General features: G+C 39.6%; 2 protein-coding genes and 1 pseudogene across 3 annotated transcripts; 2 read left to right on the top strand and 1 right to left on the bottom strand.

The window, feature by feature from the left end:
- Positions 1-1,700: 1,700 nt before the first annotated feature.
- LOC119474125 lies at positions 1,701-1,776 on the top strand (annotated as a pseudogene).
- A 10,939-nt stretch (positions 1,777-12,715) lies between these two features.
- Positions 12,716-70,170, top strand: CDC20B (cell division cycle 20B). Its single transcript, XM_017548663.2, has 12 exons — positions 12,716-12,951; positions 13,232-13,294; positions 39,076-39,304; positions 42,185-42,315; positions 45,519-45,612; positions 49,373-49,489; positions 54,348-54,544; positions 55,596-55,690; positions 57,846-58,071; positions 62,699-62,824; positions 63,340-63,457; positions 68,903-70,170. Exons 1-12 carry the CDS (start codon positions 12,889-12,891, stop codon positions 69,001-69,003), a joined length of 1,560 nt encoding a protein of 519 aa, XP_017404152.1. The 5' UTR covers positions 12,716-12,888; the 3' UTR covers positions 69,004-70,170.
- On the bottom strand, positions 22,153-26,199 carry GPX8 (glutathione peroxidase 8 (putative)). 2 transcript variants are annotated; one of them, XM_017548661.2, is made up of 3 exons: positions 25,953-26,197; positions 25,094-25,355; positions 22,153-22,571 (listed from the first exon to the last, which is right to left on the bottom strand). In XM_017548661.2, exons 1-3 carry the CDS (start codon positions 26,154-26,156, stop codon positions 22,408-22,410), a joined length of 630 nt encoding a protein of 209 aa, XP_017404150.1. In that variant the 5' UTR covers positions 26,157-26,197; the 3' UTR covers positions 22,153-22,407. The 2 variants fall into 2 exon arrangements, with proteins under 2 accessions (XP_017404150.1, XP_017404151.1); XM_017548662.2 differs by lacking the exon at positions 25,094-25,355 and having other exon boundaries at positions 25,953-26,199.
- Positions 70,171-72,089: the final 1,919 nt, after the last annotated feature.

Genomic DNA, 72,089 nt, shown 5'->3' with positions numbered 1-72,089 from the left:
TTCAAAGGTGAAACTTGGTATATTGATTATCCCAAACAATAATTGCTATTTGTTCAAATAAACTCTTTAAAATTTCATTGTGTTTCAGTTTTCCTTTTAACAAACTGGAGTGTAGGAAGAGAATAGTTCACATAAGTAAAAAATTCTTAACTGTACTATATTTCTAGTAGCATTGAAATGAAAGTTACGTTAGTGCTATGTTCTGAATGTTTAAATTCTCCCAAAATTCACATGTTGAAATCCTAACCCTCAAGGTGATGGTATTGGGAGGTGGGACCGCTGAGAGATGATTAGGTCATGAGAGTGTGGCCTTCATGAATGGGATTAGTGCCCTTATAAAAGGGCCCCCTTGTCACTTCCACCATGGGAGGATGCAGCAAGAAGGCATCATCTAAGACCAGGAAATGCCCTCACCAGACACTAAATCTGTGAGAAAGAAATTTGTGGTGTTCATAAACTACCCTGTTTATGGGATTTTGTTACAGAATCGTAAACAGACTAATTTAGGAAAATATTCTTTGAAGGCAAAATAAATGTTAGTATTAAACTGCAATAAGCCATTTTGACCCTTATGAATCTCTTCACTCTTATTTTGGTATTTTACTTGTGGATGAAGAAATGATTAAGAAGCACCAAAAGAAGCAGATTTTTAGTTTATATTTATATTTAAGTTTAAATTTATTTTTATAGGCATTGCCCAATTTATTTAAACAATAAATTAGCTGTCATCTCTTAAAATCAGAGCTAATTCCTAAGCTATTTTGAAAGTCACCCTTTTCATTGTAATATTAACACCAGCAACAGATGTATATACATATGTGTGTGTGTGTGTGTGTGTGTGTGTGTGTGTGTGTGTATATATGGCATATATGCCTCTCTATATATTTACTTATATCATTTTTTAACAGAGTTAAAAACCTGGATCAACAAAAAAGCAAAATGTTTTCCCTCTAGATATGAATAATACAGTATTTCCAGTTTACCTACAAAACTGTATTTGTTTGTATTAGTGATATACTGACACAAATACTTTCTACACTGTTTGCAAGATATGAAACCACTTTCTTTTAGAAGCTGCCACTATTATTGTGTACTGGTCTATGGGAACCCCAAATAGTCTAGCATCTTTTCTTTAAAGATTCAATTTGAAAAAGATTGAGAAAGGACTAAATAAAATAAAAAGACTAAAATATAATGAAGTAATATTTGCTTTTTTTGTACTTAGAAAATCTGAAGAATACTATTCAATTCTGACTTATTTTAACTCTTGAGATTTATGTTGGAATCCTTGGCTATTCCTCTTTCTTGAACCCCCCATATGACAGAGTTAGTCTCAGAGCTTCAGAACTATATGGGTCGTTGAATCCTTCCAGATGAGGAAACTTGCCTAAAGTCATACAGGAAAAGTGAGGGCTTAAGTTGGCCTAGACTCGCTCCATTAAATTGCACTGAGCTGCTTCCTGCTGATGGGTCTAAATGAAAATAAATATAAAAGGTTAAAAAACAAAAATAAAAAAGTCAATAATAAATTGCACTGAGCTGATAAGTCAGAAGTTAGATTATAAAGCTTTAATATTTGGCACATTACTAAGTACATTGTGATCATTTAGCAAATATCCAATCATAGAATATGAAGACAATATGAAGAGTTAAAGAGAGAAAATTCATCCTTGGTTACTAAATTTAAAAATTCCAGGCTTAAGACTATACTTTCAGGGATCATTTCTATAGTTTGTTACTAGAGAAGTTTCTCTGAACGTGTAGAGCACCGCAGATGGATTAAAGACTTAAACATAAGACCTAACACCATAAAAACCCTAGAAGAAAATCTAGGCAAAACCATTCAGGACGTAGGTGTAGGTAAGGACTTCATGACCAAAACACCAAAAGCATTGACAACAAAAGCCAAAATAGACAAATGGGACCTAATCAAACTCCACAGCTTCTGCACAGCAAAAGAAACAATCATTAGAGTGAATCGGCAACCAACAGATTGGGAAAAAATTTTTGCAGTTTACCCATCTGACAAAGGGCTGATATCCAAAATTTACAAAGAACTAAAGCAGATTTACAAGAAAAAAACTAACAAGTCCATTCAAAAGTGGGCAAAGGATATGAACAGACACTTTACAAAAGAAGACATACGTGAGGCCAACAAACATATGAAAAAATGCTCATCATCACTGGTCATCAGAGAAATGCAAATCAAAACTACATTGAGATACCATCTCACGCCAGTTAGAATGGCGATCATTAAAAAATCTGGAGACAGCAGATGCTGGAGAGGATGTGGAGAAACAGGAACACTTTTGCACTGTTGGTGGGAGTGTAAATTAGTTCAACCATTGTGGAAGACAGTGTGGCGATTCCTCAAGGACCTAGAAATAGAAATTCCATTTGACCCAGCAATCCCATTACTGGGTATATATCCAAAGGATTACAAATCGTTATACTATAAGGACACGTGTACACGAATGTTCATTGCAGCACTGTTTACAATAGCAAAGACCTGGAACCAACCCAAATGCCCATCGACGATAGACTGGATAGGGAAAATGTGGCACATATACACCATGGAATATTATGCAGCCATCAAAAACGATGAGTTTGGGTCCTTTGTAGGGACATGGATGAATCTGGAAACCATGATTCTCAGCAAACTGACAGAAGAGCAGAAGATCAAACACCGCATGTTCTCACTCATAGGCGGGTGTTGAACAATGAGAACACATGGACACAGGGAGGGGAGCACTACACACTGGGGTCAGTTGGGGGGAAATAGGGGAGGGACGGTGGGGGGTGGCAAGCTGGGGAGAGATAGCAAGGGGAGAAATGCCAGATGTAGGTGATAGGGAGGAAGGCAGCAAATCACACTGCCACGTGTGTTACTATGCAACAATTTTGCATGTTCTTCACATGTACCCCAAATCCTAAAATGCAATAAAATAAATGGGAAAAAAAAATTCCAGGCTTGTGAGAATCTCTAGAGTATGTTATTATTCCAGGCTTGTGAGAATCTCTAGAGTATGTTATTCTTCAAACAGTGAGCATTTAAAGGTAACGAAAAGAATATCATGCACTGACTTTCTCAACTTGAGTGGAAATTGGAGATTCATGAGGAAATGAAGGCATCTGTCCAGGGCAGTGCTGAAGCTCATAAGTCTACTTACCAGTGTAAATTCTTAAGTACCTGTGGGTTTATCTATTGTGGGCTATATATGGATCTACTTCTTCTGTCTACTGTTTTATTGCACCTTGGTGCATCCAAATAAATCATGAACAAGATGAACAAGGGAGGAGGTAAAGGCAAAATTAGACAAAAGATATCAACTGCATTTGGAATTCTGACAAATAATGGTAGAATGATGACATGGCTGAAACTATTGCTTAAATGCAATTTCAGGATTATTTCTATATAATATCTAAAGCAATTTTCCTCTATTAGCAGATAAGTGGGAACTGACTATATCATGGTATGTTGAATTGAATTTTCTCCCTACAATGTGTAATTTGGGTGTTGATGTAGTAAAAGAAGAGAATTAAATAGAGAATAGTCTCCTGAAACATGGAGGGAACATCATTCACTGATGCCCTCACTTGGAGCAATGGCCCTCTGTGATTGCCTATAGAACTCTGTCAGTAGTTTGTGTGTCTTGGGGCTTTGCAACATAGTTCTGGAATATGGCACCAGTAAGCAGTGTTTATGGCAGGGTTTCCACAGGCATTCTTATAGCAATTCAGCTGCTATTTTCTTCCATTTTGACTCAAATATTTCATTCATTGGTCTTAAATACTGAAAAAAAATCATAACACAGAACATGTGTGTAGAGTGTAAGAAGTTGCAGAAACAGAACAAATTTTGGTATAGTCCATCCTTTTAAAAAGTCATTTAAAAATAATGGCATAATTTACATAGAGTAAAATTTACTCTTTTATAGTGAATAGTTTTACGCATGTAGATTAATGCCTACAGTCCTATAACCACACCACAATCAAGATATAGAACAGTTCCACCATTTCAAAAAATTCCCTATTCTCCTTTGTAGTTAGCTTCTCCCTGGCAATCACTGATCTATTTCCTGTCCCCACAGCTTTGTCTATTCCAGATTGTCCTATAAATTGAACCATGTATTATGTGGCCTTTTGAGTCTGGTTCTTTCAATGAACATACTGCATTCCCAATACATCCATGATGTTGACTGTATGAATAGTTCATTCCTTTGTTTTGTTGAATTCATTGTGTGGATTTACTATAGTTTGCTTATTCATTCACCAGATGAAAGGCATTTTGGTGGATTCAAGTTGTTTTCAGTTTTTAGTGATTGCCGTTTGCCTTTTACAAAGTTTTCTTTCCATTTATTTTACTTTTTTTTTTTTTTTTTTTTTTTTTTTTTTTTTTTTTTTTTTTTTTTTTTTTTTTTTTTTTTTTTTTTTTTTTTTTTTTTTTTTTTTTTTTTTTTTTTTTTGAGATGGAGTCTTGATCTTGCCTAGTCTGGAATGTAGTGGCACAATCTTGGCTTACTGCAACCTCCGCCTCCCGGGTTCAAGTGATTCTTGTGCCTCATCCTCCTGAGTAGCTGGGATTATAGATGCACACCACCACACCTGCCTAATTTTTGTATTTTCAGTAGAGAAGGAGTTTTGCCAGATTGGCCAGGCTGGTTTTGAACTCCTGACCTCAGGTGATCCACCGGCCTTGGCCTCCCAAAGTGCTGGGATAACAGGTGTGAGCCATCATGCCCAGCCTCAGTTTTTTTTATCTGGTCTTCACAGCAACATATGAAATAGATATTTACTATTTTGCAGATGAGGAAGCTGAGGCTCTGGAAGGGAGTGTTAATGACTTGGCCAAGTTCACAGCTAGTAAATGGAAAAGCTAGGATTCCAACAGTTTCTTGGACTCTAAAGCCCATGTTCTTCCCACAACTTGTTGCTACAAAGAAGCAAAGGGGCAAGAGGGTGCATATTTTATGTCATTCTGAATTTAGAGGAGATAAAAGTCACTAAAAGTAAAATTCACTAGGGACAGCAGTCCTAACATTTGTTTTGGAAGACACTCCTCCATGGTCTCTCATGTTCCTAAATGTCTTGCTGGACATGCTAAGAATGTGAGATCTTGTTGACTCTTTATCTGGGCTCAGAATTGATTTGTGGCCAGCCATTTTATGGGTTGAGGTAATCTGGGACAAACAGCAACCTTGCTTTTGCTTACTATAAAAGCAGAAGATTCTGCTGTGTGTGGTGGTTCATGCTTATAATCCTAGCACTTTGGGAGGCCGAGGCAGGTGGATCACCTGAGGTCAGGAGTTTGAGACCAACCTGGCCAAGATGATGAAACTCTGTCTCTACTAAAAGTACAAAAAATTAGCTGGGCTTAGTAATCCCAGCTACTCAGGAGGCTGAAGCAGGAGAATTGCTTGAACACAGGAGGCAGAGGTTGCAGTGAGCTGAGACTGCGCCATTGCACCCCAGCCTGTGTAACAAGAGTGAAACTCTGTCTGAAAAAAAAAAAAAGAGAGTCTTCAAGCTAAGCCCTTCTCTCTAACGCAACCCATTACATGTGCAGGCATCAATTTGGGATCTCTCTGTCACCCCATGAGATCTGGGGGCAAGGTGAATTGATGTAAATATGCTTATTCAGGTTGCTGTGTTGTAATAAAGTCCTTTGTCTGATCCAGGAGTCTTCTGTCTTCTGCTATTAATAGCATCCATAAAACAGTAATAGGCTCACTTATTAGATTGTAGACATAATCAAATGAAATCTCAGATCCAAAAGTTTATATCTAAAGTATCAGTAGTCCATGGAAAACTTGGAAAAAGAAGGCATAAGAGCAATCATAAAATAAGAAAAAAAAAAAAAAAGGACACATATTGATCTTTAAATTGGTCAACTTTTCTTTTATATGTGTTTGTCTAAACTGTTTCTTCAACTCTTCACCCTCTGGAAAGAAGCCCTGGTTTTAGGGCTTAAAACTCCAAACTGCCCCTTGGTGTTGCTCTGCTTCACTGCATGTTAAATTCTAGAAAACTAACTTCTCATGTGTTGGTGGATACCATTTCCTTAGACTTTAGTGTTGCCGTGATCAGACACGTTGAGGGGCTGGTTCTCTGTGATTCCAGATAGAGCTTCCCAATCGAGTAGTTCTATGCTGAGGTCACTCTGCTTGGTAGTTTGTGAACTACAACGATATAGCAGTAGAAAGAGTATTGGAGCTCCCTCTGTTTAATGTCTTTATTTTATAAGTAACCAGACTACTGGGGAAGGGTAACTTGACCAAAATTATACTGCAAGTTAATGGCAGAGCAAGAATATCTGGCCTGGAACAGAACCCCATTGTTTACTTCACCACTCTGGTTCAAATCTACTTCTTCAGGACTATTATCAAGACACAGCAATCATGGGATACTGACTTACATTAACCAAGCTCAAGTCCAGTAGGTAAGCCAGAATCCAATTCACTTACAATTGGAGGTATGTAGTAACCTAGAGTCAGGACCTTTCCTTTTCAGGAGCAAGTCTTCCCAGACTTAAGCTTAAGTCATAAATCACGTGGTTGCTTGGTGGACACAGAATTGGAATACATTTAAATGTAAATGTTTATTCTCTAGTGACATAACCATTTAACTAGATTAGCCATATGGATTTCTCTTGATTTAGTTTACTAGTTAAGAAACTGAGTTGGGCCGGGCGCGGTGGCTCAAGCCTGTAATCCCAGCACTTTGGGAGGCCGAGGCGGGTGGATCACGAGGTCAAGAGATCGAGACCATCCTGGTCAACATGGTGAAACCCCGTCTCTACTAAAACTACAAAAAATTAGCTGGGCATGGTGGCGCGTGCCTGTAATCCCAGCTACTCAGGAGGCTGAGGCAGGTGAATTGCCTGAACCCAGGAGGCGGAGGTTGCGGTGAGCCGAGATCGCGCCATTGCACTCCAGCCTGGGTAACGTGAGTGAAACTCCGCCTCAAAAAAAAAAAAAAAAAAAAAAAAAAAGAAACTGAGTTGGAGGTTTAGAATTCACTCATATTTCTTGACCCACTACTTTGTGACACATACCTAATGGTTCTGGACCTGAGGATAGTGTCTTCTGGACAAGTGCTTTATAAAGACATATTTATTATCCAAATACTTATTTTACTTAGTAATCTAAGTACCACCACTTCATTCTCAAAGAAAGAAATGTATACTTTTAGGAGCTTTATATTTTCTTTCTTGATCCTCATCATAAATCTGTACAGTAGATAATAAATAATTATCCTATTTTATAGTTGAAGAACTTGAGACTTAAAGGGATAGAATAACATATTTTAAGTTACACAATTAACAGGTGTCAGGCCTAGGACCTACCTTGCTCAAGTAACTTTGCTTTCCAGTATGCTTTTTAACTCACATATTTCTTAAAACTGAGTTTACCACATTCCAAATGTGGCATGTGAAGGTCTTTCTTTTGTGATTTTATATTGCCACTTCCATGATTTGGAAAAGGGTCTAATCTCATCTACAAATCTGTTCAGTGAACAAATTATTGAGCACCAACCAAGTGCAAAGCTTACTACATGCAAAGAACTGAGCCAATCTCTGAAGAGGAAACAAAGATGAAAAAGATAAGATCCTTGTATTCTTGGAGCTTACAATATAGTGGAGAACGTATCACACACACACACACACGCACACAATCTGGAAGTAAGTAGACTAGAAGTACAAACAGTATGCTATGGGAACAGAAGGAAGAGAAAGAAATTCTAGATAGCATGATTTGATTTGGGAAGGCTCTTTGGAAAACGTAGTTGAAATTTGAGGGTAAGATTTTGCCAGGAAGAGATAAGCAAAAATAATTCAAAAGTAAGGCAGCCTCAGCAAAGACCTGAAGGCAAGAGAGTGCTGGTATCAAGTACATCTGAAGATAGGAGGTACTGGTGGTGTTGTAGGAAATTTGAGAGAAAGGCAGAGAGAATTTAAATCCTAAAGGGGTTTTATGTGAATTAGAGAATTCAGAACTTAATGCTATGTGTTAAGAAGGTCTTTCAAGGGACTTGGGGCAGGGGAGAAATACAATCATCTTAAGATAATGCTTATTGCGTTTTATGGCTTTATCATTGGATTTCCACTTCTTTGCATAGTAAAGTGGAAATCATTGGATTTCCTCTTCTTTGCATGACATTTCCCGGGTCTGAAGACATAAGTTAAATGAATGGACTGAAGAAGGAATAGTTAGGGGTCATCATTATTGTTTAAGAAGAAGGCAGATGTAATCAACACAGCAGAGGGTAAATGTCTTTGATAGTTGGATTTGGGCATATGGAAAAGGAGGAAGGCTGACTTTGCCTCTGCTCCACCAGGAAGTTGGTGATATTGGCAACAGGGCACACAGAAGGCAGAATAGATAGATGGTCTGGGCAGAATGGAAATAAGATGCTCAGCTCTGTTTTGGGTTATGTCGCATTTGAAGTTCTGGAAGAATAGTGAAAAGAGATTTTCAGGTCTAGAGCATTCATGAACCAGTTTTCTTTGAGAAAGGATCATTGTCATATGCCTGATGCTATCCATTAGTTTTATACAGATTTGAATTAATTTCATTTTAATATTTTCCTTGCATTGCCTTAAAATGGTAGGGAACTGCCTTATTTGGGCGGTTACCTTATGCAAGAACGACTCTAAGGAGGAAGTGAAAGGAAAAGTGCCTTAAAGGAAATAAGTGGTTGGAGGTGATCTTAAGATTTTCATGCAGTGAAGCTGGGCAAACCTTTCCATCCCTGTTAATTGGGGTATGGATGGAGAAATAATTTTAAAGGACCGACCTTGTACCGTACTTAGAAATCAGGCAGTAATAGAAAAATATGCATATACAGGAATTACTTGTAATCGAAAAAATAAGCAATAAGCCCTGTAACGAGAGGTGATGTGCCACTTTATTGAGCACTCTTCTGATTGAGGCTTTTATGCTGCTGGAACCTTTGCAATTTAAAATTTTGGAGCCCTACTGGTAGTCTGCATTATAAGGGCTTCATTCGTCCATCCCTGCGCTATTCTGAGCCACGTTACATCCGGGAGCAGAGAGTTTATCAGTCTGGGACGATGTTTTTCCTTTCTTTTCCTTTTCTTCGTGGCTGACTTCCTCGCGCCACCAGAGTGCGGTTATCCTAACTTCTCCCCTTCTGCAGTCTTTTAACGCCTGTCCCGCACAGGCTGGAGCTGTAGCAGCCCTCGCATTCCCAGCTCCCGCTCGCCAACCCCTGCTGAGAGGGGAACGCGTGCCCCTGGGACCGTTGGAACGAACGCCAACGGTCCCTCCGGCCCAGTAGGCGCGCGCAGGGGCGGCCGGGAGGCGCGCGGAAGCTGGGGGCGGAGGCGGGAGCGGCCGTAGAGGGGCGCCAGCGGGCGGCGGGCGCGGGACCAGCACGGAGCCTGGCGGGAGGAGTCGCGGGCCGGAGGGGCGCGCAAACCTGCCATTGGAGCTGGGGATGGGGAGCTCTCAGGTTTGCATTGCTTGGAAATTAGTTGAATACAGTGAATTAGAAAAAGCAAGTTGCAGAATGATAAGTATAATGAGATCTTATTTATGGGGGAAGATCCACAGGGCCAGACTCTGTGTGTACACGTGCAAATGCGTTGAAAAGGGTCTGACGGAGCTGAGGGGAGGGAGGAGGCGGTTGGGAGAGCGGATTGAAGGGAGTGTACTTAGTATATTACACATTCAGTGCACGTGCCGCTGAAGCGAGCCCATGTACATGGCATATTTGTGAGAAATTTAACATTCTTGATGTTTATAATCAAAGTGTAATTGAAAAAAAAAAAAAAAAAAAAAAGGAGTCGCATCTGGGAAGCTTGAATATCCTCTTGCTTCCCATTCATAGGGACCTGCTCAGATTCTCAGAGCACCGGCGATTTTGAGAGTTAAGGGAAAGTTTTCCATATTTTTTCTCTCCCTTCCTTCACTACTCCACCTCCGCTCCCGTCGCCTTTCTTTCTTCAAAATCCTTCGAAATGGCCTTTTTCGAGGAGTCTTCCTCACAGCCTTTCTCATTGTCACATCCTCCCTGCAAAACCCATTCTCAAAGAGGAAACATTTTAAAGATAGTAAAGCTACTCGCAGGCACATAAATATTTGAATTAGACATTGTTCCTAAACCATATTTTATACAAATTAAAATGTTTACAGGATATTTCTGTTTTCCCCTAAACGGTTGTACCAAAGTGCTTTTATTAGAATGACCACATGATGTTAAATATTTTTTCATTTTGCAATAATTCCAGACTTAGAAAAGAGTTACAAAAATTTTACAGATAATTCCATTATATCCTTCACTCAGCTTTCACAAATCTTAACATTTTACACAACCACAATGCAATAATCATAGGAAATCAGCATTACTACTACTCTATTAAACTAATCTGCAGATATGGATCAATTCACATTTCTACAATTATCTAACCAAAAACTTCTTCTTTCTTCTGGTCCAGGATTCAATCCAGAACCTCACAATGCATTTAGTTGGCATGTCTTGTTTCTTTAAATCTGTGACAGTTTCTTAGTCTTTCTTTATTCATGACCATGATACTTTTGAAGAGTACTGGCCAGTTTTGTGGATTGTCTTTTAATTTGGGTTTGTCTAGTATTTTCTCACTATTAGGGTTATGCATTTTGTGGGTCAAGAATATCACAGAAGTGATGTGCCCTTCCTGGTGCACAATATCAGGAGGCACAGTATGTCAACATGTCTCATTAATGGTAATGTTAATTTTGATCACTTGGTTAAGGTGGTCTCTGCCAGTTTTGGTCAATGAAAAGTTGTGATTTTAATTTTTGTGTTTAATTATAGGGGGAAATGTTCTCATTATATGCAAGATAATTTTAGTATTCTTGACAGTTATTACTGTAGTATTTGCTAAATGGCAAGTTTCTGAGGTTAAATTTTAATCTGAATATTCAACTGCATAATGACTTCCTAAAGATATTTGACTAATACTTTTCTACATTACACCAGTGGAAAAAAGGCAATTAGAGGTTGTGTATAGGTATACTGTGGAATTAGTGGCCAGAATGGAATTTATAAATGTATTTTTTTTACAGATAACTGCATTATAAATGAATAATTCACTATTCTTATACTTGTAAAAAATTGGATTCTAAAAATCCCAATTTACATGGATTTATGAGCTCATTAATTTTATTGCTTTTATTCTATGTTTATACAAAATGAGCAAATGTAAACTGTATTTAAAAATAGAACAAAGATAAAATGTCCTTCCCATTATTTCCAAAACACTTCGAGTTTTAGTTGGCATTTGCAAGACCAATACTTAAATTAATAATACATCTGACTCTCATCCAATAATAGTTTACTTTTATTTCTCTTAATGTTTGCTGAAAGGATTTACTGGAATTCGGAATGAGTTCTCCACTGCAAGAAAAGCAGACTTCTTCTGGGTGAAACTTAGAGATCTTTTAATCCCCTAGTTATTTGACTATCACACATTTTGATAAACGTCATTTGAAGATTAAGATGTTACCCTTAGCGGCATTATTATTGTACGTAGAAAACTGGTCTAAGATTGGGTCTTAGTTTTATCGCCATTTTTTCTTGCTTTCAGTATGAAGGAAAACAGGGGAGTGAGTTTTAGTTTTTTTTAAAATTTTTTTATTACCTACCCTTTTGAGTATCTGGTATCTGTGAACTGTTTCCCCAGAAAAATACACAAGCTCACATTTTGCTTTATTGCCTTAGAGCAAAATGCAATCCAATGTCAAAAATGGTTGGGGGATTAGAAAGGGAGGGACAAGCTGGCTGCCAGGCTGTCAGACACTTCCCAGACGCAGTTTCCCCTCCTGCCATATGGCACAGCTCGACTCTCTTGGCAGCTCAGACGGGCAGCTAAGGCTGCACAGCTCATCTGGCTCCCTGTCATTTCCCGCCAGACCTCTTTCTCAACCCTCAATATCTTCCTCTCCCCCTTTATCACGGAGTCCCCAGTGTGCTCAGCTTTCTGGCCCTCTCTTGACGCCTTTTGAGGTCCTGCCTGTCATTGGATCTTTCACTACCTCTTCACCTTTCTCACCAACCTCCTGCTTAGGAACAGAGCTCAGAAGCCCGAGTGAGAGGACCTCATCACTTCCCAATGTATAGAGCAGGGAATAATTTATTGCATAAATATGTCAACGCTCTTTCGAGCGGCATAGAAATCTTGCCATGTTTTCTTGCCTGTTTGAAAACGAAGAGCTGATGAACACGCCTCAAATCAATAGCTGACACAGCGAAAACCAACGGACAGAAGCCAGAGAGCTGTGCACCCTCCGATCCTGCAAAGGCAGGGTGGGGCTGGAGAGAGAAGTGGGAGCCGAGGAACGGGGATCAGGGCTGTTATAAGGAAATACTCTTGTTTCTGAAAATGGAAAGATCTTGAACTCCCAGAACCCGCTTCTTCGCCCGCCAACCTCACCGCCTCCTGCCGCGGTGGCAGTCCCCGGCGCCAGGCCCAGCCGCAGGCCCGCCAAGGCTCGCGGCAAACCTTGGCGCCCCCTTGCGCGCCTCCACCAGAGGCGGCGGTGGGGCGGGCCCCAGAGCGGGCCAGCAGGGGCGGGGCCGTGGCGCGCGCCAGGGAAATCCCTCCCAGGTTATGACGTCACCGAGGCGCCGGCCAATAAGAAGCCGGGGAGGAGGATTCCCGCGCCAGCTGCCGCCCCGCCGGCTTTTTAAATGGTACTCTGGGGAACACCGAGCAGCCACAGTGAGAGGAGTGGGGGACATGCAGGAGGTAGTGAAATAGAATAGTCCTGAGGGACGGGACTCCAGGGGTTTGACAATTAGGGGTCAAGACTGGCTTAGATCTGGGAAGAAAACCAGAGGCGGTCGAGGAGAGGCCAAACGCCAGGCAGTGGGAAGTCAGCCGGAATGGAGTGGAAACTGGAGCGCACCGCGCCTCGGAGGGTCCGCACCGAAGAGGAGATGCTGTGGGTGAGTAACGTCCTTTTCTGCGTTCGCCCTAACTCGCTAACGCGGCTTCTTGCCGAAGTCCCCTTTCGTAATATCTGTTTAGGACCAACAGGTGGAACGAAACTCTAAACCCTGGTCGTAAATTTGAGTGGTGTAATTTAGTTATATTCTGAAGGCGCCTAGTTGCTTAAAAAAAAAAAGAGTGTAATTTGACAAGCACAGGATCTAGAAAAATTCCACGCCTTAAATTATGATTTTCCTAAATAGTTTCTCTCTTAATATGTTATCTGTGTTTTCAAAGGAAAGTATCATGCGTGTGCTCGCCAAAGACTTGAAACAGAAGAGAAGTCAAGGCTTCGCTAAGGTGAGTGTCTAGAGATTGTTCTTGTTCTCTGTTTTAATTCTGATCTTGAACAAACTAATTCTTGCTAAAGAATATATTTGTAGGAAGTATGAGCTGGTCTGAGAATATGAGAATTAAAATCAATCGCTTAAGCACAGTATCTTACTACATACTTAAAAACATTCTTTATGAAACTGAAGATCCCAGACAAATAATGGTAATCATTTGCATCTGAATCGTGCTTTCTAGTTTTTTGCCTCCACAGCAAAGGATAAAGCCGGGATGTGTCAGGTAGGCAGTGTATTGCTAGCGGCTGTTAATAGTTTTAACAGTTGCTGGTTACACTCCCTTCTGTTGCATTCAGAAGCACGCTCCCCAAAGAAATGGAAATGGTGCCATCTTGTGGACAGTGTGGAGAAGTGGCATAAACCACGGCTCTTAACGTGAGCAATTTGAAGTTGATCCCATGTCGTGCCTGTTCTCCTTGAAAGACCAAACACAAAGGTCTTTATTGTCTCTTGTAATCAGTGTAAAAGGAAACAAATTTAAATGGTTTTGAAAACGTTTCTCATAAGCAACTTTCATTTGCTTTAAATCTCTGTCACCATTTACCATGCTTCTCTCTAGGCTCAATAGTTCATCCTTCTTTGACCTGTACTCACAGATTCTGGTTTCAAATCCATCACCATTTTAACAGATTTTTCTAGCTCTTATATACATGTTTCAACTGGGCACCGTGGCTCACGCCTGTAATTCCAGCAGTTTGGGAGGCTGAGGCAGGAGGATCACTTGAGGCCAGGACTTCTAGATCAGCCTGGACAACATAAAGAGAACTTGTCTTTACAAAAATACTACAAAAATTAGCTAGGCATGATAACATATGCCTATAGTCCCAGCTACTTGGGAGGCTGAGGCAGGAGGATCGCTTGATCCCAGGAATTCAAAGCTGCAATGAGCTATGATTGCATGACTGTACTCCAGTCTGGAGGACAGAGCCAGACCCTGTCCCTTAAAAAAAAAAAAAAATCTGTATTCAAGTGGTAACATCATAAATTGAATACATAATTGCATTTTCAGAACTCAATCACTAATGTCATTTCTAGTAGGAGAAAACTAATTACGTTTAAGCCCTTACCTTTCTTAAATACTTCAATGTTAATTTCCCCCCTAAACACTGCTACAGTTTTTGTGTCATGCCCAGCTTATGTATTATCACAACTCCTAGATATTTTACTGCTTGAGACAACTAATCTTTTGATCAGTAAATAGAAGTGATTTGAAAAGCCATAGTTAAGTAACTCTTTATTTTTTTGAGACAGAGTCTTGCTCTGTTGCCCAGGCTGTAGCGCAGTGGTGCGATCTCAGTTCACTGCAAACTCTGCCTCCCATATTCAAGCAATTGTGTCTCAGCCTCCTGAGTAGCTGTAATTACAGGCAGCACCACCACATCCGGATAATTTTTGTATTTTTAGGAGAGAAGGGGTTTCACCATGTTGCTCAGGCTGGTCTTGAACTTGTAACCTCAGAGGATCAGCCTGCCTTGGCCTCCTAAAGTGCTGGGATTACAGGTGTGAGCTGCTGGGCCTGCTCTACAGTTAGGTAACTTTTAACATTTGTACTGCAGTAACGTATCTTCATTATCCAAACATTTAATTTGGAAAACCTAAGTATAAGTATTTTGAAAGTTTTAAAGTTTTTGTTTGCTTCACTTTTTTGTTCTTGACTAAATTCAAGCAAATATTGATGTTATTTCTTATAGCCTTGAAGTAACATGTTTTGTCTATAAGTTTTCTTTAATGTGACTATTAAGCTTAGAGTTCTGCCACTGTGTTTCATGTTATGCACTTAGCCTCATGAACTTCCCGGGCCACAAGAATTGGCAATGACCTGAATCAGGTAGGCAGTGTGTTGTTAGCTGGCTGCTTAGGTCAAGTCAGCAGCCGCAACTACCCTGCCACTTGCTTCTGGATAAATTCCTGTCAGTGAAATGCACTGGCTACCTGTGTGTGATGAGCTGGCAGTGTATTGTTAGCTGGTTGAATATGTGAATGGCATCAGCTAACATGCAACTGCTGTCTTATTGCACATACAATGAACATCAGCGTGTAACTGAATCTGTAATTAGTATGTGTTTATGTGTACTTTTTGCTATGGAGCAAGGCACTATTTATCATAATATATTATTGCCATAGCTTATAATACGGTTATAATACAATGGACAGCTTTATAATGGTAAGGAAAGTACTAAATTAATTACTTAAGATTTTTTTCCTTTAAAGAGCAATTGACTTATGTCTGCTTTTCCATAACTAAAAAATTTTAAGAAATATTTTTGGAGTCTTTTGGAGTAGACAGTGTTAAAGTATTTGTGAAATTATATATTTTTGACTATAAGGTTTAGAGTACAATAACAATGTGGAATAGATGTACAGTGTGTCCCCAACTTTTCAGTGATGTCTTTGGGATTCTTTCCACATCATCGGTTTCTGACTATGGCATTAGAGTCGCTTTCTTTCTGCATCATCAGTTTCTGAATATGGCATTAGAGTCAATTTCTCTAACTGTGGCTGTGTGTGTCAGCTGAAGGGAAAGCTGAGGTAATTTTCCAGATGAGTCAGTCAACTGAAACATTTTCACTTGAAATATCAAGAATATTGAGGATTTTTTTCTGGGTGGGCGATGGTTTAATATTTTTGGAAGATTTGCCTCAATCCTTTCACTTCATTTTCTGTAAAATCACAGGTTCATGAAATATCTGGAAGAGAGCACGAGATCTAACTGGTGAAGTGGAAAGAACTGACCATACAAAATGACTTTAAATATTTTCTCATTCCGTTGGAGGCATTTTGACTCATGAAACAGCATCTGATATGTGCTGGCTTCCAGACATGCAGTATTCTTATGTGGACATTTACAGCCAGTTAGTGGAACTGACTTTGGTGGTGCCATCAGTTAGTTAAGCCATAGATGAGATATAAGAAATATTTCCCATTCTTTTTTGTGCTGGATTATAAGTTAATGGTAAAATAACTTTTATGCTTTCCTTATTTAAATTTAAATGTATTTCTAGAACATGGATTGAATAGATAGGTATAGTTTGATTCTTATGCATTTTACTACTTTCAAATCGCATCCTCTTTTTGTTATTTCACTTTCAGGAGATTTATGTTTAAGTATATCTTTCATGTAAATATTGTTTTCATCTTGTCATTTTTTAAGGTTAAATTTCAACATGTTATTTCCTATAGAGAATCATTGACCTGGTGATAAAAATAAAACCTACTAAGTTTAGAAGGCTTGGCCTTTGTGTTTTAGTTTTTTTAAATTAAAGAGCAAGACATAAAATGCCAACTTTATTTTATTTTAGATCCAGGGGGTACATGTGCAGGTTTGTGACATGAATATATTGGGTGATGCTGGGGTTTGGGCTTCTACTGAACTCATCACCCACATAGTGAACATTGTACCCAACAGATAGTTTTTCGGTCCTTGTGTTCCCTCCTCCCTTCCCCTTCTGGAGTCTCCAGTGTCTGCTGTTTCCATCATGTCCATGTACATCCATTATTTAGCTCCCACTTAGAAGCGAGAACATGCAGTATTTGATTTTCTGTTTCTGAAAATGCCAACTTAAAAAATTTAAAACCTTTTTCTTTTTTAGAACTGTTGATTCTGTAGGGAAACCAACCTCATATTCAATAAACAGAAGACATTTAAAGCTGTGGTTTAGTCCTATATTATTGAGATGATGAGAAAGGAGGGAAGGAATGGAATGAAATAAAAATATGTTAAAGCAATAAAAAAATGTTAAAGAGATGAATGGGTTAGGAGGAAAGTGAAGATATAAAGTAAAAGAGAAAATGTTTCCATAGGAGGGAGAGGGAAAGAAAGTGCTACACGCTGGGATGTCAGGGCAAGCAGAAGGAAAAGGGACTGGAAAAAGAGAAGGGAATCTCTGTTGATGGCAAAGTATTTTCTCCCAGGTGTTTTCTCTTGGGGCAGTCTGTTGGCTGTTCACTGGTGCTGGGAATGCCACTACTTCCCATCGCTGCCTTCTGAACCTGTCACTATTATAGTGATAGCTTCCTAACTTCTCTCCCTTTGCTGCTTTTTATTCCCCTGCAAAGACATTGCCACTCTGCAAGGGACAGATGGATGAGGGGAAGGGACAGTGGGAAGGAGTGTGATGGATTAGTTTCTGGGCATAGCAATTATTAGAATTTTGTTCTATGGGAAATATGAAATGAAGCAGGGTACTAAATATGGACAGAGTGTCCTCATATCAGCTTCATCCAAACATGTAATTTTTCTTTCAAAGGAACACCACAAATCAATGTGGTGCAATCATGGCTTCCCGCAGCCTCTACCTTCTGGGCTTAAACAATTCTCTCACTTCAGCCTCCTGAGAAGCTGGAACCACAGGTGTGTGCTATCGCACCTGGCTAATTTTTAAATTGTTTTGTAGACACAGGGTCTCACTGTGTTGCCCAGGTTAGAGTTTAGTGGAGCCATCTTGGCTCACTGCAGCCTTGACCTGTTTGTGCTCAAGTGATCCTCCCACCTCAGCCTCCTATGGAGCTGGGACCTCAGGCATGTGCCACCACACCCAGCTAATTTTTTGATATTTTGTGGAGAAAGGGTTTTGCCATGTTGCTCCAGGCTGGTCTCGGAACTCCTGGGCTCAAGTGATCCTCCCACCTCAGCTGCTTGAAGTGCTGGGATTACAGGCCTGAGCCACCATGCCCATCCCCAATTCTCAAATTTTTAGAAATTTTACATCCTAGTTACTAAACCATTGGTAGATTTAAATTGGCTGTGAGGGAGGTGAACATTTAATTTAAACTGGCAAATGCTGTATGTCAGGATTCCTCCTCCAGAGTCTGCTATTAAACATTTATCAGCCACCATTATATATATGCTAGATACACTACAGTTATTAAGAATTATATATGTACATGTATACATACTATTGATGCAGTGTAATTATTAAAAATCAAAAAATGAAATACAGCTTTCAGGGCATTTCAGGCAAATTCATATTTATTCCAATGTCAAACACTGTTGTTACATCTGCTGTAAGATGATCAAGAGTAGTATGAAGTAGCCAGGCGCGGTGGCTCACGCCTGTAATCCCAGCACTTTGGGAGGCCGAGGCGGGTGGATCACGAGGTCAAGAGATCGAGACCATCCTGGTCAACATGGTGAAACCCCGTCTCTACTAAAAATACAAAACATTAGCTGAGCATGGTGGCGCGTGCCTGTCATCTCAGCTACTCAGGAGGTTGAGGCAGGAGAATTGCCTGAACCCAGGAGGCGGAGGTTGCGGTGAGCCGAGATCGCGCCATTGCACTCCAGCCTTGGTAACAAGAGTGAAGTTCTGTCTCAAAAAATAAATAAATAAATAAATAAGTAGTATGAAGTAGAAGGATTCCTCTCCATGCACCAAAGAAAACAAACAAGGCAAACTCCAAGTTAGTGAATTAGTTACCACTGTTAAAATGCATTTGATTTTGTCCTTTTCCTTTTCACAAGGACAACAGTTGAATACTCTTTTATGTGATGCCTGATATTTTTCTTTTTCTTTTTTTTTTTTTGAGATGGAGTCTTTGAGACAGGGTCTTGCTCTGTCACCCAGGAGTACTGTGGTGTGATCTTGGCTCACTGCAACCTCCGCCTCCCAGGTTCAAGTGATTCGTTTTTTTTTTTTTTTTGTTTTTTTTTTAAGAGACGGGGTTTCACCATGTGGGCTAGGCTGGTCGTGAACTCCTGACCTGGTGATCTGCCCGCCTTGGCCTCCCAAAGTGCTGGGATTACAGGCGAGAGCTCCCGTGCCTGGCTGGTTCAAGTGATTCTTTTGTCTCAGCCTCCCAAATAGCTGGGATTACAGGCATGTGCCACCATGTCCGACTAGTATTTTAGTAGGGATGGGATTTCACCATGTTGGCCAGGATAGTCTCGAACTCCTGACCTCAGGTGATCTGCCCGCCTTAGCCTCCCAAAGTGCTGGGATTACAGGCGTAAGCCATCATGCCTGGCCCCAATGCTGATATTTTTCTGTTATAGTCCTTAGAGCAGGCATCCTGTAGCACTCTGTGTCCTAGACTTTTTGATGCAGAAACAAGACTGAAGGAAGATTGTCCAATGAAGGAAAGATTCAACTTTTCCTCAGTGTGTGTTTGTCCGGCGGTATACGGCTAGCAGCACATCAGCAGATGACTCCACTCCCTTTCTCAGGACATATAGCCTCATTGTTACGGAACCCCGAAGGAACATATGAATGTCCTCTCTTTCAAGGCAATACGTATGACAGGCTTTCAGATCCCCATGTGCCTTCTCTGCTTACCTAAAGGGCAAGGTGAGAAAAATCCAGCACTGACATAGAATCTGTAGGTTGAATAAGGCAACCAAGATTAGAGAGATGTAAGTGAAGAAACCCACTTTGTCTGGCTTCGGAGAGAACTAGTGACTTAAGGGAGGATGTTCATCTGCATCATGTTCACTGGGACAGTCCTGCGTGTTCCCAGCGCAGCTCCATTATCATCCGTCTAGCAGTGGGGAGTCTCTGCTGCCTCTGGCATATGTAGTTCTGCTCATGCCCCTAACGGGAACACATAAAGCACCCCTGTAGTACCACAGTGTGGGGATAGGGTAGGAGTACTCTGGCAGCAACCCTTGGAGGGGCCACCTGAACATTCTGAAGTTTTCTTAGATGCTCAGAATTCAAATTGGTAATAGGCTCTAGGAGCAAAATTGCAAAGGACAGATAGACTTGTTGGGTGACTTCTGTTTTCTTCTCCAACAATCCAGGTTAGTTCTGATTTCCTCCCTGGTCACTCAAAACACCTTGGTAAGCATGTGCCTTGACTTTCAGAGTGGCAAAGGGCTTTTTATTCCTTTTGACCCCTGTTCAATTTACAGGTGAGGAAACTGAAATAAGGTAGTTAAGTGACTTGCCTAAAATCGTGCAGCTGCCAACAGGTAGGAGCAGGCTTGCTGACATACTCATCTGGCATTCTTGAGGCTGTCCCTACAAATCTTCTTGACCTCTGGTAGAAACTCCACCTCTACCTCCACCAAGTATCATTCTAAGTACATTCATAGCTGCGTGGCTGGATAAGTACTTTGAAGCAGAATATGCTTCATAAAATATTTTTGGTTTATCTAAGAACTTGGGTCCAAATACATATACAGAACTATATACTGAGGTAGCATTACTGAATTTACCATGAAAAACATCACTTTCATCCATTAGGTCAGAATTTGGGAGTCACGTCACAGACTACTTAAATTGGGTTTTTTTCTTTCTTTCTTTCTTTTTTTTTTTTTTTTTTTGAGATGTAGTCTTGCTCTGTTGCCTAGGTTGGAGTGCAATTGCACAATCTCGGCTCACTGCAACCGCTGCCTCCTTCCTGCGTTCAAGCCATTCTCCTGCCTCAGCCTCCCCAGTAGATGGGATTACAGATGCTCACCACCATTCCTGGATGATTTTTGTATTTTTAGTAGAGACAAGGTTTCATCATGTTGGCCAGCCTGGTCTTGAACTCCTGACTTCAGGTGATCCACCCACCTTGGCCTCCCAAAGTGCTGGGATTACAGACATGAACCACTGAGCCCTGCCCTTTTTCTTCTTAGACAAATTTATATCACTGTTTTTACATTTTTGGCCATCTTTCTATTTAACTCTTTTATGCAATGAATATATATTTCATGAGGCAGTAATTAATCCTCACCAACTTGGCAGGTTGCTTTGTTAGTCAGTTATAAGGCTAACAAAATATAAAGGTCATGACTCTGGGAGAAAAAGTGTCCTGTGACTCTACTAAGGTTCAGCTACTGCTGATCTACACTTTAGGACTTGTACGATCATTCCTTTTTACATTAGAGTTTAGGCTGTTTTGGAGTCGATTTTTACTATTTCAGCCATCAGAATGATGCGGCATTGAATTCTTTCCAAGTGGCTAATCCAGTATGCATATGTTAGCAATCCAAATCACCCTATAAGGAATCAAGCTAAATGAGCTTATACTCATGTCCTTTTTTCTACACTTGGGATTTTCACTCAAAAATAAAGACTGTCTCACCTGGTAATATTATAATTACAGAATTTGAGTTGCTTCTAAAAAATAATGAGAGAAATACTGAAAATGATGAAGACTTTTTCAAATGTTATAATACTGCCATTTATAAATGATTATTTGGCCAGTTATAATAAAACACTAGGAACCGGTACTTAAAAAGAAAAAACAAGCAAAATCCTGTACACAAAAAAAGCAAACATATGTAAGGACTTGAATCCATGTGTATATATTTTACATTTTTCAACATTTGTGTTTCATTGCATTAACATAACCATTTACAGTTAGTTATTTCAGAAATCTCAGTCATATACAGTGCTCTTGAATCCAAACAGTGGTCTATAGTGTGTTGGCATTTTCATCAAGCAAAGTCCTAAAATGTCAAGTTGAACAATAAGATATTGAGGCACATTGGTCACTGTGTATTCTGAATTGTTTTTTTGTTTCTGTTTTTTTTTTTTTTTTTGAGATGGAGTCTTGCTCTGTTCCCCAGGCTGGAGTACAGTGGTGTGATACCGGCTCACTGCAACCTCCACCTCCTGGGTTCAAGCGATTCTCCTGCCTCAGCATCCCCAGTAGCTGGGATTACAGGTGCCTGCCACCACGCCCAACTAACTTTTGTATTCTTAGTAGAGATGAGGTTTTACCATGTTGGCCAGAATGGTGTCGAACTCTTGACCTCATGACCTGCCCGCCTTGGCCTCCCAAAGTGCTAGGATTACAGGCATGAGTCACTGTGCCCGGCCTTCTGAATTCTTTAGTATGATCAGAGGACATATTTAATATATTTCATGTTGATTCTTGGCCACTCTTGATTTTTGCTTTGGGTAACATCTTTATCCTGGGAACATTCCTTACCACTTAATAGCAAGATAACATTAAAAAAAATCATCCTTCATTGCCACATTTAAGGAAGCAGAGGTTGTAGCAAGCTGAGATTGCACCACTGCACGCCAGCCTGGGTGACAGAGCAAGATACTGCCTCCAAAAAAACAGTGTTTAAAATGAGACCAAACACTCATGGAGACATTTCTCTGTTCTATTAGAAATGCAATGGCATCCTCATAGATCCTCTTTCTTTTTTATGATCAGTTGTCTAACCAGAGCTGCTATGTCAGGCCTGATGACTTCAATGGGTTCCTCTGGCCTCCAGAACTTCACAACTTGACCCTCAGGGTTGACCAGATACTTCCAAAAATTCCACCTTGGTTCCTTCTTTGAAGAATCTAAAATATCCAAAACATATGTTCATGAGCATAATTTATTCTTTGTCAAGGTTTTTACTTCTATTAGTATCTGCACAAATGACAACTTTAGTATCAAGTTCTAGGACTGTCATAATATCAACAACAAAACACCCAAACAGAGTGAAACTCAAGGTTAGAGTAACCAGATTTTAATATACTTGATGACTTCACCTATGAGTCTACTCACCTAGTATCTGATCTAGTATCATGAAATGAAGCAAAGTTGTAATCCCAAGTTGCTGGGATTATAGGTGTGTGCCGCCACATCAGGCAAATTTTTGTATTTTTAGTAGAGATGGAGTTTTGGCCTCCCAAAGTGAATAATCATCATATTTTGAAAAGCAATAAAAGCAATAATTTTCTTTTTTAGGAGGCAGAGGTTGTAGTGAGCTAAGATCGTACCACCACACTCTAGCCTGGGTGACAGAGTCTTGCTGTGTTGCCCAGGCTGGTCTTGAACTCCTGGGCACGCAAGTGATCCTCCTGCCTTGGCCTCCCAAAGTGCTAGGATTACAGGCATGAGCCACTATACCCAGTCATGATATCCTTTTAATAAATCTTAATTTATGCAAGAAATGTAGATATTTTTTCTATTTATACCCCTCAAGACTTATGTTCATATTATTGACTAACATGAGAAAAAATATAGCAATTATAACTACAATTTATGAAGTGCTTACTATGTGTCTGGTAATGTATGCTCCATGCTTCACATTTATCCTCTCATTTAATCTTACAGGGACCCTGTGAGGTGGGTATTACTATCATCTCCATTTTGCAGGTGAGATATAAATGGAGGCCTAGACACATGGTCACGTGGCTAATGAGTGGTAGAGCCAGGAGTGATATCTAGGCCTTTTTACTCCAGAGCTCATGCTCTTAACCTTTGGACACTATGATCCTCCCTATCTAAGTTGAATGAAAACTTAAATCATTGTAATCTTTTTGATTACACAGGCTAAGAGGGGCTTCAGAAGGTTTTTAGCCACGTATCTGGCTGCTATAACTGAGGAATCATTAGTTCAATGGCATGTGCTTGGGCTTTTCTTTCCTCAGTGTACCCTCACAATAAAAGGAATAAAGACCTCACTGTGGTTGCCATTTATGATGTTAGGCATTATATCAACTTTCCCTAGAAATGAAATATAATGTTTCTAGAAGATTCTGACCTCACACTTATGTGAAATATTATGGTTCACTATTTGGTTTGTTGGATTAGAAGCTTGATTGCCTGACTCTCAGTTCATAGTTTTATTAAAAGTCAATTTATCTATAGTGAAAATAGGATTGAAGATGTCATCAGAATAAGTTAGATGAGAGAACATTATCGAATGTTCTTTATTTATTAGTATTTTTGAGATGGAGGCTTGCTCTGTTGCCCAGGCTGGAGTGCATTGGCGTGATCTCGGCTCACTGCAACCTCCACCTCCCAGGTTCAAGCAATTCTCTTGCCTCAGCCTCTCAAGTAGCTGGGATTACAGGCACCTGCCACCATGGCTGGCTAATTTTTGTATTATTCATAGATATGGGGTTTCACCATGTTGGCCAGGCTGGTCTCAAACTCCTGACCTCAAGTGATCTGCCCACCTTGGCCTCCCAAAGTGCTGGGATTACAGGCGTGAGTCACCGCACCTGGTCTTTTTCTTTTTTCTTTTTTTTTCTTGACTAATGTCCTTTAGAACAATGTCTGGTACAGAGCAAGCAGTGTATAAGTACTTTATTTTTACTATTAACACACTTAATTCCGAGCAATCTTAGAAAGTCAGTACTATTGATAGCCTTATTTTACAAATGAGAAACGCACATAGAAGTTAAGAAGCCACACAACAAAAATAACAGAGCAGGGGTTTGAACCCAGGTAGCCTGAGGCCAAGGTCTATGCTGTCACTATGCCTCGTGACCTTTGTGCTAACTGACCTTGGCAAGTCTTTAAACAGATTTCTGTAGCTAGCTTAATTGGAGAGATAGCCTAACACTACTGCCCTCTGAAAAAATCAAGTTATATGGTTTTAGATTTTTGCAAAAACCTGGTAAGCTGACATATTTATCCTTGAGAATATTGTTTCAGATAAGAAATGCAAGATAAAATTAGCCACAAACATACGTTAACTAATAATGCTCAGCAGTATTCATGAGAGCTGTGTGGCTTTAATGATGGGTAGGGAAATTTCCCCAGATGCTAGTGACATGAGAGGAGAATTAAGATATTTTGTGAAAATTGCCATGGGCACACTTTAAGTAAATTCTTCAGGAAGATGATCGTAAGGAGTAAAATACATTGGAATAGAATTTGTTTGCCATCTAAGCAGCTAAAACATTTATTTCAGGGGAGCATAACTTCTAGAAGTTACAAAGGATGAGATTTTGGCTCTTTGATAGTTTTATGAAGCTTTCCCAATACAATGTTTCAAATGAAATAGGAAAGTATAGTCCTGGTATAATTGATTAAAAATGAAAAGCAATTTAAAACATCATACTGGTGAGGCAAGGCAGATATTTACCAACAAGAAATCTAAATGCAGGTTCTCCTTCAGATCCTAGAATCTTAATCTTGTGGAAGATGGGGAATGTTACTCCGTAGTTTTTTCTTGCAAAAGATTCTACTTCCTTGCTCGGGCGGGGCTCCGATTCTCCAAACTGATTGCACGGGAAAGCCAACACGCTGAAGTGGGATGGTCCAAACTCTTTGTGCAGTTCCTTCAGTGCTAAGTAATTTCTGTCTGTGAGTTGGCAGTCACTAGCCACGTTTACAACTAGTGAAACCTCCCGGAAAAAGAAAAAAATCCAACCGGAAAGTGAAGCAAAAGATTTCAAAAAATTCTGCAAGTAGTTAAAATCCTAAACAATTTTGGGGAAATATAACCTCTGATTGATATTTTTTTCATATTTTTGGACATACACAGTTTTATTGAAAACTGTAACCTGGATGCCTGAGTTAAGGCCCTGAATTAGTACTGCCATTAAAAAAGCATTAGGTACTCATGAAAGTTTATTTTTAAATAAAAGATAAAACTGTGATTCTTGATAAGTACTTTTTAAAGTTATTAGATTATAGAACCAATACTTTTATTTAAAAAATGTCATGATGTTCACGTTACTAACTATAAGCATTTTCCAAACAAGTTTAAGTATCAATACAGCACAACATTATAGCATTTTAAAGAAAATGAGATAATTGGAATCTATTATTTAGCAGTAAACTATCAGAATTCGAATAACTAAAGTGATGTTCTGATACTATTACTCTGAAGACTAAATTCCAACTTATGACCATATAACAGCAAAAAATGGATTTTATTAAGAGGAATAAACAGAGACAAGGAAAAACAATAAAAATAAAAATCAGATGGTGCAACTTACTTTGCCTTTATACTTTTCCAGAGAAACAGGTCTTCCTTTTGCATCCTTCACTTCAAAGGCATAAAAGCTGTTGATTTTAGGTTTGAGGAATTTTAGTTGTAGAAGAAATAGTGTTACTGTGCATAGAACCATAGACAGCAAAACTGCAAATACCTTTGCTCTGGGCCCGGAACATTTTAGCGGGTAAGCTGCAAGAGGCTCCATGTTGGAGGATTCTAGAGGGAAGTCTCAGCAGCCTGGAATTCAAGGAGGAGCTGAAACTTGAAACCGGCTTAGTTTAACAGAAAACCAGGAAGCGCAGACTGACTGCTTTCACTGCTAAGGAACAGAAAGACCCCTTCTCAGAGGGGGAATTAAGTGAAACTCCCAAACGAAGCAAAGAGCTCTACAGAATTTCAAAATATTTGTAGTGTAATTATAATTTTTGTTAGAAAAATCAGGACATTTTTGGTAGGTCTTTGACACTCTCCCTACAAAGAAAATATTTCTCCAGAAGATGGTGCTCTTGTAACTTGAAAGCTATGTAGGGCTCATCCCCATGTTAAGCATCCTGTGTATTTATTGAGCAACTGTTTGGATGCAGCGGATGGAGTACAATTCCCAGGAATAGTTTAGAATGTAGATGAAATGTGACCTACTCATATGATGTACAGCCTGAAGGACGTTAGTATTACATGTATGGATTAAACATGCTATATGAGTTCAGGAAATTTGTAGTGGAAAGAAATATCCGAAAAGACTATTTGCCCTGACTTCATCTAGCTAAGGCAATCAAATACCAAGTGAATAGAGTTAAAATAAATGTATTAAAAATTGTAAAGCAGTTTTTTCTCTATCATAAAGCAAACTATAATCCAGTGTTTTTCAAATTTCTGATCATGACCCCCAGTCAGCAGTGCACTTTACAACATAACTGAGTACAAACACACACAACTGAGAAACAATACTTGTCCTTGGAACTGTGATGCACCCACACCTGTTGCATTTTTAAACAACGCAGTTATGACCTATCAAAATCATTCACCAACCTGCTGCAGCCTGTAGATGGAAAAATATTGAGGCTGGGCATGATGGCTCACGCCTGTAATCTTAGCTGTTTGGGAGGCCTAGTTAGCAGGATCACTTGAGCCCAGGAGTTCAAGACCAACTTGGGCAAGAAAGTGAGACCCTTGTCTCTCAAAAAAATTTTTAAAATTAGCTGGTTGTAGTGGCACACGCTTGTGGTCCTAGTTATACAGGCGGCTAAGGTGCGAGGATCACTTGATCCCAGGAGTTTGAGGCTGCAGTGAGTCATATTTGCAGCACTGCACTGCAGCCTGGGTGACAGAGTGAGACTGTCTTAAAAAAAAAAGAAAAGGAAAAAAAAAGAAAAAATTGAACTCCATAATAAAGTAGTAATTTAACAGTTAAATAAAGCAATTCTACCAAAAAAAAAACCCCGAAAACAAACAAACCCCCAAAATCCACCTCTACATGGGTACATCATCTAATTGCTTTTTTTTTTTTTTTTTTTTTTAGACTATTGTAGTTTTCTGTTTCTTCTTACATTGATTGATTGATTGATTGATTTTTTTAGGCGGAGTCTTGTTTTATCACCCAGGCTGGAGTGCAGTGGCACAAACTCAGCTCACTGCAACCTCTGCCTCCCTGGTTCAGGCGATTCTTCTGTCTCAGCCTCCTGAGTAGCTGGGATTACAGGCGCATGCCTGGCTAATTTCATGTTTTTAATAGAGACAGGGTTTCATCATGTTGGTCAGGCTGGTCTCAAACTCCTGACCTCAGGTGATCTGCCTGCCTTGGCCTCCCAAAGGGCTGGGATTACAGGTGTGAACCACTGTACCCAGCCTAACTGTTTTGTTTTTTGTCTTTATTTTCCCCCATTGGCTGTTGCCTGATATAGGGGGCCTAACTTTGCTGTTGCTAACGGTCATGAATTTTAGGCGTAGGTATAGGGAGGCAATTGAGGGCTGCATATCCTAAAAGCCATTCACTTTAAATTCTGCTCTGTGTAAGACAGCAAGTTCTGGGTGAAGGTGCATTGTTTCCCTTGATCACGATGTGTTTCCAGAAAGTGCAGGGAATGAGCTGAGCTGCTTGTGGAGTGCCCTTCCCATCACTGTTAGCTTGTGGAGCTTTAGAGGGGTGCTCAGGGTGCTGCCTGCTCTTCTGGTGCCCGCTCTGTGGCATGTGTGTTTTTGGGTGGCTGAGCAAAGCCCGTAGCCTACTGTGTCAAACCTGTGAGAGAAACCACTTGATTGCTACTCTCATGGCCCAGTAAGAATGGAAACAATAGAAAAAGGAATGATTATACAGAAAGTATTCCCTTTTAAGCATCATTCCTAGTAAAGAACAAAAATGTACATCAAACATGTTGTATCACTTACTGATAATTTTACTTTGGTGTTCTCTGGCTGAATTGTTTAAAAAGCCGAACTCCTTGTGTTTATATGACATGAACACTGCTATGTTACTGAAGCTCTCTGGCCTTGCTCTCTAAGTGGGATCCAGGACCTTCGACATGACTATGGCCTAGGCATTTGTTAGAAACACACCATCTCCAGCCCCACCCCAGACCTCCTGAGTCAGAATCTGTATTTTTACAAGATCCTCTCATGACACACACGCACGTTTCAGTATGAGAACCTTTAGACCTCAACCTATTTTTGGTTTCAGAGCAACAAGAATCTTTGGTTTCTCTTTGTTTTCCGTAGTGGATGTGTTCTATGTCTCTGTGAAAACACTAGATATTTTAACTCCTCAGGCTGTATAAGCAAATAGCTCAGGAACATGCATTCTAAAAGTTAATTCATAGAATACCTGCTATTATTTGAGTAAACCCAACCCATTATAACCGTGTTTTGAGGTGGAAAGACAGAGTGGTTATCTCTGGCAGGGATGCTGACTGACCATTGCTTAGGCAGGGCCCAGTGGGTGATATTATTTTGATAAAATCATGGTGATAGTTTCTAGTCCGTTGTTTTGTAAGTACAAAAACTCTTATCAAATGATCCATAGATGAATGTATTTGAAAAGGCCAACATTATGCTGTTACAAACTTGCATGTGATTGCTGAATAAGCCAGTTTTTACCACCAGAGACAATTTATGCAGCCCTGATGTGGAGGTTGGTTTGACCACAGAATTCCATATCATATGAATACAACTTTGAAAACTGACGTGTATGTCTCTTGTCAAGGATGAAATCAGAGCCAGTTTTGTTAATGTTCCTAAGGCTTAAGAGCTTCAAATAATGAAGGTATGATATATAAATTTTCATACCAGCCCATTAACCAAACATTCAGACAGCACTTTGGAGAACTTGTGCACTGGACAGCATTGATGAACACAGATTTTGGCCCTGGCACGCCCCCTGGCATGTCTCTTCCTTGTTTTGGCAGTCTTTCTCTGCACACACTTTGATGTCATCATCTCTCAGCCTTCTGGAGATCTGCCATCATCGTTTCCATGTTCTGTCTATGCTAACTCTATTCTCAGACTACAGATATATCAAAATGGCACATTTCTCTGTGTAAGTGGTAGAGTGTTAGAAAAACCACCAGCACTCTTTCAGTAGATGAAGGAAGGCTTCCTATAGGAGGGGAAGAGATTGATGAGTTCTTGGTAAAGGCAGGAGGAAGTTACTAGGTCAAGAATGGGATAAAGCAGTTGACTCAGTTATCAACCAACTCAGGCACTGGAAAGGATATGAAGAAGGTACAAGGGAAGGAGAGAGTCTCACACAAATGTAAAATCAACTTTGGAAATATGAGAACACACATGAGACGGGGAAGGATTATAAGGCAGCAAATAACCGACTGCTATATAAATGACTTACATGTTTAGAGAGCTTTATACTGCACACACTCTTTTTAGTATACACATTATTTTCTTCACAATAATTCTTTGAAATGGAAGGAGTTAACTCAGCCAAGATCACAGAACTAGTGAATGGAACAATGAAGAATAGAGTTTTGAACTTTCAAGTTCATAACCAAAATTATTTCAACTTCATGAAACTGTTTCTGTGTAATAGGTAAATAAATTTATGTAGAAGAAAACATGGTAGGTGAGATGGCTGTAGCACTCTGGTGGACTGGTAATATGATTTGTCTCCGTGTCCCCTCCCAAATCTCACCGTGAATTGTAATAATCCCCACGTGTGAAGGGTGGGGCCAGGTGGAGATAACTAAATCATGGGGGCGGTTTCCCCTATACTGTTCTTGTAGTAGTGAATAAGTCTCATGAGATCTGATGGTTTTGTAAATGAGAGTTCTCCTGCACAAGCTTTTGCCTGCTGCCATATAAGACATGACTTTGCTCCCCATTCACCTTCCACCATGACTGTGAGAACTCCCTAGCCATGTGGAACTATGAGTCCATTAAACTGCTTTCCTTTATAAATTACCCAGTCTCAGGTATGCTTTTATTAGCAGTGTAAGAACAGACTAATTCAAGGGGTTTCATTCATCATGAGACATTTTATTTTATAAGAAACCACCATATAAGTGCCTAGAAAGGAGAGGGCATGGAGAACACCAACAAAAAGCTTGTCCGTGTGTACTGGAAGAGGCCACAGGAGGTCTGCAGAGTAGCAGATGATGGATGAAGAATCTTAGTGAAGGTAGCCTTGGCAAGCATGATGGAAGGAAGTGGGTGGGTGCTAAAGATGCTCTGTAGACCCTGCAGGCAGCTGCTGGTAATGGAAATAAAGGATGACATTTACCTGAAAATGACCTTGACAGTGTGTGGGTCATATTGCCCACTAGGATGGGAGGGTGATGAAGAAGATGAACATTTTGGTCTTCATGACTAATTTGAAACAGTATTGAGACCCTAAATTTGAAATGTCTTGTGGACAGAATGCTGGGGCATTGGGTTTGTGGTGGGTGGGAGGGGCACACACTCAGAGGTTAAGGAATGGGATTGGGGTATGCTTACCTGGACTGCCTTTGCTACTTTTATCTTTGTCTTGAGGTTCTAGCAAGACTGACATCACCAGCAGGTCTTTTTTGGCATGTCTAGATTTTTCCCACCCACTGGATATTTGTGCGTCAAATTGTCACTAGATATATTTGTTTCTATTTTCTCAGTTGCTTCGTTCTGCTACTTCCTGACTTATTTTTAACCCCTCTGGGTTCTTTATTTTTGGCTCTGGTGCTCTGAATTCCTCCTGGTTAGTGTCACTAAGTTATGAGCTGTACAGGTAAACAAGCTGACCTGATGTGCTTGGAGTACCGAGTCATTCATACCTTTTCCCTTCTTTGTCTTACTTTTCTTATCTTCCTCTTCCTTTCTATTAATAAATGCTTAAGTCATTCAAAACTATGTGACAGGCATTTCCTCAGCAGGAGATAGATCCTGGAACAGAAGTTTAAAAATACTGAAGATGAAACAGCACAATCTACAGCAGTATTTTCTTCACTGTAGTCATTGAAGGAATACTACCTCTGTGATTTTGCTATATCTGTATATCATTTATTTGCTTAACATTTTAATACTCATACTAACAAATGAGTATTTAAATACAATTTGTTTTTCTCAAATTAATTTCGTATAAGGAAAACTTTACATTAAAACTGAAAAATTTTAAAATATCATTAAATACATAATTATTAATGTTAATCTATACCACTATGAACCATATGTTCCTAGTGCAAGGACTGACAGAATTGTACATTATATTCAAACTGTGCTCTCTTTCAAAGTTCTCTGAATTGAATCTACCCCTTCATGAGTCCTGGTTGTATCATAGGGAGCAATATAAAGTAAGTTTTTCTTGTATTCATAAATTGTATCCCTTTAAACATTTGAAGACAATTCCTTTTGGGTCTTCTGCTTTTTTTTTTTTTGTAATTTGAGAGAGGATCTCACACTTTCACTCAGGCTGGAGTGCAGTGGTGTGATCATAGTTCACTCCAGCCTCGACCTCGTGGATCAAGTGATCCTTCCCCCTTCGCCTCCCAAGTTGCTGGGACCACAGGTGCATGCCACCATGCCCAGCTGATTTTTTGATTTTTTTTTTTTTTTTTTTTTTTTTTTTTGTAGAGACAGGATTTCACTATGTTGCCCAGGCTGGTCTGGAACTCCTGGCCTCAAGTGATCCGCTTGCATTGCCCCCCTGACAAAGTGCTTGGATTACTAATACATTGGTTTCATTCATCAGGAGACATTTTGTTTTGTAAGAAACCACTGTATAAGCACCCAAAAAGGAGAGGGCGTGGAGAACACCATCAAAAAGCTTGACCATGTGTGCTGACGATACCTGGAAGGGGCCACAGGAGGTCTGCAGAGCAGCAGGTCCAGATGATAGATGAAGAGTCTTAGTGAAGGTAGTCTTGGCCAGCGCAATGGAAGGAAGCAGGTGGGTGCTCAAGATGCTCTATAGACCCTGCGCTTTGCAGACTCAAATGATTCCCCTGCATTGGCCCCCTCAAAGTGCTGGGATTATAGGTGTGAGCCACTGTGCTGGACCCTTTTAGGTCTTCTGTTTTCTAGACTAAACATCCCAGGTTTCCACCCTTGCATGTGCTAGGGTGTTGCCCCGTTACTGTGTTTACCCTGACCCCTGTCACTGTGGTCTCTTTCCTCCAAATGAACTCAGGGTTTGACTCCTGACTTGTCCACCTCCCTTCTTGAAGAACAGTTCTGATACTGGACATAGTTCTCCAGATGCATTCTCAGTGGTGCAGAGAGAGTTTTGATTGCTCCTGTTCTGGACACTATTTTTCTGTTAATGGTATCTAAAATTGTACTGATTTTTTACAGCAATTTCACCATACTATTCACTCATATTCTAGTGGTGGCTGCCTAACAGTGCTAGTCTTTTCCACTGCATGTCAATTCTTTTCCAGCTTATGTCTGTGCAATGAAAAAACATCTAAATGGGAATATTGTTCATGCATCCTTATTGAATTAAATTTTACTGCTTTGGTCCTTATCTCAGACTTTATTCTGAATTCTATTCTGCCCTTTAATATTTTAACTATATTTTCAGCTTAGAGCAATGAACAATTTTGATAAATAAATCTCCATTCAAGCTTCTGACAAAAAGTTGAATAGCAGAAGGCCAGAGACTAAACGCTTCAGTCCACCACGGGAGATTTATTCAGGCTTGCATGGATCCACTGACTTGTGCCATCTAGCACTGGCAGCAAACTAATTACTAGTTACTTCCTCCTCCTATTGGAAAACTGAAAAATAATACATTCATCTATCGGAGGGCAGGTATTTTTCTTATTTGTCATGTTTTACTAATAGATCACTAATAAGTATCAGTTCTGAAAGTGCTGTCATTACTCTGGGTTTTATTTATCTGGCTCTATAAACTTGAACTTTTTAAAAAAACCCAAAAGCACTTTTATTTATTGCATTCTCTAGTTTCTGCAGAAATGTTTATTTTACTCTGTATCATTTGAGAATTTTTTTTTTGAGACAAAGTCTGGCTCTATCGCCCAGGCTGGAGTGCAGTGGCATGATCTTGGCTCACTTTAACCTCTGCCTCCTGGGCTAAAGCCATCCTCCCATCTCAGCCTCTTGAGCAGCTGGGACTATAGGCATGCACCATCGTGGCTGGCTAATTTTTTTGTGTGTTTTTTGTGCAGATGGGGTTTTGCCCTGTTGTCAAGGCTGGTCTTAAACTCCCAAGCTCAAGTGATCCCCCTGCCTTGGCCTCCCAAAGTGCTGGCATTATAGGCCTGAGCCATGGTGCCAGCCTGAGAATTGTTCTCCTAAATGGAGAAGAAGGAAAACAACATATTTCCTTGCCTTTGGATTCTTTCTCAAATCCCTTGTGCCTTTTTTAGTACTAATTGCCTTTAGGGGAAGAGATTCATCCATTTATTTATTATGGGGTTCCTAGATACCAATGCCCCGAGGATAGTAAGGTAAAAGACAAAGTCCCTGGTCTTGAGGAACATATGATATAGCAGGAGAGAGTAAAATAGATGAGCAGAATATGAGCAGACCTGCTTTTTAGCACTGGAATTAGATTGATTTGCCAGAGTTCAAACTGTGACAGGGTTGCTCTGGTTGGTTGTGAAGGTTGTGCACTGCATATTCCAGAGGGTGCCATTCATAGAGACAATGATCTATACAGCTGTATGCAGTAGACTGAATCTTGTATCCACTGCCTATTAGCTCTAGATCCTTGCTGAAATTACTTAACCCCATTAAGATTTGTCTTCCAACTCTGTAGAATGGGGGAAATAATAATAGTACCCATTTCACAGGGTTGTGATGAAACTAAAATACTCCCTCTAATTCATATATCGCAGTGCTTGGGATGGATTAAGTGTTTGGTAAACGTTATTAACACAAGGTGGTCATGCTGGAGCACGTGTGGTGAATGTGGAAGCACAGGGAGGGCTGAGTATTTGTTTCCTAGGGCCGCTGCAACAAATTACAGCAAACTTGGCAGCTTAAACACACATATTCTCTTCTAGTTACAGAGACCAGAGGTCCAAACTCAGTTTCACTGGGGAGATGCCAGGGTGTCAGCATTACCTGGCCTCCTCCAAAGGCTCTAGGGAAAAATCCATTCCTTGCCCCTTCTGGTTTCTGGTGACTGCCAGGATTTCTTGGCCTGTGGCCCTATCACTCCTATCTCTGCCTCTGTGGTCACATTGCTTCTCCTCTTCTGTGTGCAGTCACATCTCCCTCTGCCTTCCTTTTACAAGGATACATGTGATTGCATTTAGGTCGCATCTGGAAAATTCACGATAGTCTTCCCCACCTCAACTTAACTTCATCCTCAACTTACATCTACATAGCCCTTTGCCATATGAAGTAACATTTGCAGGTTCCAGGGATTAGGATGTGGATATCTCTGGGACCATTATTTAGCTACCATAGGCTGCCTAACCTAGTCTGGAATTGGGAGGAAGGAAATGTCAGTGACACCTTCCTGAAGGAGTTGATGGCTGAACCCAGAAGTGAAGATGGTTGGGAGTTACCCTGGCAGAGAACTGGGGATGAGCATCCCAAGTGGGAAACATTCAGGGTAGCCAGTGTGACGGTAGACAAGCCACAGAAACTCAGACCTGCTAAGGCAGTAGGATATTGTCAATGTGCAATTTCTCAATTGCTTTAGCTGACATAGCATCAAATTATTATTCTTTAATTTCTTTTAAACACAGATTTTAAAAAATGTATATTTAAATTTTGGAATTTCCTTGGAACTTTGCTCCAAGGAAACCTTTGAGCAAGTGTCTCTGTCCTCTGCCATGGTTTTTGCAAGCTGAGTCTATCTTCCAATAGGGTGTCTTTTCCGTTTCTCAGTACCTGTGAGGTAAGGGGTACCTGACATACTGCAGTGGTTGCAAACGTAGCCCATGCGAATGTGGCCCACAGACATGCTCTGTTCAGTCCTACAGTATTTTTTTTTAAAGTTAGAATCAGTTGAACACTTTAAAAAGTGGGAAAATTGATGACAAGTCTAAATTTCTAACATCTTTTATGAAATGAGACAATGTGTCTCAATGTGTTCTTGCTGGGGCTAAAATAGAAGCATTAAAGTTTGAGAGATTCCCTCAGTTTCTGGGGCTGAGACCCCATAACCTCTGAGTTGGTACTGTGGTTTTTTTCTTAGCAGAGAGAAATAAAAAAAAGTGGAGAAATGAAAGTCTGAGTGGCCATGTGACGGGGCTCATGCTTGGAATCCCAGCACTTAGAGGGGGTTAGGTTGGAGGATTACTTGAGCCCAGGAGTTAAAGACCAGCCTAGGCAACATGGTGAAATCCTGCCTCTCCAAAAAATACAAAAATTAGCCAGGCATGGTGGTGCATACCTGTAGACCCAGCTACTGGTGAGCCTGAGGTGGGAGAATTGCTTGAGCTCTGGGAAGTCGAGGCTGCGGTGAGCTATGATTGCGCCACTGCACTCCAGCCTGGGTGGCAGAGTGAGACTGTCTCAAAATAACAAAGCAAAACAAAAAAGAAGGCTGGAGAGGGCCACGCTTCTCATCCCTGCTGGCATTACTCATCACCTTACCTGCTGTCCCCTAGTCTAGGCTTCTGAGATTGAGATGCCCGATTGACATGGGCGGGCTCTTTTCATCTTTCCCATTCCTACTCAAAAATCAAGAACAACTACAAGACAGAGAAACTGACCTCCAACAGCACTCTTTACAACAGCTGTGGCCTCAACCTCTTGACTCCTGTCTTTTGGGAAAGACGTTCTCTTCGGTCAGTGGGTGGGGAGAGCACAGAGCAGCAGTGGAGAGAGCTGGCCTTGCCGGCTGGGGGCTGCAGGCAGGGTGGGCCAGCACCCTCGCACATGCTCAGTAAAAAACCCAAAGTGAACCAATGCTTACTGCTTCAACATGATAGCATATTCCCTTCCTATTTTTCATTTATGTCTAGGAGGTGGGACTGTACTGGAATACTGTTTTATAGTTCCTGTTTCACAGCTGGCAATATATTGTAAGCATTTGCATGTTTTATTCACTATTATCCCATGTTACCATTTTAAAAAAGATTTATTGAAGTGAAATTCACATATTAAAAATAACTTTTGAAGTTGCCAATTCAGTAGTCTTTAGTGTATTCCCATTGTTACAGAACCACCGCTTCTCTCTTGTTCCAAAATGTTTTCACCTCAAAGGAAAACTCCATAGCCATTAAGCAATTGCTCCCCATTTCCTCCTCCCCTAATCCCTGACAATGACCAATCTGTGTTCTCTCTCTATGGAATTTCCTGTGCTATTTCATATAGATGGAATCATATAATACGTGACCTTGCCTGTCTGGCTTCTTTCACTTAGCATAATGCTTTCAAGGTTTATGCACATTATGACATGTATCAGCAACTCATTCCTCTTGGGAGTGACATTCCCTTACATATGTACATCCATCCCACGATTTGTTTATGCATTTATCAGTTGATGGGTGTTTGGGCTGTCTGCACCTTCTTATTGTGAGTAGTACTACCATGAACGTATGTGCACGTGAATTTGAGTTTGAGTACATATACCTACAAGTGGACTTGCTGGGTCATAGGTTTACCTTTTAGAGGGACCGCCAAACTAATCTTCCACAGTGACTGCATCTTTTCACATTCTCTACACTTGCAATGTACAGAGCTTCCAGTTTCTTTGCATCCTTACCAGTACTTACTAGTTTCCATTAAAAAAATTCTAGCCATCCTTGTGGGTGTGAAGCGGTGCTTTGGTGTGGTTTAGTTTACATTTCCCTAATGTATGTCATTTCTGATGGCAGCAGAGCAGTCCCTCTTAGAGATGTCCAGTTAGTTTGCCTAGTCAGTTCTCCATTGGTAAACATTTGGTCTCTGTCTCACATCTTTTTGTCATTACAAACATGTAAAATGCAGTACGCACCCTTATATTTTCAGTTAAGAGCCTGGACTCGGGTCAGACCGGTGAGCCTCAGGTGTGGTATCTTTACTTGCTATGTAGTCTTGGGCAATTCACTTGATCTCTAAGCCTCAGTTTCTTCATTGATAAAATGGGCATAAATAACTTCTGCTTCACAGATGTTTCTTAGCATTAAATATGAACATGTGTAAAGCCCTTAACATATGGGCTTATATATAGTACGCACTCAGTAAATGCTGGGTGTTTTCTCCATCTTGGCTCATATCTTAAATCCCTCCCTCCCCGCTCCCTCCCTTCCTTCCTGTCTTTTTTTTTTTTTTGTCTTACTTTGTCACCCAGGCTGAAGTACAGTGGAGCCAATGTGGCTTACTGCAGCAAGCAATCCGCCTGCCTCAGCCCCATCAAGTAGCTGAGACTACAGTTGCACGCCACCACGTGCACTCTTGTATTTTTTGTAGAGACAGGGTTTTGCCTTGTTGCCCAGGCTGTTCTCAAACACCTGGGCTCAAGCAATCTGCCTGCCTCAGCCTCTCAAAGAGCTATGATTACAGGCATGAGCCACCACGGCTGGCTGATTTCTTTTTTAAATTCTTAGAGGTGACATTGCTGGGTCAGTAGAAGTTATGCACATATTTGAAGTCTTTTGATGCACATTGTCCAAAAGTCCTTTCCAGATACTAACTTAACCCCCATCAGGAGTGTATGCCAGTGTTTATTTTTGGCACCTTCAATGCCTGGGATTGTCATAGAAAACTATTACTAACATCTCATTGCTGTTTTAAATATGCATTTCTTTGATTGTAAGTGAGGTTAAATATTTTTTGGACATTTATATATCTCTTTTATGAATTGCCTTTTTATGTCCCATGCCCCAGTTTTTCTATTGGGTTGGTAAACTTGTCAATTTCTGTAAGAGCTCTTTATGACTAGGATTTTAACCTAACTTATCTGTCATTTTGTGAAAAGATAATTCATTTCCAGTTTGTTAATTTCACATGGCTACATGGCATGGTTCACTACTACAGGCTCTATAAATATCAAACTCCTGGTGTTTCTTGGAGGGGTTGGACAGCTGTTGAACAAATCATTTACTTTCTTTAGGCCTCAGCTTCCCCAAATGTGAAATAAAGGAGTTGGACTAGAAAATTGCGGTTTATATCCAGATTTGAAATTTTATAACTTCATACAAACATCTTGCATGCTCAGTATATTATTTCATATGTCATATTTTATACTGATATGTAATGGTAATATTTCTAAATATAATTACTTGCTAAACTGCTTTGGTATACCTACTGACCCTTGAGCAGACGCTTTCAGTATGTAGTGGCATTTTGGTGTTTTTTAGGTAGAAAAAAATATATATTTATTTTACATATAAAATAATATATTTCACATAAAAATACAACATATTTTGTACATACACATGTAGAAAAATGTAACATATTTTACACATAAATATATAAAAATGTAACATTTTATAAATACATATAAAATATAACACGTTTTATGAATATAAAAACGTTTTATATTTAAATGTAAATATATAAAATATAACATATTTTATGTTTAAATAATATATAACTATAAAATATAACATATTTTATGTATAACTATATACAAAAATATATAGAAATATATAAAATAACATCGAGGTTACAAAAATTAAAAAATCTCGTTTTGTATATTTTATTGGTGTTGTACTAGATAAGTTATTTGTAATTCTCTTCTAAGGAATTTTTACTTTTGTATCACTGAGGCCACTGGAGTTACAGCTGTTTTTATTGTTAAACAGGTATTTGATTCAGTTAATGCTACGTATTTTGACTTTAAGACCAACTTTGCGAAGAGGCTCTCCGCAGAGGTTCCTGTTGCGAGTAGCCCCATTACCACAAGGTGGCGGCAAAGTCAAACTAGGGCTCTGTCCGCTGATTCCTTTGGGGAAGAGGAGTCAATCACCTACCTCCCCGAAGCTTCTGGATTAGTGCTGAAGACAACGCCTGAGAAAGAGACCTTGACTCTAGGTGAGGTGCCAGAAACGCCACAGCCCAGTTTTGCAATGTGAATAAAGGATATATTCCTGAGAGAGCCTTTGTCTTGTAGACTAAGGAGTGCCACATCTAGTCAACTCTTCTTTTTCTACCTTTGAGTAAGAAATTTCCAAGGTGGGGATAAATGACCCAAAAACAAAAGAAAGTACTATATGTGTTTAAAAAAAAAAAAGTTTACACAAATTAAATTTAACAGAGTTAATTGTGCAAAGAACCACTGGCCAATGGGCAACCAGATAACCATGCCGCCATGTTGGGGCGGGCAGCATTCATGGACCAGATGGGAAGTGCGGTAGGAGCTGGCCTGATTGGCTACAGCTCAGTTCGGCTTATTTGCACGTGGTCTGATCAGTTGACTGCCTGTGATTGACTGAAGCTCACCTTCTGTGATTGGCAGAGACTCAGCTAAGTTAGACTTTCAGTTAGTTTACATCCCAAGTTAGGTTGCAGTTCTCAGGCCAAATTTAGTTTAATTTTAATGTTTTTGAGACTTGCATTGGTTAGATAATTATTTTTGTAAAGATTGTATGTGTGAATGTGTATATATATATGTATATGTATACACATACATATATGCATTTTTGTTTGCAAAGTATAGAATTTTAATGACTGGTAAGGTTCCTGGTATACAGAGTCTGAAAAAAATTATACATTAGAAATGGAGTAATCAGATGTGAAATAGAAGAAAAAGAATCCGGAGAGGATGAGGGGAAGAGAAAGTAAGAGGAAGGAAGCAAGAGAGAGGCAGGGGGGACGAATGGAGGGGGAGAGGCAAGGAGAGAAAGAGAGAAGAGAGGAGAAAGAGACAGAAGAGTAGAAGGAGGAAGAGGAGGAAGAAAGAAGAACCACCAAGAGTAGAAGGGAAAGAGAAGAAAAGGGAAGGAAGGAAAGGATAGTGAGAGACAGTCTGATGGCTATGATGGGACAGAGATGGGGGCGTAGGCTCCAAACCGCTAGTGTAATGGGCAGGATCCATGATCAACCTGTCAGAGTCGCGAACACAACTCTTTCTGAAATATGTAATTCTCATTTGGGCACAGCCATTTTCATTCCCATCCTTCAGAAGCAAAATTTGTCACCTATCATCTGCGGATGCAATTGCCATTCTTTCCTTTGAGAACCCTAGGCAACATAATTATTTGCCTATCAGCATATTTATTAAGACAAATGTTAATAGAAGTGCAGTCTTTTCAATGACATTAGACACGATGATACATTGCAGTTCTGCAGATTGAAAGGGAGCCCAGATTTTATCAAACCAGTGAAATCTCCATGTAAGGACAGGTGTTAATACTGAAAGTATTTAGTAACTGAAGAAGGAAGCAGTAGGAGATAAAGGATTATAAAAAAGGTCGTTGTTATGACTATCTTCTGAAAGAAATCTTTTGTGTCTCATTGTAACTGAGGGACAGTTTTGATGCTGATTGTTTCCGAAGATTTTTTGGGTAAAATTAGGGGCTCCCTTTTTCTTTCTAGGCTCTTAATTTATTGATTTTTAAAAAAATGTATGACATTGTGTGATATTCAGAAATCCAAGAGACAGATATTAGCCAAAAGAATTTTACAAGAAAGGCCATTTTATTTTCTACTTTAGGCATTAATCAGATCAATTGGTTTCTCTGTGCTTTGCTAGTGGGGCTTCTTTCTTTTTGTTTTAGAAGAGCAGTTACTGAAGATCCTCACATTCCAAAGGGTCATTTACAGAGAGGTTCATTTTCAGTCATGCTCTGAGGTCGCTTCTTTCTTAGGCTGGTGGACCTGACCTCTTTGTTTATAACTGGGAATGATTGTCAGTACTAGCCTCTGACTGCGACTTTTTCCTCCTCATTTGAAGTTCTGAGAGCTGGCTTTTTCTCCCCTGTACTCTTCTACAAAAAGCACAAGGAAGCAAGCATGCATAATTTCTCAGGACAAAGAGCAAGATCTAAAACTTGGAGCAACATTTCATATTTTCATCCTTTTTCTCCCTACATGTAATATATATTGCTTGAATTTTGAATGTCCCAGTGCTTGAATTTTGAATGTCCCAGTACTTGAGGTACCAGGCTCTTAGGACGTCAGTGACGGTTTTTCAAGCCCATAGTTGTCCGAATGAAGAAGAGATTGTCACATGGCAAAAGGCCAAGATTTTCCAATGTTCCCTTGGCTTCTCTGATGAACAAGTGATATGGCAGATATTTAGTTTTAGAGAATGACTTGACAGGTTTCTGGCGCAGTTGAAAGTCTGGTAAAGGGCTTTCTCAATCTTGAGAAGAGACTAGATAAGAATAATATTGATGGAAGTAACATTTACTCTTCTATTACTTTACTTAGAAAGCATCATTGATGCCATCTTAAACTATGTTTAAAACATCTTTCTGCAGTAGAAAAGGGGAAAGAGACAAAATAATTTGCTCATGATTGTGTAGTGAATGTCAATGGGGTCAAAGCAATCATCCCATAATGATTTCCTGGCAGGATGATCATAGTTTGGGCAAACCGGATACTCTTTACGCTATCATTTAAAACTATGGAGCTGTTTCTATCCGTTCTTCAAATGTGCAAATCTGTTTTTTTTTCCTACAGAGATGAAGCATTTACACTGTTGCTACTGCAGATTAAGCCAGGTCTTTAATCTTGGCACCTCTTCCCCTCTCTAGAGGCCACTGAGGCAGCTTCCTCACTGAGTGACAACCTTATGAAGTCAGCAGTCTGGATAAGATTCTGTCCCACTCCTTGTAATGGATTTTGGAGAGACAAGAGCCTGGGCTTTCCCACTCTGTCCTATTGGGAAAGATGCCACAGCCAGACCTAAAATCAAAGGGATTCTTTTGTTTTAAAAACCAAATTCAGAGCTAAATGTCTTTTTTGTAGGATCCTGCAAAGAACCACCAAAGACCCCCATCAAAGGAAGTTCTGAAACAAATAACTCTGCTCTCCATTTTTGCAAGACACCTCATGCAATGGACAGAGACGGGAAGGAAAACGTTGCCACAAAAGGGCAGGTAGGTAAAGAGAAAAAAAAGCTGAAGATTCCACATCTGGAGACACTCAGACAACTGAGTCGCAAATGTAAAGAGTTCCTTGGCAGCTCTTATCAATCAACAAGAAAATGATGCATTCCTGATAAAATATGACATTATACTTATTATGGTATGCTTCCCGTTAGCTCAAGGAGCTCTTGCTGTCATCATTTCCAACTATTTGATGATGTGTTCTGTCCTTTGGGGTCTCTTAGGAAAAGTTAAATTACTGCTTTATATGATGGTCTTTTAAATATTTCCCTTAAGTCTTTCTTGTTGTTTGTTTTTTCTTGGTTAAGTAGATTTATTACATTTAGGTATCTCTTACTTATTATAGTTTTAAGATCTTAGGAAGCTGATATAAATCTTTTGGGCACATTAAATATCAATAGAATGTTTTTGATTTCATCAAATCCAATGGGGAGTCTTTGAAGGAATCAATGTTTCAGTTCAAATGCTTTGAACTAGAAAAGTCATAAATTCTCAATTTAGGCAAAATTACTTATTCAGTGTATACCTCTTTCTGTGCTTGGCTATTTTGCTAGAAGAATAATAAAATATTGTAAATATAAATTTTAGTTACCTGAACTCATATGCAATTGAAAGTGAATGTTTTAGAGCAGGCATTTTGATGCGTGCTTCGTAGTTGGGTATGGGTTTGGGGGATAGGGAGTGGCCAGGGAGTCCTACTGAGATAATTAGGGAGCACTCGTGGTCTCAAACCTGGGCCAGACAATGAACACTCCTGTCTTCTCCATTTTTTACTGCTGATTAGCGTTTTTGATTCCCTATCCCTTAGGGAGTAGGGAATTTTCCTTCCCCTTCTCCTTTCTGGTAATTGGTGGCAGCAAGGTTGATGGCTGTGTCTGTGGGCTCACGATGGCATTGGCAAGATACTCCTTAGCAATTGTTATACCAGCTAGAATGTCACCCCGGCATCACTGAAGAACCTGGGCAGGGGATAATGGAAGCTGTTCTACGATGTTAAGCTGAGCAATTTTTCTTTGTCATGATTAGTTAGCAGTCAGATAGCATCAAGAGTGGTGAAGACACAAAGCGAGGTCTTTCTCCTGCAGAGTAAATGTATATCTTCATGTGGTCCTCACTGATCATCTGGAGGGTGTTTCCACAACGAGGGCCTGCATAGCCGTGGAGACTTTCAGAATTCACCTTCCAGGAGCTCCATATTAAGTTGCTGATTAAAGTAGTAAGTAGATGTCATCTAGGAAAGAGCACCCCTGCACCCACAGAGCAGAAGCACATGCCAAACCTTGCTGTAATCAGCTTTGTGGTGACTGTGGGATTCTGAAGAAGTAAGTGTGTGAAGAGTTCATTGAACTACTGATGAGCGGACCATTTTAGAAATGTTATTTTCTACTAATGGTTCCCAACTCAGGGTGATTTTGCTCATCAAGGGGCATTTGGCAATATCTGAAAGACATTTGATTGTCACAACTCCAGGGAAGAGCATCTTGTGGGTGAAGGCATAGATTACTGCTAAACATCCTACAATGCACAGAACAGCTCCCACAGCAATGAATTATCCACTGCCAAATGCCCATAGCACCAAGACTGGGAAACCCTGCTTTATAGTTAGTTGTTCTACCTTGAATAATTAAAAACTATGATTCATTGACAGCAATGCCTATTATGTGACATAACATCAAGGAAGAAAAAAAAATACCAAAATGTTGTCTGTCAGAGAGACTTCTCTCTGAACTGTGGGGACACAGTTCACTCTCTGAACTATGGGGACACAGTGTATAAGGAACATGGCTGTGCTTTGGTCAAGGATAGGCCGAGGTAGGATGTTTATATTCTGCATGACTCAGTGAGTCCAGAGCACAGGTGCATAACTCCACTTGTTGTCATAGCCATGCAGACATAACATAGAGAAGCTCATCACCACAGCATAACATAGGGAAGGACATCACTTGGCTCTAAGCCACTATTGTCTGCAGAAGGTATAATTGCCCTGTTGACACTGCAGGAGCTGGCACCTGGAGAAAGCGAGAGAAAGCCAGAGCTGTCCGTCTTTGCAGATGAATTGGGGGAGCCAGGACACAGCTGGGCTTGCTTCTGCCCAGAGAGAGAGAGTGTTAAGCTGCTGACCCCAAAGGCAAGGGAGAGTTAGCCGAGCGGCTGTGTGTGGGGGCTGCTGAACTAAGCAGCCGAGCTAAAGGTGAAAAGTTAGTGTAAGGTGAAGAGAGTTAGTGTAAGAAAGCTGCTGATGAGAGCTGCTGCTGAATAAAATCATCACCTGCCTGTGGACCCCCAAGTGTTCTTTCTGCTCATCCACCGACTCCCTCCAGACCTCAACATGACCTTTGGTGTAGTCATGAACCTGTCACAGGGTTTGTCACACATGTGAGAACACATATTTTGTTGTGAAGAAGCAAAACAGAACCTTCTCTGCTTTAACTATTCATTACTATGTTTTTTTCAACAAGTCTTTTTCTTTCCACTTATTACTAATTTTCCTAGATGTTTTTGATTGATGTTGGATGTAAGATTGTCAGAAGTGCTCTTTATATATTGGCCCAAAGGGATAGCACCTAGATTTTTGTGCATGTGGAATTTTAGTAAAGATACTTAAGATCTCTGTGAAGGTGTTAGCAGAAAAAGACTTTTAAGATGATGAGTTCAATTCAAACGTTACAGGTGAGAAAAATTGAGGCCCAGAGACAATCTCAGTAACAAGCTGAGGGAAGGTCTTTGGATTGCGTACTGACAGGCATTCCCTCAAACAAATCCTTTTTGCAAAATGTTATCTTATGAATGCTCGACTTTATTATTTCATAGAGATCTTTTAATTTCAGAGAGTACTAGAAATGTCATGGCAGTTCAGTTGTGGCAGGCCTTGGTGATGTCGCTGACCTATGCTGTATAGGCTAAATGGATTTTTGGGCTAGAAGAATAAAAAAAGATTTTATTCTAGCTGAAAAATACCTGCTCTAGGGAGTTGTTGAGGAGATTAGAAATAATATATGTAAAATGCTCAGCACTGTTCATTATATGGTGTTTAGTTAATAAATAATGGTGATTATTGTGGTGTTGACTTTGACAATGTGGAGTCTTTGAACTCCTTAGTGAATTATCAGTTGTAAATCTATATTATACATCACATCTAAGTTGTACATATATGTTTCTAAAGAAGTATTCTCCTTATGTATGTTTATTTTCAGAAATGCCTAAAACAACTTTTTGTAACCCAGAAGGTGGTTCAGCAGGCTAATGGAAAAATGCAGCTCTGTGAGCAATCCCAATGTGTTTGGAAAGGTACAGGCTCCAGACATTGTCCTTCTTTTCTACCCTCCTCTCTCTCTGCCTCCTTCATTTCTTCCTAATTTTAAAATATATTATTTTTAATATTTACTAGACTAAACCTAATTTTAAAATCTGAATAATTCTCATAATCCTCTGTTCTAACTACCCCCACCCTCCAAGTCCCATTCTCTAGGGGCGACTACCTTTAGCTCTTCCAGCTGTCCCCTGGGGCATTTACATCTATTTTCCAAATAATATTGGTAAACTGCTATTTCTTGTGATTTTAGACTTGACGGCAAGAAATAGCAGTTTACCAATATTAGCAGTTTACGATTTTTTTTTTCATGTTGCTCAGGCTGCAGTGCAGTGCTGGGATCTTGGCTCATTGCAACCTTTTCCTCCTGGGTACAAAGGATTGTCATGCCTCAGTTTGTCTTATTTTTTTTTTTTGAGATGAAGTCTTGCTCTGTCACTCAGGCTGGAGTGCAGTGGTGTGATCATGGCTCACGGCAACCTCCACCTCCTGGGCTCAAGCAATTCTCCGGTCTCAGCCTCCCAAGTAGCAGGAATTATAGGCCTGTGCCACCATGCCTGGCTAATTTTTGTACTTGTAGCAGAGACAGGGTTTCACCATGTTGCCCAAGCTGTTCTCGAACTCTGACCACAAGTGATCCACCTGACTTGGTCTCCCAAAGTGTTGGGATTACAGGTATGAGTCACTGTTCCTGGTGTGTCCTAATTTTTTATTAAAAATATTTTTGGAAATTTTCTTTTAAAAATTATGTAGACAATACATAGATACACACTTTTAACTTCTAGATACAGGGGTGTCTAATCTTTTGGCTTCTGTGAGCCACATTGGAGGAAGAAGGACTGTCTTGGGCCACACATAGAATACACCAACAATGGCTGATGAGCTAAAAAAAAAATCACAAAAAAATCTCATAATGTTTGAAGAAAACATTTATGGATTTTTGTTGGGCTGCATTCAAAGCCCTCTTGGGCTACATGTGCCCCGTGGGCTTCAGGTTGGACAAACTTCTATCTAGAACTTTGTGCATGTTTATTCCTCAAGCATCTGTTTCCCAGCAGTAAAAAGGGGAAAAAAATTTGAGTTAGATGCACAAAAATAGGCACAAAATTTCAGGCCTTCTAAATGTTCTTTTGGGGGTTTGGGAATGTATGGTGGGGATGAGGGCATGAACCTTATCTTTTCCTTAGAATGATATTTTCTTAAAAGTAAAATAAAATATGTTGGGATTTGTCTTTCCTCAGCTCTCTCATCTTGTAACAAGTTTTTGTTTCTGTAAGGTGCTAAATATTTGACTTAGAATAAAAAATATATGTTCTATGAAGCCAGAGATAATGTACCTATAATATTCTGATATCCTAGGAGACGCTCCCTCTTTCTCTCTCTATATATGTATACACACACACATATATATGTATATAGACATACATATATACATATATACACACATATATATGTATACACACACACACACACACACACACACACTTTATTTATTTTGTTTTGTTTATTTTTTGAGATGGAGTCTCACTCTGTTACCCAGGCTGAAGTGCACTGGCATGATCTCAGCTCACCACAACCTCTGCCCCCCAAGTTCAAGTGATTCTCCTGCCTCAGCCTCATGAGTAGCTGGGATTACAGGTGCCCGCCACCACATCCAGCTAATTTTTGTATTTTTAGTAGAGACAGGGTTTCACTGTGTTGTCCAGGCTGGTTCCGAACTCATGACCTCAGGTGATCTACTGCCTTGGCCTCCCAAAGTGTTGCGATTACAGGCGTGAGCCACCGCACCCAGCCCACGCTTTATTTTTTAGAGTTGTTTTAGGTTCACAGCAAAATTAGGCAGAAGGTACAGAGTTGCCTTATATCCCCTGTCACCACACACACACAGCCTCCTCCGTTATCAACATCTCCCACCAGAGTGGTACATTTGTTACAATCAATGAACTTACATTGACACATCATTATCACTCAAAGTCCTTAGTTTACATTAGAGTTAATTCTTGATGTTATATATTCAATGGGTTTGACTAATGTATAATGACATGTATCACTATTATAATATACAGAATAGTTTCATTTCCCTAAAAATCTTCGCTGCTTTGTCTATTAATCTGTCTCTCCGCTTCCTATAGAAGTTTTTTTACGGTATCTATAGTTTTTCTTTTTACAGAATGTCGTATAGTTGGAATCATACAGTATATAGTTTTTTGCAGATTGTCTTCTTTCACTTAGTGATATACATTTAAGGTTTCTTTATGTCTTTTTTTTTTTTTTTTTTTTNTTTTAAGAGACAGAGCCTCACTCTCATCCAGGCTGGTGTGCAGTGGTGCAACTATGGTAGCATTGAGCTCCTGGCTCAAGCAATCCTCCCACCCCCAAGCCTCCCAAGTAGCTGGGACTATAGGCATATGCCAGCATGCCCAGCTAATTTCTGTATTTTATTTTTTTTTTGAGACGGAGTCTCACTTTGTTGCCTAGGCTGGTTTGCAGTGGCATGATCCCGGCTCACTGTAACCTCCACCTCCCAGGTTCCAGCAATTCTCCTTCCTCAGCCTTCAGAGTAGCTGGGACTACAGGCGCCTGCCACCACGCCCAGCTAATTTTTGTATTTTTTTAGTAGAGACGTCACCATATTGGCCAGGCTGGTCTCGAACTCCTGACCTGTTGATCCGCCTGCCTTGGCCTCCCAAAGTGCTGGGATTAAAGGCATGAGCCACTGCACCCAGCCAATTTCTGTATTTTTTTGTAGAGACAGGATTTCACCATGTTGCCCAGGTGGGTCTTGAAACTCCTGGGCTCAGGCAATCTGCCTGCCTCACCCTCCCAAAATGCTGGGATTACAGGTGTGAGCCACTGTGCCCAGCCCCAGGAGATTTTTGTTCATTCTTTGGATATTGATTTTTTTTTTAACCTTAGTGATACTTTATCAGCAAGCCTAAGTGTTTTTAGTAACCTTGCAGTTCTGCCCTCAACTGCAGGTTTGCATAGCTAACACAGAAGCAGGAATTTATGAGTAACAATTTGGTTTCTTGGTATAGCATTGTGAAGCTCTCATGCTTATCTGGTCAGACATTACAAGTCACCTGGTGGTCTTAGTTTCTTCTGATTTTATCATTCTCAGTTTGGTCACAAGCTGAGTGGTTAGAGATGAAAAGACAGTGGCCTGTGGTTTGAATTTTGTATGGTCTTTTGATGAGAACTGAACAAAAGACAGACCTCAGATAGTCATGAGTAAAATTAACCAGAAGTAGTAACCCCATGTGCTCTGGTACTGAAATACTGAGAGAAAGAGCTAAAATCAATGAATCAATAAATATTTGTTGATAAAGTCTCAGAGTAGGGCTTTGCTATATCAGTTAAGTTTTGGTGTAATAGACATGTTGTCAAGCAATTCAATTTGGTTTTAAAATACCAAATAACAGAATAAGTATTCAAAGCATGATGTAATATCTCTGTGTACTAACAACAAGATCTGTTATTTACATTCAGGTCTGTATGCATGCGCTTTTTATTAGAAAGTGCCATTGGAAGAAATTTTAATATTCTTGTTTAAATTAACACTGAAGTGCTCTTCATTTCCTTCCTTCCTTGGCTCTTTGTCCTTTAGTTTTTTCATGATGACTACTTATTTTCCACTTAATTAACCTTTTCCACTTAATGATATTTCTTAATACCCATAAGAATAAATATTATATTTTCAGGATCATAGAGCTATGTAGAAGTGTTTGTTTCTTGTAGGCTGCAAAGATGGAGTCAGAGATGAATCCTTTCATCTTAAAAGGTCCAGTGATATAAACCATTCCATACTCAAACCAGAGGTGAAGATTCATCTTACTGGTCTCCGAAATGACTACTGTAAGTTATCATTTAGATTGGGAATTGAAAAGTTGAAATGACAAAACGCATCCTGTGCTCTGGCATAAACTTGAAATTTAATTAAACCAGTTGGTCTTTATGCCTTATACCCAAATAGTGTAACATCCAATTATGGCTAATATACTAGACTTTTCCTAGTGCAACTTTCATATTCAGGAGCGGGTATTGTTAATGTTGGCATGGTGTGGGAAATATGCATTTTATGTTACTGTATTAGAAAGACCTGTACTAATGATCTATTCTTATGTATGTATTTTAAATATGGGTAAATTGAATTAGCCAAACAACTGCATTGGGTCTGCTTGCTATGTGCCTAGTTTGTAATCTAGTTTGGAGGACAGGACTAACTGACATGGAACTGATACCAGTGTGCCAATGTAGATTGTAAATAATAAATTACGGGATATAAGGAGCTATAAAGACCAGAAGGAGCTCAGTGAGCTTTGGTGTTGCTCAGAAAGACTTTGTAGAGATATTTATACTTAAGCGGGGTCTTGAAAGGTTGTTAGACTTGGAAGGGTATAGAGGAGAAGGACCATTTTTGGTATTGTTAACAGCGTGATGAAGGTAGGATGTTGGTAATCAATGATATTTAATGGCAATGAAGAAGACACATTGGGGAGTGGTGAATAAGTAGGTGGGTACAGGTTATGGAGAAAAATTCAAATTTAGAAATTTAGATTTGTTTTGGGAGTTGTTGACTAAGAGAAACATCAAAGGAAAATTCATGGCAGAGTATGCAGAATGTGCTTAGTAGGAAAGAGCTGCCAAAGAGTAAAGGCTTATTTTTCTTCCATGTAGAAAAGAAATGGGTTAAGAAATGAATTTATGATTATTCCAGGTTTTTGAAGCAGGAGAAGGGTGGTGTCACTGAGAAGACAGACTGGCAGAGGAAGTGATTTGGAGAGGAAAGGCTATGCTTGAATATTATATTAAAGGAGACAATAAGACATAGAAGAAGCTTGGCAGATTATTTGAAATGAATGCTGGTAGTTGAAAAGAGGTTGGACTAGTGTGTAAGTCAGTTGATTATGATTGACACCAGGAGCCAGTGTGAGCTCCCTAGGTGAGGGAGAGAGGAGCAGAGGGAAGAGGCCTGGGCTTTGTGGAATATCTATAAAGAGGCGTGATCTAGAAAAGGCAAAATCCCTAAAGGAAACAGTTCTCTGTCTTCCTATTACTTCAGTTTATTCTCCAAGAGAATTTATTGTCATGACCAATTAAGGAGAATGCATTTTAAACATATATTAAAAAACCATTACACTCATATTAAGAATATACCACTTTCGTTCCCATTTTTCCTTTAAGCCACAGCCTTCTTCTTTCCTTCCTTCCTTCCTTCTTTTCTTCTTTCCTTCATTCCTTCTTTCCTTCCTTCCTTCCTTCTTTCCTTGTTTCCTTCCTTCCTTCTTTCTTTTCTTTTTTTTTGAAACAGGGTCTTTCTCTGTCATCCAGGCTGGAATGCAGTGGCTCACTGCAGCCTCTCCCTCCTGGGTCCAAGTGATTCTTGTGCTTCAGCCTCTCAAGTAGCTGGGCATGTAGCTACAGGTGTGTGCCACCATGCCCCACTAATTTTTGTATTTTTAATAGAGATGGGGTTTCACCATGTTGGCCAGGCTGGTCTCGAACTCCTGACCTCAAGTGATCCTTCTGTCTTGGCCTCCCGGACTGCTGGGATTACAGGCAGGAACCACCACAGCTGGCTGCACAGCCCTCTTTCTTTCCTCCCTTTGACAGTAAAACTTTCAAAATATCTTTATACTCATAATTTTCTATTTCTCTCCCCACATTGTCTCAAATCCACTCTAGTCAAGTTTTAAGTCTCATCATTCAATTGAAACTACATTTTTTAAACATTACCAAAGAACTCCTCATTGATAAATCCAACAGTTACTTCTTAGACCTTATACTGAATCCTATCAACTATATTTGAGACAGCTGATCAATCCTTCCTTCTTGATATCCCAATCTTTTGGGATTTGTCCGAGTGTCTTTTTGTTCACTGTTTCTCATGCTTTTTTGCTGATTTGTGTTTCTCTTTCATTTCCCTGACCTCTAAATGTTGGAGTACCCAAGGCTTATTCCTTGGACATCTTTTCTTTTTTTTACTTCTGTTATATTCTAATTGATCTCTAGTTTTTTGGCTATATCTATTTGTATTGTATTTTGCCGTCATTGCTCTAGGAATTACAATGTAATTTAAACTTTCTTAGGCTACATAGAGTTACTATTGTACACTTCACACAATATATAAACATCTTGCGATCACATAGGCCTAACTCCCCAACTGCTTTTTAGATTACTGTAGTTGTCATGTGTTTGTTTGTTTGTTATTGTTTTTTGAGGCAAGTTCTTCTTACTCTGTCACCCAGCCTGTAGTGCACTGGTTCAGACTGGAGGCTGCAGAGGCTTACTGCAGCTTCTACCTCCTGGGCTCAAGTGATCCTTCTGCCTTAGCCTCCCAAGTAGCGGGGACCACAGGCACATACCACCATGCCCAGGTAATTTTTTGATTTTTTTGTAGACATGGAGTCTTACTTTGTTGCACAGGCTGGTCTTGAACTCCTTGGGCTCAAGTGATCCTCCCACCTTGGACTCCCAAAGTACTGGGATTACAGGTGTGAGCCACTGCATCTGGCCTGTCATGCATTTTATATTTACATATACTGAAAACTGTCCAAATGTAAATGTTTTTAAATTTACAAATTATTTAAATAGCTTAAGAGGGAAAAATGGCTCCTTATGTTTACCCAAATATTTACCAATTTCAATGTTCTCCTTCATTTCTGAAGATCCAACTTTCTTTCACGGAATGTCCCTTTAGCCTGAAGAGCTTCCTTTAGCATTTCTTGCAGATCAGGTCTGTTGGCACAGACTTCTGTTAGATTTTCCATCTTCCAGTTTATGAGATTTTTGCTGGATATTAAATTCTGGGTTGAATGATCCACCACTATCCTCTAGCCCCAGCATTTAAAAGATGTTGTTCCATTGACTCTGGCCTCCATGGTGTCTGTGAGAACCCCATGGTCATCTGAAATCTTGTTATCCTGCTTCTAAGACCTGATTCTGCTTACACATGTGTTAGATTTTTGCATATTATTCCACAAGTCCCTGAGACTTCATTCTTTAACATTTTTTCTCCATATTCTTCAGATAGATTAATTTTTAAAATCTATATTCAAGTTTACTCTTTCCTCTATCACTGCTATCCTGCTATTGAACTTATCCAAGGAATTTGTCAGATATATTTTTCAATTTTAAAGTTTATGTTTTGTGGTTTTTGTATATTTGATTTCCATTTTAGAGTTTTGTTTTATGGTTTCTATTTATTTAGAAAATACTTTTGATTTTTCTATTTATCTGCTAAAGCTTCATATGAAGCTTCATATGAATTTTCATTCACTTCATGTGTGTTTTTCTTCACTTCGTGGAGAATATAGTGGCTGCTGTAAAGTCTTCGTGTCGTAATTTCTGTACCTAGGTCACCTTGGAGTTTTCATCTATTGATTATGTTTTACCTTTATATTTAGCCAGTAATTTTGAATTGTGTCTGGATATTGTAGATGTTATGTTATAGTCACTGGGTCCTGAGGAGAATATTGATTTTGTTCTAGTTAGGTTCACATTTTAAGTTTTGTCTTGCCATTTGGGGGTGGTGTTTCAAATCTTAGAGCACTTTCTTAAACTTTGACTATGCTGGTTTGGATCTGTATCTCATATATGTGGATCAGAGCCTAGGCTGAGACTTGTATGGATGTTTCAAATCTCAGTTCATTTCTTAAGGCCTTTGCTAAGCTAATTTGAGTCTCTTCTGCATGTAAATGATTTAGGGGTAAGGCTGAGATGCATGTGAATTAATATGCTCACAATCTGAGGATCTCTTTCTTTTGGCTTTCTCGTGTCCAGGACTTTCCCCTCATACTGGCATCAGTTCTATGCCTCAGGCTCCTTTCCATGGTTTCTCTGATCAGAAAGATGGTGGCTTTTCCATCAGAGTCTTAGCTGGAGGGGCTGCTTCATGTCTGGTGCCTGTCCTTAGGGCAAAGGTGTGAAAGAAGAAAAGTGGGAAGCTCACTTCTGACAGGTTGCTTCTTGACTCCCTTACTTAATTTATTGCTTTTTCTTACTTCCCAGGGTCTCCAGGTGTTTGTTTTTTATATTTCGTTCGGAGTTTATATTTATCAAGGGGATGGAATATATTGTAGGGGTTTAAACTACTGTAGTGGAACTGGTGTGCTATATAGTTTTATACTGTTACGTGTCAGTCAGGAGTTTCTGATGGATAAGAAATAAGATAGGGTATATTTTAATAAGTGGTCATACAAACATGTTTTCTTCTAGCAGTCAAAGGGTTCTTATTAGTATAAGCTATAGAATACTGTTGAGACTATCTAGGTATCATACATGCACCACCACCACTTCTAGCTGGGTGGTGTTTTTGGTTAGAAATGATAGTGGCATCTCCCATATAGACATCCTAGGTCTAAGGGTGTCTCCATGAGAATTATATGCTTTTAATTTTTAGTGATCTGTTAAATGAAATCTACATGTACTAATAATGGTAGATGAATCTGCCAAGTTCTTTAAATGCCTCTAAATAAGTATATTTCAGTGTAAATAATAAGCATTATTGCTTGTTAGACTGTGAGTGTTGACACCAGGTTCTATTCCAGTTTTCATTTTTGAACTTTTAAGGATTTTCGTGGTTCCATGTTTCTGTTTTCCAGCCAGCCATGGGGATGGTATTAGTCTTTTCCCCCTACCTATAAAGTTGTTTATTTGAATGTATTTTCATTTGGCTCTATGATTATCCTAACTCGAAATGCTTTTCTTATAGATCTGAATATCCTAGACTGGAATTATCAGAATCTTGTTGCCATAGCCCTGGGATCTGCTGTATACATCTGGAATGGGGAGAACCACAATGGGATTGAAAACATAGACTTAAGTCTCACTTGTAACTATATTTCTTCTGTGTCCTGGATAAAAGATGGAACTTGCCTGGCAGTTGGCACCAGTGAGGGAGAAGTGCAAGTACTGGCCAGTTTTTTTTTTCTCTCATCATGTTCTCTGTGTATTACTAGACTATAATTGACTTTTAATACCAATTTAATGTAAAATAGAGAAACTAAGTGTGGCACTTGGGCAATGGGGAGTAAGAGGAGATGACATTCTGCTTTTTTTTCCTGAATGGTTTTTAATGAAGACTTAAGGATACTCTGGTTAGTTTCCACCACAATCTTTCTGTCATATTTCCTTCTTTTAAAAATATATTTTCTCTGACATTAAAGTTGAGCTTGTATAATCTCCAGTTTTGGAGCTTTGGAGAGAGGAAGATACTTTCAGTTCTCTTTTTTCATCTGAAGCCATGATTCGGAGTACAGTTATAGAAAATGAGTGATTTCTTTTTTTCTGATAGACTCTTTGAGATGAGGATTTACCAAGTTTCCATTGATCTATCTAATTTCTCATATTATTATTATTATTACCAATAGAATAAACAATATCACTCATGTGCTAGATGATTTAGGAGGGCCATAGATGGCTCACTCACTGCTTTCTCATCTCTGCAATGACGACGAATCCTGTGAAGTCTCTGTCATAATTTCTTCTTACACCAAAGTTATAATTCCCCAAGTGGATCAGAATATTATCTGTAGCTGGCAGGAAAGGAGTCTCTTAGCAGTAAGTGGACTTTCTGATTCTAGGAAGTGTCCAGGCACCCACATTTTATTAATACATTTATTGGTAACTGTAGATAGATTTCCATATTTGGAATTCTCACAGTTTAGAAGGTGCTAGAAATGTGGTAATTGGCTGCACATTGAATTAACTGGGGAGCTTTAAAATAACTGCCATATCCCCAGGCTCTACTCCACCAGCTAAATCAGCATTTGTAGTGTGTTACAGACTCCCCAGCTGATCCTAATACACAGTCAGAATTGAGAACTGCTAGCTAGAGGTGCTGGGTTTATCACTTAGTACAAAAAGTAACAATATCAACAGTGATTGGCTCTCAGGCTTTTGAGAAGACAGAGGACTGTGAAAACGCCAATGCTACATAACTCCTTGTTCATTTTTTCAGTTATGGGATGTGGTAACTAAAAAGCCGCTGGGAAATATGCTTGGTCATTTGTCAGTAGTTGGGACTCTGAGCTGGAATCACTTTATCCTTAGCAGGTAAGAAGTATCTTGTTGGAGACAAAATAGGCCATTAAACTTAGTATCAGTCATGATCCCACCCTCTCAGGTATTCAGATCTGTTGGTGATGTGTCTTAGTGGCCACATGTACCATGTGTACCTTCTGCATGGGATCCACTAAATTGTTCAGATAAAATGTAAAATTCCGTTCAAGCAAAAGGTTTTTTGCCCCAAGTAATATGTATTAAAGGGATATTTTTCTGTAATCAAGTATTTATTGCTATCAGTATCTATACTATGGAATATGTTAAGCTCTCTCGGGCACATTTCCAATACACAGACCCACAGAAATTAGAGCAGAAGGAATCTCATAGATCATCCTGTTCAGTAGTTTTTAAACTTGAACATGCATGAGAATCACCTGGAGCCCTCCTTAAAATGCAGACTGCTGGCTTCACTTGAGGGACTTCAGATTCATTAGGTCTCGAGGGGCTGATAATTTGCATTTCTCATTTCCGAAGTGTTGCTGATGATGCATCACTTTGCGAACTAATGATTTAGTTTAACTGCTTCTTTTTAACCAGAAAAATTGACTTGTTCCTATGAACCTAAATACTTGGTCTAAGTATATATTGCTTTTAATCATAGCCATTCATTTTCGTATTGTAGTTCTTAAGGTAGACTTAAGTTAGATAAATCCCAAAGAATTGTACAATGTGTTTAAGTAATCTGATGTAAATCTGAGATTTGAATACCCTGCAATTTTGGCCACAGTTAAAACAACTTAGTTGTTGCAGCTCATTATGTACTCAAGTTCCTTTTCCAATCTGCATTGTTAAAGCTTAGTTTTATTATCCACGAGGACAATGAAGAGATCCTTTCTTATAATAATAGCAGCTAACATTTTCAAACTATTCTGTGCCAGGAACTGTGCTATACTTTTTATGTGTGTAATTTCATTTTAACCACTGCAGTAATGTGATAAGGTGATCTCTTATCCTCAATTTTGTTTTTTCAAATGAGTAAACTGAGACACTAGTCTTAAGTCACATGGTTAGCAAGGGACAGAGTTGGGATAACCCAGCTGGTCTGGCTCCAGAGTCCATATTGTTAATCAGAATGCTGTTCAGCATTGAGCCTGCATAGTTTTAAATAGCGTGACACTGGACTTTGAGAAATTTCTAATATAATTGTGGAACATCATTTACTTACTCCTTAGAGAAAATTAAAATAGTCCAGAAAGAGTTCATTATCTTTGAAAAAGTGATGTGATCTTTAGTTGTTTAGATTCAAATTCAGTTAGCATCGATAGAGACATTATCCACTGATTAGGAATCATATTGCAGTTTGCTGTAACATTCTATTTTTTTTTTTTTTTTTGAGATGGAGTCTTGCTCTGTCACCAGGCTGGAGTGCAGTGGTGCGATCTTGGCTCACTGCAACATCTGCCTCCCAGGTTCAAGCGATTCCCCTGCCTCAGCCTCCTGAGTAGCTGGGATTACTGGCGTGCATAACCACGCTCAGCTAACTTTTTGTATTTTAGTAGGGAAGGGGTTTCACCATGTTGGGCAGGTTAGTCTCTATCTCCTGACCTCATGGCCCGCCCACCTTGGCCTCCCACAGTGCTGGGATTACAGGTGTGAGTCACTGTGCATGGCCATTCAATTGGTTTTAAATGTCTTTCACGTATTAGTACCTCTAGCAAAACTAAGAGTGGATCTATAGGTTAATAGGAATCTACCTATTAGAAATTTATTTCCTTTTCTGTGTTTAACATTTTACTATAAATATATACTGAAACCATTTCATCAAGATAATCTGAAATATTCAAGTTGCAGAAAAGTATTATTAATATTTCCTAGGTCCAGTATATAAACTACTATTTGGGAAAATCTGGTAATCTCAGCTTATTTTTCCATGGCTGCCTACATCAGATTAAAGTAATGAGAAACATCTACCAAAGGATACTTTTTAATTCTAGACTTCAAATTCTGCCAGCCAAATTGATTTCACTTGTGAAAAGAATCCTCTAGACAGAACACGCCATCCTTATTAACCCAAGGAATCTCCACCTGTGTTTTGAATTTGTCCTAGGGGTCCTTCAGAAGTTTTACTTTGAACTATGCTTTCCTCCATATTTTCAAATGTTTATGTAGCAACAGGGCTTAATTTTTTTGTTACGTAAACTTGCAGTGGGTCAAGACTGGGGCATGTCTATCATCATGATATTCGGGTGGCCCAGCATCATGTTGGAACTCTTCGCCAGAAGCAAGCTGTGTGTGCTCTGAAGTGGTCACCGGATGGAAGGCTGCTTTCCAGTGGCTGCAGTGATGGACTGTTGACAATATGGCCCCATGATCCAGGTGCCAGTGCACATGGCCAGCCGCTGAAAGTCATAACTCAATCTACAGCTGTCAAGGTAAGAAACCCAATAGCTTTCTAGGTGTCCTGTTACTCCGAGGCCACAGGTTATCCTTCACATATAAAAGGAAAATCATTAAGCCTATATTTTTGAGATTTTTCTTTCTTTAGAATTTGCTTTGGAGTTTGTCATCACTCTCCTGAAAGATAACCCTGTTTATACTTCCCACTGGTCAGATATTTTGGTTGTAGGTGACTGAAACCAAAGTCAAAGTTAAGCTTAAGCAAAAAAATAAATCTTTTTCATGTAACTGTGGAGTCTTGGGTACCTACAGCTGGTTTTAAATATCAGCTGGTTTTAAATATTAGCTGGATCTAAGGCTTTGACTAATGTCCTTTGGGCCCATCTTTTTAGCTCTAGGCTCTGCTTACCTCTGGTTTCATTCTTCCTTCAGACTTCATTTGTGGGCAAGATGGCTCTTGGCAGCTTCAGCTTCAGATTCTTCCAGATGGGTGCTGGATAAGAAGCCATCTTTCCTTATAATTCTGGTGGAAATGTGCCAGGGAGGGCTATATTCTGCCTTTGGTCACATTGTCATCTCTCAATTCATAATTGTGGCCAGAGAGATGCGCACAGTGATGGGCCTGGGTCATAAGCTCACACTTAAGAAAGGAGACCACTGTCAGAAGAAGGCAGGGTGCTGCGGAGTTAGATCAGTGCTTCACCATGTTCTGCATAATGTTTTCTTATTTCTCTGACTTTTAAATTCTCATTCCTAGTAAAAAAAATCCATACTTTCCTTCTTGAGGACTTGGTGTCACAGATGTATGCCTTGACCTCAACGTAGTCCCGGAATATGTGTCACTCACAAAGCAAAGAAATGGTTCTACTTTATTAATGATAAGCACATTTATTACAAGAGGATTTAAAAGTTGTTGCAGGGCTTCCTAATATAGGATGAAATATGTAGTGACTGCTGCCACTACATTGTGCTGGCCCAATATTCCTGGCTTGCGGTTTTTCATGTCTACAGGATATTGAGAATGATGATCGGTCCAAATTCCCACTATGCATGACTTGAAAAGAAGTAAGCAAAATATGTGTAAAATATTCTGTCTGAAAACAACATGCAAAAACAAAATAAAATAGTTGAAAACCCAAGCCAAGCAAGCAAGACAAGTTACCTTTTTAAATGCCTTGTAAAAAATCTGATGCATTGAACTACTAAGTAGGAGTCCTCTTCACTAAGACAGAGTCTCTGGAAAGCAGAGCAAGCCAAGCTTCCTGGCAGCCAGCACCTGGGGAATCACTGGAACAGTCACCAGTCATATCTCTTCACAGTCACCAGCTAACCAACTTGTGGAGCAGGAGTCAACTTTGTAGGTTGACATCTGCTTAATTCCCCTCATGGTGTAGCTTCTAGTTTTGCCAAAATATTTATTTAAAAGCTATTTGGAAGTGTAGAGTATTTAAGAAAATGATTATTAATAAACATAAAAAATATTATTATCCATCATATGGTAAAACTGGAGTCCATGGGCTCAGGGGAATTTCTGAGCCTCTTGAAATTGCAAAAGTTTGTGTTCAGTAAAATAGCCCTCTTCTCCAGCCTAATCAGAGGTGGTGAATGGTTATTTGAAAAAGAAAATTAAAACAAGTAACTTTTAAGGATGATATATATTGTAGATATTTTATTGAATATTTATTGACTGAAAACATTACATTCACCAGACTTATTAAACTGTACAATTCAGCCAGGCGCGGTGACTCACGCCTGTAATCCCAGGACTTTGGGAGGCTGAGGCAGGCGGATCATGAGGCCAGGAGATTGAGACTGTCCTGGCCAACATGGTGAAACCCCACCTCTACTAAAATACAAACAAAAAAAAAAATTAGCCGGGCATGATGGCATGTGCCTGTAGTCCCAGCTACTCGAGAGGCTGAGGCAGGGGAATCGCTTGAACCCAGGAGGTGGAGGTTGTAGTGAGCTGAGATTGTGCCACTGCACTCCAGCCTGGTGACAGAACGAGACTCCGTCTCAAAAAAAAAAAAAACCAAAAACAAAAGCAAACAACAACAACAACAAAACTGTACATTCATTCACCATATGAGAACAAGGCCTTTACTTTGAGTGTAGATAGGCTGATGAGAATTCCTCATTGTCTTTCTTGTATGAACCATAATCACGTTTTACTGTTCAAGGTTTCTATAGTTTCTGTCTGGTTATCTATTGCTGTTCAACAAATTACTCCAAAATTTAGTGGCTTAAAACAACAATCATTTCATTATCTTTTATGATTTCTCTGGGTCAGGATTCTGGGAAAATGTCATCTGAGCAGTTCTGGCTCAGGATCGCTTATGAGGTTGCAGTCAGACAGCAGTGGAAGCTAAAAGTGCTGGGGGCTGGACCAGTTGTTTACCGGCTGGCTGGGCATGCTCCTTCTTGTAATTCCAGAGCGTCTTCATGTTGTGTGGGCTGCTCTGGGCTTCCTCACAACTTGGTTGCCTCAAGCCAATTAGAGTTTGTGCTTCAGGGCAATAGGTCCAGTGCTTCAGAGAGCAGTTGAAAGCGGTAACACTTTATTAATACAACCCAATTTCACAAGTCATGTAGTGTCACTTTTGTCACATTTATTGGTTCCAGGTTAGTCGCAAGTCCTCCTAAATTCAAAGATAGAGGAATTAGATTGTAACTATTGATGGAGGGAATGGGCAAGGTTTAGAAGGATTTGTTGGATGAAAGATAGTGTTGTAGCTATCTTTGGAAAATATAATCTGCCACAGAATCTTTAGAGTGAGGCCAGGTGCAGTGGCTCATGCCTGTAATCTCAGCACTTTGGGAAACTGAGGCAGGTGGATCACTTGAGTTTCAGAGAGGTCGAGGCTTCAGTGTGACCCCTTGTGGTAGGTAACATTGTACTTCAGCCGGGCAGATGAGTGAGACTGTGTCTCAATAAACTAAAAAAAAAGCTTCCAAATTGTTTAACTTAGTTCATGGAAGTAACACACATCTTCAGTCCAAATAAAGTAGGTGATTTAACTAAGTATTTACATGTAATTTAATGAAATCACAGTTATAATAACAAGTTCACTTGTCATAAACAGGTTTGGTAAAACACAGTGGGCTCTATAAACCTTCAGCTTAATTTAGTGGGAGCAGAAGTGTGGAGCATTCTAGAGAATAGAAGACTAGCATGCATTGGGTAGAAGTAATATGTTTTACAGAAGGAGTGGAGAACTTTGGTAAATTTAGCAAGTTGGTTAAATGAAGAATGAAAGCAACTATTGTATATTCAGAAGTGTGTTTTTAAAAAATGGACCCAAACTTGTAAGAAAAGCATTAAGATGTAGGTGCTTAATGGCAAAAAAATTTACGTGGTGGGAAGTGCTACAGGAGCATAAATACACAGAAAAAAGTTTGTTCTTGCTAATAAAATAAATTACCCTTATAATCTGTTTTATAATTACAATTTCGCTAGATGTAGAATAACATTTTTAACTTCACGTAACCTTTAGCCAGGGTGAAATTAGTATACTCATTGGATGCTGGTGCTGTAAAAAGCTATAACTGTTTGGAAAACTTTATGTCAACTCATCTCAACCTTGGAATTTACTTAAAAAATTTGTCAGAAACAAAAGTCATGTAGGATCTATTCATTAGAGTGTACTTTATGAGAGCAAGCAACAAATAAAACACACACACTGAAACAAAAAATTCCACTGCTCTCCAAATCCACTCCTTTCCAAAAACTCAACCCAACCCAATGCAAACCAAACCACAATACAACAAAAACCAACACAGGTCCAGCATTAGTGGAACAAAAATCAGTTGGGATACAACATGATGGAATATTATGGGACTGTTAAAAATATAATTGCGAAAAGTATATTAAAACGTGGAAAACTGTTAATATGATAGGTGAAAACAACAGAAAAATCAAATAGTGTAAACACTACCTTTGCTGCTTTGTAAGATACTTTTACATGCAGAAGAGAAGATACAAAAATGAAGGTAGTTACCAAGATGATTGATAAGGATACACAGATACATATAACTGAAGTATTTATTAAAATGTCCTTTAAAGTGATTGTTATTAGTAATTTTAATTATCAATGTAAATGCGTGATACTAAATCATAAATAGTTCATGCTGTTTTTTAGCATGAACTATAATTATAAATAAATAAAAGGCAATTTTATTTTCTGAACTGCCTTAAGATTTGAAATGCTCGAGACTTTTGAGTTGTGAGCAATCACATATAGTTCTCTCTTCTCTTACCTTGAATGTAAGGACACTGGTGGGACACAGGTAGACAAATTAGAGAAAGACTGCATTTCAGAGCCAATTTCCAAGGGCACACATGAGCTACTCCAGCAGCAGATTTTTGCCCCATAGGATGTATTTCATATGGTTTTTCAACTGCTATTGCATAGTCAATGTTAAAAAATCTAGAATTGTTACCATAACTTGAGTCCTATTAGATATCTTCCCTTCCAGAAGTGACTGCTAGTCCCCGAGAGTGATCTCTGGAGGGTGCAGTTTTTCCTGCCTTTGGATAGAAGGCCCAGGCGAGCTGCCACAGGTGCAGACCTGGGGGACTTGATGCTTAATTAAGTGCATCACATTCATGAGTGCACCTTCTTTGAAGCTGACCTGTCTGTGCTATTATGTGAAACTTTAAAGGCCATGGATTGGTGTCCCTGGCAGTCTGGGGTCCTTGCCATTGGAGGAGGAATGAAGGATGGACGCTTACACATCTTGGATATAAATGCTGGGAAGAGCATCCAGACCCCAAGCACAAACTCACAGGTTAATGTCTCCTCTGGGCTTCATCTTCATTTTAATCTTCTGGAATCTTGTGAAAATAGTTTATGACAGAGCCTAGGCCCCTAACAAGCTCTTTTTCTCTATTGAGACCATAAGGAATTTGAGTTCTCAAGTTTCTTTTTCTTTTTTTTTTGTAAAAACCTCTTCATTTGTGAGTTCAAAGTTAATTTAATTTGTGTGTGTGTGTGTTTTCCCCCCACATTTCCTTTCTTTCTCATCACTGCTTTAACCATGAACTTTGAGAGTAGTCTGGCTCTTCCTGGCCAATGGTAACAGTTCACTTAAATTCTTCAATTTATTGCACCTGAGCCTATTTGTATACTTGGTCCTTTGTTGCCTTGGGATAAACTTTCCTAGAACGGATGTAATTTCTGTAACACCTACCCCAGCTGTACTGGAGGTTGGGTCATGGTCAGTGCATACTGACTAATCATTTTAAGTATATTCATAAGGAATCAGAAATTACAATAATTCTCTACTTTTGATCATTATTACAGATTTGTTCCTTAATATGGCTACCTAAGACAAAGGAGATTACAACTGGCCAAGGTACTCCCAAGAATGATGTAACTGTATGGACCTGTCCCACTCTGTCCAGGTCAGGTGGGTTTTTTGGTAAGCAAGTGGGTGAGTAAAATGCCACTATAGCAAAGTGAGCTGTTGGGTGAAAAAGCCCTGAATGAAAGATTTTCTTTTTCTGGTTTTTCTAAGCACATATTTCATCAGAGGAAAAAGTCCTACACCTACCCAACCTCAGAGAGCAATAGTGTTTCTGAATTTAACTAAGATTGTTCATCACTCTAAGTCATATGTATATGTTTAAATTAAGTCGTATGTATATGAAGGATGCAGTGGTGATCTTGGGCAGTTTTTGAATTTGAGTTAGCATCACAAATTATCTTATTCTGAAGAAAAACCAGCGGTGTTAGAATGGGTGGAAGACAAGGCGATCTGAAGGGGCAAGACATTATTATGTGTCAGGAGGCCACCAATGACCATGAGGCTTCCTCTGTGAACACCTGCCCTTTCAAGGTAGACCACTATTCTTCTCAGCTTAGTTCTACAAACTTTTACTGGTACTTCTTGAGAGTACCCATGACGAGGAACAAGAACCAAGCCCTGTCCTCTGGGCCTTAAATCTTCTTTTATGTAATGTAGAATGTTAAAGGGGGCTCAAGGGTGAATAGAATCTCTCCTCTACCCAGCCCAGGGAAACAGGAAGACAAAACTCGTGGTTGATGCAAGAACAGGGCACTGGCATCCAATCTTTCGTAGAACTTTGATTATATATCCTGTCTTTTTCCTCTCTCCACTCAACCTGGCCTCCTGATCAATCCCTGGGATTGATTTATTTATTATTTATTTATGAAGCATCTATTATGTGCCAGGCACTTTTTTGGGGTGCTGGGGATATACAGATGAACAAGAGAGACAATGTCCTTGCCCTCAGGGAGCCTACCCTTTTGTGAGAGGAGACAAACAGAAAACAAATATATGCAATATTAGGTGGTGATACATGACTCTCTAGAGATTCTGAGAATGTTAATTGGCAACAGTGAAACAACCTTATCAGATAGACTTCCTGCATCTGATGGTCAGCTTGACTGGACCTCCGCTCAGCCTGAGAATGACCTTTGTATTCAGCTGTCACACTCTGTGGCCTGGTAAATCAGAATACAGGCAACTCTTAACAGAGCCATTTTGGTTCAGATACAAGTGTAGGAAGAACATGAATCAATTCTCATATTTTTAATCAAAAGACATGCAATTCCCTGGACCTTTTTAGATTAGAGAAGTATTTTAAATCAAGCCTTAAAACCTGGTTCTTTACAAAATTAATTCCAGCAGACAGGTATGGCCTTCAGCTAGGTTGGGGCTTGTGATAGGATATTCAAATCAATTTGCTGATGCTTGGAATAAAGAAAGTTCTTATCAGGTGTATTTCCTTGTTTTTCTGGCTTTACGAGCTCTAAGTACGTTAGTTTTAACTCGTGATTTTTTTGTTTAATATTAGACAGAATTTCAAAGAGTGCATTTAACCTTTCTTTTAAAATGTTTGTAGTTGGAGATGAAGTTACCTTTGAGCTCTTAGACACTTACTTTCATCTCTAACTCAGTAGTTTCTTCTACATACAGTATTTCTCAAAAGTGTTTAACAGTTATACAAAACATGTATACAAAAAGTTGTCATACAAAAAACATATCATGTGGTCAGTAAGTTTGGAATTTCGGGGTTAAACTAGAACTGTTTTTTTTTCTTTTTCTTTCTTTCTTTTTTTTTTTTTGAGACAGAGTCTCACTCTGTCGCCCAGGCTGAAGTTCAGTGGCACGATCTTGGCTCACTGCAACCTCTGCCTCCCAGGTTCAAGCAATTCTCCTGCCTCAGCCTCTCTAGGAGCTGGGACTACAGGCGCCAACCATGATGCCCAGCTAATTTTTGTGTATTTTTAGTAGAGACGTGGTTTCTGCATGTTGGCCAGGCTGGTCTTGAACTCCTGACCTTAGGTGATCCACCCACCTTGGCCTCCCAAAGTGCTGGGATTACAGTCATGAGCCACTGGGCCCAGCCAGTGTTTTGTTTCTTAAGGACCTTCCGAAGGCTTAGATAGATTAATGTATTGTGCATTACCAAGAGAAGGTGATAGCGTTCATTGTTTCCCAAACACATTTGGGAAATCCGTTGTCAGGGGCATCTTGAACTACTTGTTCCATGAGCACACTCAGGGAGCACTTCTGTGTCCCTTGCCACTGTTTAGGTATTTAATTGTTATGGCTTTTGTTGTGAGACCATCTTTCCATTGCGGGTCAAGAACAGCGCTCTCAACATAAAGCTGGTGATTGAGATCTGGATTAGGGTCTTCAAACTGGGAGTCGAGACCATTGGAGTATGAATGTAGTGAGTCAAAATCAGCAATAAAAAGTGAACTAGAATAGTATAGGATGGGAAAATGGAAAGCTAGGTAGTATTTTGTGAAACTTTTGTTGTAGTTATGTAGTACCTATATGTGCCTATATATGGGGTTGCTACATAAAATGTAGTTTTGGCTATGGGTTGTGGTCACAAAGTTTGGAACAAAACTTTTCTAGATTCTGGTCACACCTTTACTAAGCCTCACCCTGTTAACCATAGTCATGATTTTTTTTGGAGAGGGGAAAATTTTAGTTAAATAGGTCTCACCCACCTGACCACAGAAGAAAGATAACCTATAATTATTCCCACCTGCTAAAGAGTTGTAATTTTTAAGCTTTAAAATAGGAGGAGGTAGTTTTTTAGCTGGTAGGGCGAGCTCTGGCCTTTGGCTTGGTTTCGTCATTCCATTGTCAGTATGTGTCTCATTTATGACTATAGCTGCAGAAAGAAGACAACAATTTCATGCGTTCAGAGTCTGTATTCTTAGAACTTGGGAAAATAAACCCTAAAAAGGACCTTTGTCAGATGTAAAGATGACATTTCCCACTACGTATCTGGTAAATTAAGATTGTCACTGATGTGAGAGAAAAAGCTTCAAGAATGCCTTTGCATCCCATCCAAATGACATTTTTTCTAACAAATTTGAGAAGTCGCTGCTAATTTTTAAGTCAAGATAGTTTTCAGTACATGCCTTGGAAAAGATTTGGGATTTCCCGCCCTTCTGTCATTCCTTTCCCTTTTTTTTCTTCTTCATCATAATACAAAATAATGAAGGCATATTTATTACATATTATATTTATTGAATAGATTTTATTTCTTATTAATTTAAAAGCATTAGTGCAGCCTGGGCAACATGGTGAGAATCCATTTCTATAAAAAATACAAAAATCAGCCAGACATGGTGTCACACTCCTGTAGTCCCAGCTATTTGAGAGGCTGAGGTGGGAGGATCACTTGAGTCCAGAAGGCTGAGGCTGCAATGAGCTGTGTTCGCACCACTGCACTCCAGTCTGGGTGACAGAGTGAGACCCTGTCTCAAAATAAATAAATTTTAAAAAGCATTAATGTTCTATTATATATTTATCCTCTTATTTGTAAGAGGCTGGATCTTGCTATGTTTCCCAGGCTGGAGTGCAGTGACTATTCACAGGCTTGATCATAGTGCACTGCAGCCTCAACACCTTGCTTCAAGTGACCCTCCTGAGCAGCTGGGACTGCAGGCATGTGCCACTGAGTCCATCTCCTATATTGATCATTTTAAAACAACTAAATCAAGTTGCTTTTCATTTATATGGTTTTATTATTTTTTTAAATAATAGACAATGGTCTTCTATAAAAAAAGAGATTCTTTAGTCAGGGTTTGGAGTGTGGTCTGAACAGTCAGAGCATTGAATTGGATCCTAGTTTTGGTTCTGTCATTACTTAGCTGTGTGAGCTTGGGCAATGCATTTGGTATCCCTATATATTTTCCTTCACCTATAAAACAAGGGGCTTGAATTGTCTTTATAAATCAAAACTTCTTTATGTCCCAACACATCCAGGGCCAATCCCATGTCCCCTTATAGACACCCCTTACTGGTATGTGCATGTGTGTGCACACACATGTGTGCACGCAATCACGCACATGCACAGGCTCACAGGAAAGTGTTGGGAGTGATGTGTGTAGTTGGAATAAATGTCTTAAATATGTCTCTTTTGGGAGTGGAATAGTGTTTTTATACTCCTTTCTGCTGAGAACCTTGTATCAGTATATATAATCATCTCTGAAATTCCAGCTCTCAATTGAGCTGTAGGCAGCACTGGTCCTTTGAGCAGTGACCACCCATCTAGTTTTATTTCAGTTGCACCCTCAAATACCTACCCACTGAAAACCATATCTGACCTCCTTCTCTCCCTCATTTTCCTAGCCCCAGGCTCCTTTCATAGAGTCAGCTTCACCTTTTTTGGCCTAAAGTTTTGATCGTTAAAATCACTGTTGGATTGGGCCAGATTTTGCAAACCATTTTCTAAGGAGCACTAGTCCCTTGAGATGCTCAGATTAAAATAACTCTGTGGTCAGATAAGTCTGAGAAGTGCTGCCTATTATAGGATCATCTCCAAAACATTCATAATGCTCATATTAGTCCTAAAATAAAGAAATCCTGAAATAAGGAAATGTTAAACTTTCTTAACTCAAAGCTTCCAAATTAGTATGAACATTAAAACAGTCTTTTTGTTCTTAATACTTATTAACCTCCCAACTTCCTACAGGACTACTGTGCCATAGAATGTTCTTTGGCAAATAATCATTTAACAGAAGAAGGTGTATTGTCTCCAGAATTTCCCAAGTGTGACTCATACATGCTCTGTGGGAGAGCTTTTTGGGTTCTTTTTCATTAAGCTACTTCAGTTTGTCTGATTAGTTTATTGAAACCTGGGCCCCAATGGGGTACTTTTGGGGTAGGGCTGGGGTATGTGGCAGGAGCATAGTACTGGCATTCTTAGGAATATTAGAGAAGACAGAACTAACAACAGTTGATAAATGATCTAAAGAACATCCATGCTAACTCTCTGGAACCTCAGAATGGGACCTATTTGGAAAAATTGCATTTGGAGATGTCATTAAGTATCTTGCCATAAAATCATCCTGGATTATCCAGTGGGCCTAAATCCAATGACAAGTATCCTTGTGAGAGACACACAGAGGAGGAGAGACACACAGAGGAGAAGAGACACACAGAAGAGGAGGTGACATGGCCACAGAGGCAGAGTCTGGAGTGATGTGGCCACAAATCCAGGACTGCCAATAGCTGCAAGGCACAGAATCCCCCCAAGAGCACAGTGCCTGTGACCCCATGGTTTCAGAATTCCCATCTCCAGAATTGTAAGAATCAATTTCTGTTGTTTTAAGCCATCCCTTTGGTGGTAATTTGTTATGGCAGCCACAGGACACTGATACAGGGGCAAGAGCACTGAGGGAGAAAACTGTCCCAGTCAGCCCTAACTACTGTCTCCCAGCATGGCTCAGTTGGTGCCAGCTCTGAACCTGGTGGGTATAGGAAAGTCCTTTATCCTGAGATGGGACTCATGGTCCCACCTTACATTGCCTGCAGTCCTGAGCAGCAGTCCATGTAACATGGAGTATGAACTGTCTTTCCTTTTCCCCCCAGGCCACAGGGGCAGAGTGCTGCACCTGGCTTTGAGTCCAGACCAGACCCGGGTGTTTTCTGCTGCAGCTGATGGGACGGCCTCTGTATGGAGTTGCTGCTAGCACCCAGCCCCTCTAGATTTCAGTTTCCTCATTTCTAGTGAAGATGATGATGTTGGCCATGCCTTCTCCATGGGGTTTTTATGAGTATCAAACAAGTTGAAATATTCTTCTTGATGTGAATGCCTATTCTCTGTTCTTCTTTCTTAGATTGCTTTATTTGCTCTGCTTCGCAGAGATTGACTTCTTTTCTTCTCTGCTTTCCTCTTTCTGCTCCCTTCCTCCCCTTCTTACCCCTTTCTAGAGATTCATTTTCACTACTTTATTCAAAATAACACCTACAGCAAAGATTTCTACTTCTTTCCCATCTGACTTTTCTCCCCAGCTCCAAACCTCATATTTCTGATTGCCTCGGGATAGTTCCCTTTTGACATTCTTTCCTCTTTTTAGCTTAATCTCAACACATTGAAAACACAACTCGTTCCCTTAAAAAACATTTATTAAAATCTCACTGTATGCTAGATGGTATGTTAAGCATACATATTACTTTCTCTAAAAATCAGTTCTCTAGGAATTCCTTTCCCCTCCTGATGGTCTCATCCTTGTCCTGGTACCCCACTGAGGGATCCTCCTGATTATTCTGCTCTGTGCTTCCTCAGTTCACCCTTTGCACTTTCTTCTTTTGCTTCACTTAGTCACATCCTGAGTGCCTGACAGCCAGTCTGCTTAGAGCTGATTCTCTTGACTCTCCTCCTGACTCCACACCACTGCTAGATTAAATATCTTAAAGTCCTGCACGATCCTCTTAGTCCCTTGCTCATAAGCTCTCATTGACACCCTGTTACCAAACAACACCCTTGGCTTCTGGAGTCCAGAGCCCAGGACCTGAAGTTAGGAGACCTGTTCTTGCCTTCGCTCTGCCATAAATATACCCTGTAACCTTGGATATGTGCAGCGTCTGCAAAGATAGGAATTTGGATCTGATCACTGCTAAGGTTCCTTCGAACTGATCACTATATGAAGACTTTGGCTGAGTCTTGTGATTTCTTGCCTCATTGGAGCTTTTCTTCTCATCTGAATCCTTGCTTCTCTCTCCTTTTCCTTTACACACCCACATAAGTCCTAACCTCTCCAGGAAGTGTTTCAAAATGATGTTACCCGGGTTTGAGTTCTTGGCATTTGTCTATGTCATCTATTTAGTATTATTAAACTATTATAGTTGTTTAAAAAAATCTTTTATTACTATTTGAATCTTTGGTTATTTTGGTTTTAACATCCTGAGGAGTTAAAATTGAGGGCTTGAGGGAGCATGTGTTGTACTTTTTGGTGCTCTTTAGAATGTTCTGCATATGCCAGATAACAAATATTAGTTGATTATTTTTTTTTGCTTTGACATGATTTTTTTTTTTAACTAATACATAACCACTCCCTATGCCCCCAAAATTGATACAACAAAACAAAAATTTTGAGAATTCAAACATAGACTAGTATGTACCAGGGCAGTTTTGGACTTTTCTGTTAAGTTGGTGTTAATTTGTCAATATATTTTTAAATTTTCTCTGTTTTTAAAATTTAGATCTGTTTGGTAATGTTAGTAATTCTTGCCTTAGAAAATTTTAGGCCACTGAAAGCCACAGATGTGATACTTTTCTGCAATGCACACTCTTCTTTAATGGTTTTAATTTGATCTTCTTAATAAGCCAGGCATAAACTGTAAGAAAATATTTAGAAGAAAATGAGCGAAATGATTAGATCATTCCCAGTGTCCCATGTCATTCTGTTCTGGATACTTCTGTTTTAATATTCTCATGACACTGTGTCATGACCAAAGGCCACTTCTCTCAATTAATACTGGCATGTGAGCAAGAGGCTCTCATTTAAGAAAAATATTAATATATCTGTTACTACAATTAGATTCGTTGGAAAGTTTGGAATATGGTTTTCATAGAGAAAAAGGTAAGCTTTCAGGTAACATACAAAACAAAAGCCTGGGCTACAACTTATTTTTAAATTTTATAATTAAAAATTTTTTTGAGTAATAATTCACATATAGTAAAGCACATAAGTCTTAAGTTTATAGCTTGATGAGTTTTAAATTTATGAATAAATAACTGTGTAACCACCATCTAGATCAAGATACGAACATCTCTAGTACCTAAAGGGATTCCTTGTGCCTATTTCTACTTAGCAGGTCTACATTTTTCTTTTTCTTTTTCTTTCTTTCTTTTTTTTTTTTTTTTTTGAGATGGAGCCTTGCTCTATCACCCAGGCTAAAGTGCAGTGGCACAATCTCGGCTCACTGCAACCTCCGCCTCCTAGGTTCAATCAATTCTCCTAATTCTCCTGCCTCAGCTTCCTGAGTAGCTGGGATTACAGGCATGCCACCATGCCCGGCTAATTTTTTGTAGTTTTAGTAGAGATGGGGGTTTCACCTTATTGTTTAGGCTGGTCTCGAACTCCTGACCTTGTGATCCACCTGCCTCGGACTCCTAAAGTGCTGGGATTACAGGTGTGAGGCACCGCGCCCTGCTCAGGTCTACATTCCTCTGACTGCTATCTCCGTGGATTAGTTTTTCCATATGCTAACTTTCAGATAAATGGAATCACATCATGCATATTCTTTTTTATCTCACTTTTCCTCAACATTAAATTTGTGTTGCATCTAACTGAAGTAGCTCTTTTTTCATTGCTGTGTAATATTTTATTGTATGACTGCATAACAGTTGTTTATCCATTTTATTGTGTGGATATTTGAGTTATTTCTAGTTTTGAGTTCCAAAAATAAAACTGTTATGTACATTTCCGAACATATCTTTAATGGATAAAAGTGCTCATATCTGTTTCGGATCTACCCAGGAGTGGAATTGCTGGGTCATAGGTTTATATACATGTTGAGTTTTAATAGACACTGCCAATTTTCCTATGAAGTTGTACTAGTTTACACTTCTACCAGCAATCAATGAGGGTTCCATACAACCACTTTTTAAACAGAGTTGAAAATCTGTAATACATATTGACGGTAGGGAATAGTCCATCCTTTTTGCAGTTAAAATCTGAACTAACAATGAGGGATCGTAGCAAGTATTTAAAACATTATTGTAGTTACTCTCTCAGAGCCTCTTTTTATGTAGTTGCACCTGGTCTCCTTT

This window comes from Cebus imitator, unplaced genomic scaffold (genome assembly GCF_001604975.1).
Source record: "Cebus imitator isolate Cc_AM_T3 unplaced genomic scaffold, Cebus_imitator-1.0 Scaffold213, whole genome shotgun sequence".
Taxonomy (NCBI): Eukaryota; Metazoa; Chordata; class Mammalia; order Primates; family Cebidae; genus Cebus; species Cebus imitator.
The sequence above is the reverse complement of the archived record's forward strand: the minus strand, read 5'-3'. Positions and strand labels throughout refer to the sequence as shown.

Coding starts and splice junctions, on each gene's coding strand:
- CDC20B (XM_017548663.2), top strand. CDS start 12,889: ATGGAGTGGAAACTGGAGCGCACCGCGCCTCGGAGGGTCCGCACCGAA. Junction 13,295..39,075: donor GAAGTCAAGGCTTCGCTAAG/GTGAGTGTCTAG, acceptor ATTGTTAAACAG/GTATTTGATTCAGTTAATGC. Junction 63,458..68,902: donor CAGGTCAGGTGGGTTTTTTG/GTAAGCAAGTGG, acceptor TTTTCCCCCCAG/GCCACAGGGGCAGAGTGCTG.
- GPX8 (XM_017548661.2), bottom strand. CDS start 26,156: ATGGAGCCTCTTGCAGCTTACCCGCTAAAATGTTCCGGGCCCAGAGCA. Junction 25,356..25,952: donor TGGAAAAGTATAAAGGCAAA/GTAAGTTGCACC, acceptor TTTTTCCGGGAG/GTTTCACTAGTTGTAAACGT. Junction 22,572..25,093: donor TGCATTTAGATTTCTTGTTG/GTAAATATCTGC, acceptor TGGATATTTTAG/ATTCTTCAAAGAAGGAACCA.